Source organism: Oreochromis niloticus, linkage group LG3 (genome assembly GCF_001858045.2).
Source record: "Oreochromis niloticus isolate F11D_XX linkage group LG3, O_niloticus_UMD_NMBU, whole genome shotgun sequence".
In the NCBI taxonomy this organism is placed as follows: Eukaryota; Metazoa; Chordata; class Actinopteri; order Cichliformes; family Cichlidae; genus Oreochromis; species Oreochromis niloticus.
In genome coordinates, this window is record NC_031967.2 from 75611456 (window position 1) to 75682253 (window position 70798).

Here is a 70798-nt window from a genome sequence, read left to right on the forward strand (position 1 = left end):
AATAATTATGCGCACTCCACTTTTCAGTTATTTATTTGTAAAAACCTACTGCAACTGAACAGCAGGCTGGTTTCTTTCCCCTCTCTGTTGTCTACATTTGCAGATCCAAAACCCACCAACAGCAACAAGAAGCAGAAAAACTGTTAGACCGATGATCAGTCCAACAGATTTAGGGTCCTTCCCTTCATCCTCTGTGTGTCCTCCTGTCTGACCTGCAGGTGAGAAACAGGTGTGAGGTGTCAGCTGTCAGGTAGGTGATGAGTGAAGAACAGAACAGAATCCATTTCCTCTTCAAACTGCTGTCAGACATTATCTACTGCACTCTGATCACATCACTCAGACCAGCTGCTTTCTACAAAGTCTCATCAACAACATCTTTAGAAACAAACATCAACAACCAGGAAGCAGCTTCACCTCTGATCACACACACACTCAACTCTACTCACTCAGCTTTTAACCTCTTAACCACCGTCTGGTCTCCAGAGACACACTTATGGTTATAGTTTCACCGAGTACATTTTTTAGAAACCAGAATTTGTGGTTTAATGAATCAGTTTGGCCTTGCAGTTCTTCTCTCTAAGAGTTTTAGCTCTAACTTTAATTTGGTGGAAACCTGAAATACACTGAGATGTTAAAGTTTTTTAAAACTAGTTTTAAAACTATTAGAAAATTGCTGGCATAAAAACATCTTGAAAGAAATATTATACAGAAACAAGTACTAATATTCCCACAAAAAAGAGTGTAGCATGAAAATGGATCACACATACACTCTACTCACTCACCTAGAGGATCAACATCACTCAGGTTGGTGCTGTTGATGAGCTTCCATGAGCATGTTTCATTCATGTAGACCCAACACTCATATATTCCAGGGTCATTATTCATCACATTCTTCAGAATCAAATTCCATAATGTAGCATTCATGAAAGAAAAAACCCAGTTTTGAAAAGATGGATCCTTCTGAATGAACGTGACCATCACGTAATAAACACACATATTTCTCCACCATTGGTTTTATCCACTTTACAAGAGTCATGACTAGGGATGGGTATCGTTTAGGTTTTATCCGATACCGGTGCCAAACCGGTACTTTTGAAACGGTGCCGGTGCTTAAACGGTGCTTAAACGGTGCTCAAACCAGTGCTTAAAGAATGGAGAACACAAAATTGGTCCAAAACCCTCTCATGTTTAATTGTTTTCCACTTTTTCTTTGGTCATTTTAGCCTTTTTGGCCAGGGTGAAGGGAGTATCTGCCATCAAACAAGAAGACAGTAACTACGACGGTGTTTGCTAGTTCACCTTACATGCATTAATGTAATAACGTGGTTAGCGTACTCAACGTTAATTACACACGAACAACATGAAGCTACTCACGCAGAGAAGAACGGCTGCTGCTGCCATCATCATCCTCATCATTTCTGCTACACTGGCAGGGCTAGGGGCCAGGACTCTCCTCTTCGGGTTTTTGGGGGATGTTGCTAACTCCGGGTCCGATAACAGGCACCACACCCGCAGTAGATGTGCACGGTGTGAGGTCTCGCAGCAAGCTATCAAACACAGCGCATTTCTCGGCTTTAAAAAACCCCGCTATGCGTCGCCAGGTGTTTCATCAGATTTGAGGTGTTACCTCCTTTGACAGTATCACAGTATCAGCTTAAAGCACTTGTTGCAGGCTGCTGAGTTTGCATCTTTTGCTGTGAAGTACAGCCAGACTTTTGACCGCTTCTCCTTGGACATTTTTAATCTGTAGCTCTGCTCTAAAAGAACGCGCGTACCTGGCCCCGGCTACTATCCTCGGAAATGTAAAATGATTGGCTAGAATTGGCTCAGGAAAAAAAAAAGCACCGAAATAAAGCACCGAAATGTGCGCTGCTTTTCGGTCTGGTTACTACCGTTTATGTCAGAACCGGTGCCACACCGGTACCCATCCCTAGTCATGACTATATTGTCTGGAGCTTGACATAGCAGAGTGACATTTTGTCCTGTTTCAGCAGAGATGTTTGTCTGAAGAAAATGAAAAGGGAAACAACACAAAGCAGAACGGTTAAATTAACTGTTCACTTCCACAGCAGCCCACCACCGTGAGGCTCACTGCTCAGTAGTATCAGACAGGTATAGTAAACAATGGGCAGAAGAGTTAACTCACTTGAACCTGGGCGCACACCTGTTGCTGACAGACATTTACTTAATCAATACAATGATAACTCTTTGGAGCATCTTGTTTTTATTCTAATTAGGCTTGCACTTTTTCCTCCTTCAGTTATCACAGCTTCTGGTGATAGGATACTGACTGCCTTTAATTTATCAAAAAAAAAAAAATAGCCTGCTATATCTTTTCCTAATTGCTTTTTCTTGATTTGATGGAAAACGTTACGACCACAGGGATATAGATTTGTATTTGCTCGAGGATTAGGCATTTTGGTTTTTCAAAACAGTAGGGCTGCGCAGCATCTCTGTGAAGAGCGCTGTGTAGGCGCTGTTTAAATGCCGTTGAGTGTTGTAAGCCGGTTTAAGCAGATTTCATTACTCTCCGTCCAAAATTGACTGAACATCTGTGTTAAAGTTGCCAAAGAAAGAGTAAAAATGATAATAACTTGAACTCCGTAAGCGACATATAACCTTAATGTCCCTCCTGCCTCCAAATGCAGAGCTATAAAATTTTACTTCAGATCAATAATCTAAAAACAAGATTGTGTGACTTTAATCCTTATGAGTTTAGCATTAGCATTAGCATTAGCATTCCCATATCGATCGAGAAATAAGAATTACTTACTGTTGTTTTGGAATCAGAGATTGCTTTTTCAATCATTTTGAGCAACAAAAACAAACAAAAAAAAACTTCACTGTCACTTTCCCAGAATCTGCAAGTTATTTCAAAACCTTTCTACCGCTCTCTATAAACAAAATGCTGGAAGAGACAGAGCATCGACCCTGTCACATGATGGTGGGGGAGGGGATGGAGGATAGTGATGTGTCGGTCGGAAACGAAACGGCTCTTAGAGCCGGATCTTTGAAGTGAACAACGCGAGCCGTGTTTTTTTTTCTCTCCCATCCTCTCTCTTTTTTCTTTTCTTTTTTCGCTTCACTCTGCACGTGAGCTTTGTGCTTTGCGCTGAGCAGAGAGGGGAGGGGCGGTAGTTACACTCACAGTTGCACAGGAACAGAGCGGGAGGGAAAGAGAGAGAAAGAGAGCCAGGGACAACAACAAGAGACAACAACATCACATTAAAAAGGTATAGTTATTATTATTATTATAACAGTAATCATCCACAACTATTTTCAGTTGCGAATGATAAAGTATTCAAAAAGTTTATTCATGCAGTGAATCCTATGCAATTCCAAGGAGGAAAAGACTCGCCCAAAAATCATCCCAGGCCTATATGACAGAGAATGTGCATCTTCTTTTTGTTTAGCAATGTGTTTTGGAGTTTGCATGTACTTTGTCTCTACAGGCCACCATATATATTTATATATAAACATATATAAATAAAACCACTTTTTTTTAAACATTATTAATTCCTTTTGTGTATAATTTTATATTGTTGCTGATAATAAATTAATTAAAGCAACAAAACAACCTGAAGAGCCGGTTGGGAGCCGAAAGAGCCAGTTCTCTAAAAAGAGCCGGAATTCCCATCACTAATGGGGGAGTGGTCCTATCTCAGTTGTCATATGGCAACCGGGAAAGGTCACCAGTCTGTCACAGAATTTACAATATACTGAATAATATTGACAATTACAGTGATATTTGACATTATATAGCAGGATGTTTTGTTAAAACATCCTGCTATATGTTCCAGACTTCAGCATGGTCACTTCCCACTAGTTAATGCAGGGATTACTGTGATATGACTGAAATCTGTTTAATAAAAATTAAAAATACAATAACTAAATGTTTGATTTTTGTAATTGCTAACAAAGTGTGGCTACTGTCTCTTTCTCCAGCTCTTTACTTTCATATCTTGAGTAAAGAGTTAAAGAGTTAAAGAGTACAAAGAGTTAAATACTGTCTTTAAACTAAAATAGAATAGATTTAATTGTCAATGTTACAAGAACAAGGAAACACAGCACAAATTTCGCCTCCGTGGGATCAATAAAGTCTTATCTTATCTTATCTTATTCCTGGTCCCAGTTGATTAACACTGTGTATTGTTGGGCCCCTTGTTGTGACACTGTGGTGTAGATTGTAGCTTTATTAAATCCTGAGACACACAGAAAGAAACCAGTGATCTAGAGTTTAGAACATCCCATACATCCACCCTCTAATAAGGTATGCTTTTAGCTTACTAGATGGTAAATGTAGAATAAATGCTGGATTGCTGTATTTACAGAACAGTTATGATTGCAGTCTCTTCTCCCAGCTCTTTACTTTTATATTTTGAGTCAATTATTTGGGAGAAAGTGATTCTTTTCTTTTCTTTTCTTTTTTTTTTTCTTTCTTTTTTTTTTTTTTTTACAAAAGAGCTAAAGAAAAACGATTTTGAAAGTTTATTCATGCAGTGAATGCTATGTATGCTGAATGTCAGTAAAAGAACTCACAGTATTAATATTTCATTAGGAAAATGTTAATTGTTTCTTAAATAAATTATGTAAATAAATACTAAATTATGATTACATTTTGGGTCTAATTATAATGATTAAACATCATTATAATTGCAGACATGCAACTTTAAAGCTATATAAAACCTCTGCCGACGTACGCTCTCTCTCCGTTTTTCCATGTCCTCGCTATGTCTCTCCCTCTCCCTCCCTCTCCTGAAAGCCTCAGACGTGGCAAAGATTCACGTACTCCATTTTTCACGAACTTTCTGTGGTTTAGCCCACCGAAAAACGGAGAGAAAAAAAGTTCCCATCTGTCTGCCTCTTATTGGCTGGTGGATTTCCGACTATCTGCGCTGATTGGATACCAGCTCTGTCCGTCAAAGCTGTATCGCGCCATTTCTGCTCTCATTGGCTGGATAGCTTTTTGCGGTTTCTGTCGACTTTATCTTAAAAGTCGGAAAAGGTGACGAGTATCGCGAGAGTTGAGTGCCGACTGAGCGGTGAACGTGAAGAGAGAGGGCTGGGGAGAGAGGAGAAAGAGTGGACTAAAGCTACGGCCTACAGTCTAAAGGGAGCCGTTTCCAAACATCCAACATGTCCTCCTGTTTTCTTCTCTGCTTGCTGTCTCTCGCCTTTTTCCAGGGCGCCGTGTGGGCCGAACAGCGGAAGCTTTCTCCAGGTAAGACCGCTGTGCGGGGTCCCCTGGCCGGCCAGGCGGACCACCGTAACCCGCTGGAGCTGTGGAGCTCCGGGTGGTTTACGGAAAGGCTGCTCATCACGTCACAAACCTATTCACTATTTTCAGAGTTTATTCCGTTATTCTGCTGCTGGGTGAGTTTAGGAAGGATGTTTATTAATGATTAAAACCGTTAGCGCCACAGGACCGTTAGCAAACTTTAACAGGGGTCCCTGCTCCTTTTATAACCTCATATACTCTTATTGTAATCCCTACAGGTTATTAATGATTCCCTAAACTCTGGAAAATCTTAATGCGCAACTTCGTTTCTACTGCGGATACACAGTGTGGTTAACATGTATCAGTTTTAATCAAAGTAACACAAAGGTACGAAGTGCTTCACATATAGGATAAAATTCAAATATTAAAGAAAGTTAGACATCCCCACAAACAGACACACATTCACGCAGGGATGCTTACATCCAGCAGTAAAGATTACAAATCACTGATCAACCCACTCAAACGAGGTTTTACAGCTTCAAATGAAAGCTGGGACTTTTAAAATAGTATGATTGTTTTGATTTAATATTTTACAATCATATAAGAATAAAGAATTTTAGTTAACTGCATTTAAATAAGTCAAACATTTATTGTAAGTGGATTAAATTAGTTTTAAAAAGCCACTGTGGGAGCCCACAGCATGTTTATGTAGCAGGATTAATGATTTCCATCATGAACCTCTCACGATGATGTTTTACACAGAATAAACGTTTTTAAAAAGAATAACCGGTTTAAATCTGATCTGTGTTTTCCATATAGTCCTGTCTTTGGTGCCCCTGTGAGGTTTGTTTGCTCAGCTGTGGTTTGTATTCATGTTTATATTACTTATGTGATGCGTTTTTAAAGGGAGCAGAGTGAGACATGGGACACTGAGGAGGAGATTTCCTTCTTGTTGTAAACCTTTTTTAAAAAGTTAACAGACACTCGGATAGTAACAGAAAAAAATAACTGAACAAATGAGGTTTTTAAATATTGGACTGAAATCTGAAGCCATTTTCACTCATTCATGGGATCCAGTTTAAAGACTTATTTTGCTTTATCCTGAGATTAATTCATTCATCAAATCAATAATCAGTTTTACAGGTTCTTCCTCCTTCAGGATCTTTGAGTATGGCTGCTTGTTTGTAGTTGAGACACAGACGCTACGTCCAGATGAACAGAATCAACTTTTGGAGATTGAGACACAGTCAAACCGAAGTCCTGTGCACTTTCCTCATATTTTTGGTCTTTTGATACATAAAAGTGAATTCTTTGCTTGCACTTTTATCCCAGTCCTGATGCTTGTTCTTCAGAGGAACACCAGGATTGTTATATTTTAGTAAAACCCCTTTTTTGTATATATAAAGAAGCTGTTAAATTGTTAATAATAGATAATAAGCTGGTGTTTTAGCTCATCTGAATGCTTCAGATATCTGAGCTCACAATGAAGTGTCTCAGTTTTTCTCAGGTTCTATGGCACACAACACAGCTCAGCTGAAGACGTATTTCCCTAAAACACCTCAGACAATCACAGACACAGTGAAGTTAACCCCGAGAGGCTGTACCTCTGTCACAAAGTGAATTTGTGAACCAGTGAGAACATCTTACTTAAACTCGCCTTCTTCCTCTTCCTCTGGGAGGTCGTTGTATATCTGAGCACTTCCTCCATGTTGTGCTCAGCGTCTCTGAATCTGACTTATGACACTGAGCATGACGAGTTTCTATTGGCTGAACTTAACAGAGTTGGTTCTCGTTATAACTGCAGTCACAGAGTTTGTGTTTCATCAGTTTTTATTTATTTTTTACATTTCTGTTAGAGACTTTTATAGGAGTCATTTACAATGTTGACTCTTCTTCATAACTGCTGCAGATCTCTGTGGCTGTTAGTTAATCACAGTTTGTAGGCTTCTGTTTGTCCACCTGCTTTTTAAGCACTGATCATAGATTGTGGATCAGATTAAGATGTGTCCATGGGCCCAAGATGTTAATTTGGGGATCTCTCCGAGGCTCTGTGTTGTCATGTCTTCTGACATGGTGCTCCCATCAGGCTGGAAGATGCTCCTGGCAGGTTGGAAGAAGGTGGTTTTTAGTGTGGTCAGTCCTTAGAAAGCTGAACAGGGATCAGCTCAGAGCCCAGATGAGGCCGTATGGATCTCCATCAGCTGGGGTTTGTGCCACTGATGAAAATCCCAGCTGAAGTCTGTCGCATGTGGAACTTGAACTGCAGGTTTCCGGTGTGAACCCCTCCAGTCTGCAAAATGGAAAATCCTTTGTGTACATGGAAATGGTCGGTAGTAGGACTGCCACAAACGATTATTTTGATAGTCGACTAGTCACCGATTATTTTTGCGATTAGTCGACTAATCAGATCATGCATCCATTGGATGTAAAACGTACAGCTTATTGCACCAGCATGCATCTGCTCTTATACAACTATCATTAGCTTACAGCTTTAAGTGTTTAAGGTATGTGCTAACTAAACATAAAGACAAGATGAGAGTTTATTAAATTTTAATGAAATTTGCAGGTTGTTTAGGTGAAGTTTAATAAATTCAGCCGTCTGCTCCTTGCTAGGTAAAATATAACAGGACACCGGAGTATATTCTCGAGCATCTCACACTTCTGATAATCAGTTGTCTGCTTGACGTTTATTCAGCTGTGTAAAAACTAGAACTTTAATCTCAGCCAAACTGATTTACTCGAAACAAATAAAATACTGACAAAAGCAAAACGATAACATTTTTAAGTTATATAAGTGACTTATATATCATGTTTAACCCGAGTAGTGAAAGACGCCCAGAAAAAAATGTCTGGAAAAAAAAAATGTCCAGATAGGTTTAACTTCAAACACCTGAACCCAGCAGGTAGTTCTGAACAGTCTGTAGGCCTGCATGCTTGCATGTGTGAGGCTCTGAACAGTTCTGCTTGTTAACACTAGCACAGTAACATTATGCAAACATTATTTGGACAAACATTAAATGTTTATGTTGATATAAACTTCATGTATTTCCTTCATATGGGCCATTCCTGTGAAACGTTTCCTCCTGACCCCCTCACAATCAGCTGTAGTACCTTCATAGTATGAACTGCTTGTGTTTAAACCGATAACGTGGAAATGTCCTGAACTTATATAGCTAAGAGGGCTATAAAACGAGTAAAAAGTGCCACATTTGGGCCAATAGTTCTTTGTACTTTGAGAGCCTGTAACTCTGAAAACACTCAGGTAGAAAATTTTCTGGCTTCATTAGAAGAAGAAAATCCCCAGTATTCGATGTTTAAGTGTCCTACTTGCCCTAAAAAACATTTGATCAAAGCTGAGAAAGAATCCAAAATGTGTTTATGATGTGCACGCTGTGCAAACTGATGTGAAAATGAAAGGAATGAGCCCACTCAGATCTGCTGCTTGGATCTGTAACATTCTCCAAGGCTCCACATTACTGCCCACATCTCCAACCTGGTGCTACAGATTCAAATCAAGGAATGGAAAAAGGAAGTCTCCTGAAGCCATTTTTATAGTTTCATCATGCGTGTCAGGAACATATTTCCATGAGAGTCGGCAAACACACAAACATCTTTGTAAGGAGCGAAATATGAATTCAGCTCATATTTGGTTATGGAAATGATTCAGTATAAACATGTAGGGAAGACCTGGGCAGAGGTCACTTTATGAATCGTTTGTCAGGATGTGACTCGGTTTCGCTGGCGCACACCTGCTTTTGTCGTTCATTCATTAGGAAAGCAGCGTGATGAGGAAAGAGACAACAAACCCCCACAGCTGTGCGAGTACTGTCGGGGGGGTTGTTGTCTGACACTCGAGCCACAAACAGGAAGAAACATTCCCACCATTCAGCCTCACATGAGGATTCACACTTATTCCAGCTACAGACTTCCACAGCTGGAGCATTTATTTATAGTTTCAGAACTGATGTATTTCATTTGAAGTTTGCAGAGGATGAATTTAGAAACGTGAAATTAAAAAACAAAAAGATATTTATCAGTTATTTAATAATTAATCCTGAATGAATTCTGGCAGCAGCTGGATATTTGGGAGCTGGAGCTTCTCAGAAGCTGGATGAGCCTGAGTGGCGTTAACATCTGGACAGATACAATACAAAGATCTGTGATCTACGAAGCCAAACACCCGCCATAAGATGCAGACTGAAGTCCTTCCATTTAGTTTGAGACCCAGAGTCTGCCCTGCAGGCAGCTGCAGAGACTTTCATGGGTTGTTGACAATGCCCTTTGACACACCCCTAGGAATCTATTCAATTCAATTCAATTCATTTCAGATTTATTTATATAGCACAAAGGCATAACAACATTAAATTTTAGGGCAAGGACTGCAATAATACAGTGAAAACCTCAACAGTCAGACTGTAAGTAAGCACTTGGCGACAGTGGGAAGGAAAAACTCCCTTTCAAAAATCTAGAAGTTCTAAAAAATAAAAATGATAGGGGTTAAAAATAGTAGAATTTCCTTCCATATGCACTCGCGCAGCTCAGCTGAACTCAAACCAAACTACCCATGAGTGCTGCTGGTGGGAAGGAGAAGTCGTTATTTAATGACGTGTTGAAAAACAGTGACACCTGGCTAGAAACTTCACAGTAAACTTTCAAGACACTTTCAATCAAATGCTACCAAAAAAGGAGCAGAGGAGGAGGAGCTTTTCCCATGTTTGGTTTGATAGTATCTGAACCAGCTGTTTGCACAGAGAGTGGATGATATACAGTATGCTTAACTTGGATTATTCTGACTTAAAAACGTGTTTTATTCATCTGATCTGTGGATCCTCACAGACTGGATGCACAGAAATAATCGGTGACAGAGTCAGACAGTAGGTCAGCCTCACATGTCTGTCTGCAGGTAACCGAATTACCCCAGGTTCTGTAAAACCAGCTAAGTGGTCAGACTGTGGAGGTTTGCCGGGTGATGTTTCCAGATTAAAATGCCTGCCTCTCCATCCGACCTCTCAGTGTGTTACTTTGCTCCATTGGACCTTAAAGGAAGCCCGTGGACACGGAGCTGATCTGTGATCTGTGGCGGCAGCTGGGAGCGATTTCTCTGGATATTTAAGGAGCTTTGTTGCACAGCTGAGAGCTGTTTTCTCGGCTCTATGCTGCAGTGAAAGTGTTATTGCTCTCGCACGTTAAAACACGTCAGACCCTCAGGAGCACAGCAGGGATTTTTGTCACAGACCCTCTTCTCCTCCCCCATGCTACTCCTCCCCTCTTTGACTTTCCTCGGAATTTCAGAGGAATTCTACTCCCAATTCCTAATAAAAAGCCTGCAGGAAACTCTGGCAGCTGCTCGTGTCTGCAAACAGGACTGAGTGTTACCAGCATACAGCAGCAGATCCTCCAAATATTTAAATATTTGCTAAAATGGATCTTTATATATTTACGAGTTGTTCATTATTGCGATGGCATAAGGAAAAAACAAACAAAACAAAAAACAAGAGTTCTCTGTTGATTTGACAACGTCATGCTGATCACCTGGTGTGTTTGCAGAAAACTTGCTGGTCATCACCGTGGCAACAGAGGAGACGGATGGCTACCTGCGCTTCATGAGGACAGCCAGAGAGTTCAACTACACTGTGAAGGTAACACACACACACACACACACAAGTTACACTGCTGGGTAACTTTGTGTTAAAGAGTAACCTGTTACCTGGTGAGGTTACTGCCATTAAAGAGTCATCCATTACATCCCTGGCTGAGGTTACTGATGTCTGATGCACGGCTGCACAGGGGTGCTGTCGCTCGTTCAAGTTAGACTCAGGTCTGAGATTAAATGTCAGATCGAAGCAGTGGGTCTGTACAAGTGTCCACACAGCTTCCCTCCATGATACTTGGAGTCAGCTGCTCCAAAGTTTGCACATTTCCAGTCTTATTTAGAGGTTTAGTGAGTTAGTTTTCCAGTGGAAGACCTAAAGGTGTTTTCATACCTGTGGTGTTTAAATCAAACTCTAGACCCTTTTCCTCTTTTGTCCGGTTCATTTCTGAACACCGTAATTGCACCAAATCATCCACACTGAAACGTTTTGAAGGACGTGGTCTCAGGCTGGTTCCTAACAAACTCCAGTCCAGGCTTTGCATTCTGGGAAGCAGCAGGGTGCCATAGATTTGAGAATATCATTGAAATTAAAGTAATTTGTGTTCTCCGGTAATCCAGAACTCCTCACCTCCTTCCCGTGTTTACCTTTGTTGCTCCACTCTGATGAGTTTGCTTGGATTTTTTTCCGTGTTTTCAAACTGCAGGTGTGGAAACAGCCTTAAAGCTAAAGTGGTTCAGTCACATCTTGATTGTTGGCAATATGCAGAGACTAAAGACTAATGTGTTGTTGTCCAAGTGGTCGGTACCTGAAATAGCTCAGTCTCTAACTTGTGGTTTTTGCTCGCTTCATGAATGAGCCAATTGTTCCTGTATAAAGTTCCTGAATGCAGGGAGGACCTGTCGGGCCACACAGTGCAGCTCTGTCTGCAGTAAAACGTCTTTGTTTAAAGTGCAGGGAACAACTCCAGCGGCAGGCTTTCATCTCTGAGAAAAATAAAACTGTTTCTGTTTTTTGTGATCCTTTAAAAACACTTTCTGTGATCACATGAGCAGATCAGCTGTCAGAGGATTTATTGGATACAAATGAGTTTAATGATATGATGGTGGCGTGCAGGTCCTGGGTCTGGGCGAGGAGTGGAAGGGAGGCGACGTGGCTCGGACGGTGGGTGGAGGTCAGAAGGTGAGATGGTTGAAGAAGGAGGTGCAGAAACACTCGGAGAAGACGGAGCTCGTCATCATGTTTGTGGACAGGTAAACACCGTCTGGCTCGATCTCAGTGTGTGTGTGTGTGTGTGTGTGTGTGTGTGTGTGTGTGTGTGTGTGTGATATACTTGCTTATCGTTTCCATCAGGTCTGTCCTGATTTCTGTCTTTTCACACTCAGCTCTCCTCCTCCTGTTTTTTATCTTGTCGGTCTCAGTTTTCTCTGCTTTTGTTGTGTCTTTACTTTTTCTTTCTGACCTACTTTGACACACATGAGGACAAAGCTTTTCTCACAAAAATGAAGGATATGAATTTTTGTATTGTTTAATTAGCAGATAAACAGTGAAATCAGAGCTCAGGCACCACCTGTGACCTGTGCAGGGATTTCACTGATTCTGAGCTGCAGTGTTGTTACTGTTAACTAAAGCTAAAGTTCAGACAAGTCCAGAAATACAAACCCAGTCACGCAGGCCTAGGGAAGGATGGGTGACCACTGTTTGTTAGGGGAAAAATGTTTCGTGACAAGTTAGCAAATGAGTGCTGGATAAACCATGAAGATGGAAGAAGCACACGGTACTGCACTGAAAGCTTCCTTTTTTGGATCGCTGTAGTCTTTAATAGATTGCTATGGTCTCCTGTAGTTTATATAAAAGACGACTTGCATGTAAAGACTCATCGACTACTCGCGACATGGCAGAAAAACCACACAATGGTAAATGGCCTGTATTTGTATAGCCCTTTACTAGTCCCTAAGGACCCCAAAGTGCTTTTACACATCCACCCATTCACACACACATTCACACACTGGTGATGGCAAGCTACATTGTAGCCACAGCCACAATGGGTTTAAATCTGGGACTCTCCACCGTTTGACCCTAGAACTGAAGAAGCTTCTTGGATGAGAGGTGAAACGTCTTCAAGCAACTTGAAGAAGTCCAGACACTTTTCTTTCCAAGCTCCTTAGACTACGATGACCTGGATGACTGAGAACCTTCACAAACATACTGTCAGCCAATCCTTTTTATTCTGCCAAGAGAAGCCAGGTGTAATCAATCATGATCTCCAACAGGAAGTATATATGCTTTGGTCTTGTCCAGCTAAAATACATATAGAACCTTCAGCGCCACAAAATCTTTAACTGAGTGAATGTATATATTTGACCCTTAGAGAAAAAAGGTTAGAGAAAATCAGAAAATACACTCCAATACAGTAAATTCTTTTTTTTTGCCTGTCCCATTTGGTTCAGAATTGTTGTCTGAAGGCCAACAAGGACACCCACTGGATTTACTTTACCAAATGGGTCATCACGGCCTTGCCATATTGGTCCCATTTGATCGACCTTTATTGTTATTGTTTATTTTATTTTATTTTATTTTCAGTTGTTACAGATGGGACAGACATGACTAGGGGATAGGAAAGGGAGAAAGAAAGATGAAGGAAAAGAAAAACAGAGGGGAAGAGGGACAGTGAGAAAGGGCACTTAAAAAGAGAAAGAGAGAAAAAACAAAACTCCTGGATCAGCTGTTGAGAGAAAAAGAAGAGAAAACAAGCAAAAAAACAAAGAACAACATAATAAACACAACACCATCGCATTAATCTAGCTAAGTGTAAACAGCAGTAAATACTAAATATTCCTTCAGCACCACAAAAACTTTAACTGAGTGAATGTATATTCAATGTATATATTTGACCCTTAGAGAGAAAAGGTTAGAGAAAATCCCAAATACAGTAAATTCAAACTCAGTTGAGTTTTTTGGTAATGTACGATGTTTGCTGCACAATTCCTCCACCCTGAAAAAGCCTGGAACAGTTCAAATAAATCAAGTCCAAAATCGCCATGAATTCATGCCCTTGAAGACTGTATTTAAACCTCTGACCACAACTGTAAAACTCCCCTTTCCTCCAGTATAACCCAGTTGTGGAACATCACAGAGACGAGGTGATTATCTGGAAGAGAGCAGACCACAGCAGGAGCAGGAGGACCCCTCTGTTTCCTGTTTTAGGTTTTAATGAACACCTTAAATTCTGTACTGGAGCTGCTGTAGGCGGTCATTACTTCAGACCTGAACTCTTTCTGGAAAGAGACGGATAAAGTTCAGTGTTGTTTCACACTGACCGCCAGCACTTGCGAATGAGCCACACTCAACTGTGGAGGTCTGCAGCTCACACTGAACTCTTACTAATTTCTTCCATTTATCGTCCTTTAAATGTTTTATTTTTTCCTGTTTACATGTAAGCTGATGTGGCTCTCACGCTTTCTAGCCACTGCTCAGTGTTCAGTCCTCTGACTGTTTCTGTCATAAACATGGCTCTCTGTCTGCTTATCCCACATATTCAAACTGTTGCAAACAGTAACAGGCCCCCCTCTTTCTCTTTCTCTCTCCCTCTCCATGCAGTTACGATGTGATCTTTGCATCGGGTCCTGAGGAGCTGCTGTCCAAGTTTTCCCGTATGGGTCACAAAGTTATTTTCTCAGCTGAGGGTTTCTGCTGGCCTGACCAGCGCCTGGCCTCCAAATACCCTGAGGTGCGTACTGGGAAACGCTACCTGAACTCAGGAGGTAAGGAGCTCACTGCTATTTCTTTAAAATACTATAAAAAGTTTAAAGCAGTAAGTAAGACATGCCTTCTTGCTCTTCAGGGTTCATCGGCTATGCTCCAGAGATCAGTGCAATTGTCCAGCAGTGGAAGTACAAAGACAGCGATGACGACCAACTTTTCTACACCAGGATCTACCTGGACAAGACGCACAGGGTAAAAACAACTCCACAAACATTAAAAAAACAACCTGTAACCCACAGTTTTAAAGCCACTGTTAGACTTTTACCTCCTCAATTAATACTAGAACAAGTCACAGTGATGGTTAAAACAGGAACGTTTTCATGTAAATACTTTTTATTGCTCTTTTCTGTACCAATTGTAATGTAAGTTAAAGAACATACTATGTTCCCTCCAATGACAGAATAATGGCTGCAGTTCACTTTGCATTTGTTGTTACCATTAGTAACAACTAACATTAGTCTGAGGTTAGCTTCTTTAATGTTACCTCAGGTCGAAGGTCTTTGACATTGCAGACAAAACAAGTTCATCTGTACTGTTGGTTAAAAAACTGAATTGTTTCCAATATTTTGAACATATTCTTTGAAAATTAGCCCAGCAGTGATTTCAGAGAAGAAGAGCTGGGAGATATTCTCCGGCTTGTCATGTCTGAATTTATCTGTAAAAGCCCTGTGTCTAAATCTTGACAAAGCTGCTCTGTTGATCATTGTCACCTCAGACCAAGTTTAACATGACCCTGGATCATCGATCCCGGATCTTCCAAAACCTTAACGGAGCTGTTGGTAAGAAACACAAATATGTTTTTCCTTCTGAACTTAAATCTGTCCAGCATCTTTTCTGCCTCATGTGAGAGCTCAGTTTACATGTGAACCAGCTGTTTCACATGTAGCACTCTTTGTCTCCATCCACCTGTTATTCAAAGAGGCTATGCTCCTAATAATGCAACTCCAAGCCTGTTGTTATGAAGGTGAAATTAGCTAAAGAAACCAAAACAGCTATATCAGGCTGTAAACATGTTTATTTCAGTCTATGGGGAATGACTCACCTTTACAAGCATGTAGTTTAAATCTGAAAAAAAAGTAGAGGATCGATAATAGAGCCCTGTGGAGCTCCACGATTTGTAAGGAAACATTCATTCTGGTTTTTGTTACTCACTCTACTGGTTACTTCATCCTGAAAACCTTCAATTCAGATATTCAGAGGTTTATTATACATGTGTATTCATGTGTGGTTTTTTTTTTTTTTTTTTACATAAATCCTCTCCCCCAACTTTTTCAGCATACATTTACTGTACTCAGGCTCTTATAAGTATGTTTGGTCCTGACTGAATCAAGCTGTACCGAGGTGTAACCATGTTTGTTTCTACTGTAAAGTTGAACATTTTAACACGGCGGTTTATGAGGACTGACTGACTGCTGGAGCCTCAAGTGGACATTTGAGGAACTGCCGTTTGTTATTGAGCAGAAATACTTACACTAAATCTCCTCTCTAGATGAGGTCGTCTTGAAATTTGAGAGGGCAAAGGTCAGAGCAAGGAACGTCGCCTACGACACGCTTCCTGTTGTTATCCATGGCAACGGACCCACCAAGGTAACACGACAATGTGATAGTAAAAGCAGAGCACAGACAGATGTTTGTGATCAGGAGTCAAGTGTGACGTGTTAGAGTAAACCGCTGTTTAAAACTAAAGAAGCCTCTTTGATCTTTAAATCGTCACACTTGAAACTGTTCCCGCCTATCATTAAAAATCTGATTATCAAACACAACAAATGTATTTAATAATTCTGCATGTTTCCTCGTTCGTCTCTGCAGCTGCAGCTGAACTACCTCGGTAACTACGTCCCCACAGCATGGACCTATGAAACCGGCTGTGGGATCTGCGACGATGACGTGCTCTTCTTTAACGAGGTGCCTGCGCCACTCTCAGTGGAGGACATAATGAGGAGAAAACGTTTTCCTGTCATTGTTTGAACTCTACATGTGTGTTTGTGTGTTCAGGATGAACAGATGCCTCTGGTCTACGTCGCTGTTTTCATCGAACACGCAACTCCCTTCATGGAGGAGTTCTTGGAGCGCCTGTCCACTCTGAACTACCCAAAAACGAGGATTCGCCTCTTCATCCACAACAACGTACGATGCACACTCGCACAGAGTTCCAGTTTCACTGCTCTCACTGGAACATCAAAGGGAGGGGAAAGATTCACAATTAAAAAGTCAGAATTGTCTTTGCAACAACAATCTGTGGAATTCACCAAGAGGTTTTAGGCAACTTTGACACAAGGAAAATGTTCCTAACAGTGGCTCAAGCAGAGAATAGTTTGAGTAGCCTTCAACTGTGAAAAATGTTTTGCCTGTTCACAAAATTTAGAGCCAAAGTTAATTTTTGCAGCATACAAAACTTTCTTCCTGTGACATGTGATTTTTGACCTGTTGTGTCCCTGTACTGCAGGTCGTGTACCACGAGCGTCACATCCAGAAGTTCTGGGAGCGTCACAGGTCTCTGTTCCCAGACGCCCGGGTTGTCGGACCAGAGGAGAACCTGAAGGAGGACGAAGCCAGAACCATGGCTGTGTGAGTGCACAACCTCTAAGGAAATTATATAAACTTTAAAAGAGTAAAACATATAAAGTGCTGGAAACAGAACAGAGTTGGTTTGAAGAACTGGGGCAGAGTTATGACACCAAAACGAAAGGTAGATTTCAAACATGTTATCAACACTGTCAGCAAAATTGGCCTCAAATATTTACAAATATTTAACTATTTACATTTTTAGTACCAACCTTTAAAACTTCCATCCATCCATCCATCCATTCGCTTCTGCTTATCCTTTTCAGGGTCGCGGGGGGCGCTGGAGCCTATCCCAGCTGTCATAGGGCGAGAGGCAGGGTACACCCTGGACAGGTCGCTAGTCTGTCGCAGGGCCAACACACAGGGACAGACAACCATTCACGCTCACATTCACGCTCACATTCACACCTAGTGACAATTTGGATTATCCAATTAACCTATCCCCTCAAGCTGCATGTCTTTGGACTGTGGGAGGAAGCCGGAGTACCCGGAGGGAACAACGCAAACACGGGGAGAACATGCAAACTCCACACAGAAAGACCCCGGCCTGATGGTGGAATTGAACTCAGGACCTTCTTGAACAGTGCTAACCACCGTGCTATTTATTTATTTAAATAAGGCAGAAATAAACACAGAAGTTTTCCTTCTGTGGTTTTATTTGGATTTATGTACAGCTCATATAGTGTTCATCAACTGCATATTGCAGAACTTTGCCAACATATAAATGAAATAAAAGTGAGCAATTAATTCATGTGAAACAAAAGTCCAAATTTAGGAAAATCCAAAAGATAAGATAAAACCTAAATCCCAAAATAAGCACCTGGAACAGGCAGAGAATAAATTCTGAGGACAAATATACTCTACAGGTGGAAAGAATCAGGGAATCGTGAGGAGCACAAAGACAGGAAATAAAAGGACAAAAGACACTCAAAGATCAAGAAAATAAAGGTAGACCTATTGATGAGACAGAGAAACATAAAAAACATGGGAAAACAACCAGGAATTGAGCAGTTCTCACTGCTGTATACAACCTTGAATCTCTTTCTTTCCTTAAAACCCAGCATTAGCAACCATGACTTGGCAGGAGCCTTTGAAGCAGGACATTTAAAGACGGAAATGAGCCAGAACAAAACACTTAAATTCCTCTGTGAAGCATATTTATAAACCAGGAAGTTAAATCTGTTTAATGAGAAGAGCGTATTTAGAACAATTACATTAAAAAAGGTCAGATTCCCTCTGTAGTAAGATAAAAAATAAGTCTGACCATCAGCTTTATGGAAACTCTCTAAATACAAAGGTAATGAACCTTCCTGGCTATTTGTGTTTGTTTGTGTGCAGCGAGGTGTGTAAGAAGGATCCAGAGTGCGACTACTACTTCAGCATCGACTCCGATGTGGCTTTGACGAACCCCGACATCCTGAGGATCCTGATAGAGGAGAACAAGTACGTAGAAGCTTTGTTCAACCCTGAGCATATCCTGCACTGGATGAGAAAAACTAAAAAAACTAAAACAAAAGACTACAAAAAAATGCCACTGTCGCATATTTGTTGATAAGTTTTTAAAAACTGACAGCATCGGGTGCCAAATATTTAAATGCTTTAGGCCAACGAGGGCTTTGTTGTGGACATTAAGCGTATTATCAGGACTTTTTCATGGTGACTGATCCAATATTCATCATTTTAGATTTTCTTTTTCTTGACGTTTGGTTCATTTTTGCTATTTTCCTTCTGTCCTATGATGGCATTTGTGTCCAGACTGTCACTCCAAGGTCAAATTCAGCTTTCCTAAACAGCTCTGACACTAACCAAGAGCTCAGGCCACATTTTGCCTCAACATTCGTTGCAGGCTCTACCCCAAACCAAGCTCTAATCCAGATCTTTTCCAGCTGAGACGTTAACCCCCAAGGCTCAGTCCAGACTCTGTGCCAAGGTACCATCTAGACCCTAATGGCATAGAGGGTGTACTAGACGATAACCATTAGTGTAAACTCAAGGTTCAGTTCAACCTGTCTGGAGTTTAATGGATGCCTGAATGTTAACAGCAACACTGATTATTCTACTGGAGCCAAATAATTTTGACTAATTTGAACCTTAATACTTTAATACTCAGACTACTTTCTGCTACTTCTTTCCACATATCAGGCGCTATGTGTAAACACCTCAGTAGTCAGGCTTTATGTTAAATTCTGTTGGTTTTTATTTTAATGCAGATCTCTGAAATCCTTTGCTTTTCTTTCAGGTCTGTCATAGCACCCATGCTGTCCAAACACGGAAAGCTGTGGAGTAACTTCTGGGGCGCTCTAAGCCCTGAAGGATACTACTCCAGATCTGAAGATTACATCGAGATCGTCCAGGGCAAGAGGGTGTAAGTAACACACACAGAAACTGGTTAATGCTGCCTATTGTGATCCAAGACACTGTCACAAAAGAGATAATTTCAAGTTTAAATAAAGGTTAAATGAATGAAACAGAAGCAAAAACTGATTCAAACTGATTCAGTAATTGTATTTTAGATTGTGGTATTGGTTTGTGTCTTAAATTTCCATCATTTAGTGAAGAATAGAAAAGAAAATAGAAAATATATTCCTTTTTAAAGAATTTTACAGTTCAGCAAGTTACTTTTTTTTTTTTAAACGTTTAAGCAGGATTTTAAACATAACTCACAGTACTACCATACACAAACTAGTCAGTTAATATCATCATATCGACCAATAATAATAATAATTATAATGATGTATATTCAAAAAGTAGATGTTGCAGTTTTCCTAGTGTGTTCTGATTTTAATTCTAAAAACTATAAGAGACTCTACATATGTTTTTAGTTGAGACCTCATTTGAAAGCAAGTGATTTCTAGTATCCAGTGAAGAAGTGACTGTTTAACATCTGGTTAAACCAAAACCAACCCCAACCTTAGATGGGTTTCCCAAAAAAGTGATTCTTCTCCTACTTTCAGCTGATCTCTTACTCTTAAGTGCCACAGTTGTGTTTCCAGTTGTTGAGCTTTTGCTTTGACTACTATTTTGGGGTCACTGGTGTTTCAGTTTCTTTAATCCACGTGCCGGATTCTATAGCATAGATAACCAAATGTGGGATTCAAACAGGCAAAAATGGCAAAAAAGCATTTGGCAGATTAGAAAAAGTCAAGAAAGTCAGCACGTCCAACTAAAGATGAATCCATAAGACATATAAGACTTAAGAACCAGCACCAAACTCTGACGTCCTGTCTGTAAAATAACCTTCTGCCTGTGTTTGTGCAGAGGTCTGTGGAATGTGCCGTACATCACTCAGGCCTACCTGCTCAAAGGCAGCATGCTGCGGACTAAACTGTCCCAGGTGAGCCTGTATATGGACGAAGGGGGCATGGATGCTGACATGGTGTTCTGCAGGAGCATTCGAGACCAGGTAACACAGACGTTCTCATTTTTTAGCTGTAAGCACAGTCAGAGTGGATTACAAAAAAGTTCTTTTGTAAGCAGTAATGATGTTGTTTCATTGAACATATGTCCACAGGGAGTCTTCATGTATGTGTCCAACCGTGACGAATTTGGCCGTTTGGTGGCCTCGTCCAATTTCAACACGTCCAGGCTCCACCCAGACATGTGGCAGATCTTTGACAACCCTGTGGTCAGGAAAATATACATGAAGACTCAAATTAGATGATGTGAGTAAAGCTAAACAAACTCAGACTGTCTGTCTGTATTTGCAGGACTGGAAGGAGAAGTATGTCCACGAAAACTACTCCAAGATCTTTGAAGATGAGAAGAAGTATGTAGAGCAGGTAATAAAGTGAGGAAGGGGAATCAGGAACTAGAGGCACAAAACACCACCTCCCATGTAGAGTATTTTCAGATCATTATTATTATTGATGTTTGTTGCAGAATCATCTTGGGTTTAATAATCTATCTCTGTATTTCAGCCCTGTCCAGATGTTTACTGGTTTCCAGCTTTCTCAGACAAAATGTGTGACCATATGGTAGAAACCATGGAAGACCATGGCGAGTGGTCTGGTGGAACGCACAAGGTAAACACTTATTCTAACTGTCACACAAGGGCAGAAGTAAGTACTAAGATTTAACAGTTTTGTGTTTTCTGTGTTTCTAGGATGAGCGTCTGGCTGGCGGTTATGAAAATGTCCCAACTGTGGATATCCACATGAACCAGATCGGCTTTGAGAAGGAGTGGCTCAAGTTCCTCAAAGATTATATTTCCCCTGTCACTGAGAAACTCTATCCTGGCTACTACCCCAGGGTACGGTAAAAGCCTAACCCCAGTCTCAAGTTCAGACACCCTACCCCACCAAGGAGTTCAATCCACAACCTCCCTCATGGGAGAGCCCAGAGCTTACCCCAAAGTATAGTTTACACTCTAACCTAAGGGTTCAATTCAAGACTCTGTGCCAAGGTATTGCTCAGGAGATCCTAATCCCACAGTACAGTTTAGACCCTCTGAGTCCACACTTTAGCCTAAAGTGTAGTTTAGATCCTAATCTTAGTTTTCAGTGTAGAGTCTTTGCCAAAGTACCATCAATACCGCCAACCTAAATATACAGAACAAACCATAGGTTTATACTCAATACCGAGGTACTGTCAAGACCCTTACACTAAGATACAGACCAGATATTAACCAGAGGGTCGGGTCCAGACTCAACATTAAGGTTAGAGTCACCCCATGGCTTGAGGTACTGTCCACACCATAACCATAATGTTCAAGTTCCAGATACGTTTATCATTCAGAGCCTTCCTCTAAGGTACGGTGCACACCCTGAACACAAGGTGCAGTCCAAATTCTACGTCAGAATATCTCCTTACCGTCCTCAGAGGTTCTCTCAAGACCTTACCCAAAGTTCAGCCCAGAAATATCTCATGATCTTAGACCCGATGCTTACCTCAAAATTAATCCCAGATATTGATCCACTACAAAACTTTTGACAGTGCAGCATTACAAAAAAAAATATTCAGTATCTGCCCCAGGGTACAGTCAGGGTACACTGTGCTCTACTGCACTCTCTAGTGCACTCTAAAAATAGTCTTCACGTACAAATTCACAATGCTAAGGAGCTATACATTAATCATGTTTTTCTTTAGAAAGTTTCTGAGTCAGATTTTTATCCGATGTTGGGAACATTGTTGTGTTTGTGCCATCTTTTGTTAATCCTCTTAAAAATGATCTGGTACTGTCTACATGCAGGCTCAAGCCATTATGAACTTTGTGGTGCGTTACCGTCCAGATGAGCAACCGTTATTGCGGCCACATCATGACTCCTCCACCTTCACTATCAACATTGCCCTGAACAGGAAGGACATTGACTACGAGGTAACACAGATGAATAAACAAGAAGCCAAATAACATGCTATCCTGAATAATTTCCCTGAAGCTCTGCCTTTCTTAATGCAAAATGTTTACTTGTGTCAGGGTGGAGGTTGCAGGTTCCTGCGGTACGACTGTAAGGTGGAGTCTCCTAGGAAGGGCTGGTCCTTCATGCACCCAGGTCGACTGACGCACTACCACGAAGGCCTACGCGTCACCAAAGGGACCAGATACATCATGGTGTCCTTTGTCGACCCCTAAACATACAGAGCTGCTGGTGTGTCTGTGTGAGCATGAGAAGATTAGCCAACCTCATCATCATATTCATAATGGAGGAAAAGACGTGATGACCTTGAATGCATCATGTTATTATTTCACTGTGTCCTTATTTCAGGTGTACATAAGATTTGACTTATCATCGTTGACATTTCAGAGTTTTCTGTTTTTACCTTATTTTTATTCCTGACATTAGTGAAGCAAATAAAAACGGGAGATTTGTGGTCTTGAAGGCATCGCTGTCGGACATTTCAAAATAAGAGTCTCATGCTTAAATTCAGTTGTCACCGTGCTGCCTTACGTTTTAAATGTTAACTAAATCTATGCAACCAAAACACACTCCATGTTGTGTTTCAACAATCAGCTGTTACACTCCATCAAACTCTAAAAGATTAATGCCACCTGTTGTGCCAAGTAGAGGGTGTTACCAGTATTAGTGATGTGCTCGAGGGTAAATCCACCTCAAACACAAGTCGGCTGGATTTGAGCATCAATATTCTAGACGTGCAAATCCTCAATATCAGTGAATATGATACAGAGAAAAAAGATGGGTATAAAGATGCTTTAAAGAAAACCGTGTGAATTATGTGCCAAGAAGTCTATATGTTTGGTAAGAGTCTGTAAAAATAAGATTTAAGCAAGTGGAACTCCACTTTGAGGAATTTTTAGACTCTTACTTTGTAAACTCTAAAGGCCTTTTATGTATTTCTGTTTTATTCTTTGTCTTTTAGTCTTGTTTTTAAAATTTAAATTTCCTCCTTAGGTTTCCATGGGGTAGTCATCATTAGGGTGTGAAGCGCTGCCTCCTCTTGCAGGATTATGTCTTTATTTAAAAAATGCTGTGATGGTTTTGAGTCTGTTTGAGGTGCAGTGTTTCCACCCAGCCTCTGGTTTTCTTCTATACGTGCCTGTTTATCAAAAGTCTCTGGCTTTGTACAAACTGCATTAAATTATTTGTTGATGACTGACTGAATAAAGTTTTGAGATTTTAATAAAAAAAAAGAACTGTCACATTAGTTTAAGTGGTCCTTTGTTGGGGCTCTCAAACTGTCAGGAAAATGACTCAATTTTTTGCTCTAGTATTTATCTTTTTACTTTAAGAATATTCTTATTTATTTTTGCGAGTTTGTGCTGGTGGCGTTAACTGGCAGTACTTGTCTTAAACTAGTACCAGTATTTCCTCCATTCAGTGCACTGTCTTACTGCACCATCCTGTGTTACAAGTTGGTATTACAGAAAAGTGTGACCCGGCCTGGCCCTGGAGTCAAAATAATGAATTTAAATACAGGTGTAGCCAAGGTGATGTTACCTATAGCTTTGAAGCCTTGATTTTAGTGTTTTTGCCACCGCTATATAACATTTTTCTAATTGCATCACACAGAGACATTCTGTTGAGTAGCATCCACAAAAGAACAACTATTTCTCTCACAAACCTGGAGAATAGATTTCTTGGACAGTGTATCAGTTAATTGCTTAGGAGCGTATTATTGGTTAGAAAATTCCACTAAAAATGGTGCAAAACTGTCAGAGTCAGGTCAGGGATTGCAGTTAGATGCAGGGAAGTCTAACAGACAGCTAACCTTAAAATCCTAACCCCTGAAAGCCTACCTTCACTCAGTGCTGATTGGTGGATCTCTGGTCCACAGAAGCAGCAAAAGAAGTCTTTGAAATGGACATTTTAATTGAAGACTGAACATTTTGATTGAAAGGATTGCATACAGTACATTTACTCCAGTGTTTTAAACCCTGACGTCTAATATGAATAATACAACTTTTAAAGATATGTGACAAAGTGGCATCCTAATCTACCAATCAGTATTGGGGAAAAAACAGTGGTCAAGAGAGAAAAAGTTCAAGAACTGCTCTTTAGACACTCCCCACTGAGCTATATCCACAGCAATAGCTACGCAAGTTCCTTAATTACTATTACATGATTCAACATTTACCTCTTGGATATCAGCTTTTACTCCTTATAGCTTTGAGCTTTAGTATTCAGAACTCTAAGTGGTAAGACAAGATAACCCAGCAACAACAAAGTCATGGATTGAAGTCCACACTCCAACCTGCATGACCAGATGTTTGGTTAAATTAATGATTTTTTCTTTCTCTAAAAATGAACTGAACATTTTTAATTGGTGAACAAATATAAATCTGCAGAGCCTTGTTCTGTACTTTATTTCAGGGTCTTCTACATGGTTCAGGAACTGGCGAGGGTGATGAGTTTTTACACTTTCAGCATTCATAACATTTAGCTTGTGACACTGTATTTAAATAATTAATACGGAGAATTAGAGTTCATAGTCTGGTTGACACGTTGCTCATGAAGTCAGCGAGAAACCCTCGGATTGGCTGGTTTGGTGGGTGTAGTGGAGTCAGCAGCCTGAAAAGAAAAATTAAAGAATTTAATTCAGATCATTTAATTATTTTAAACTTATCCCTCCAATTTAACTTTGTCTCAGAAAACCGACACATCTCTGGTTCCTTTTGGAAGTCACTCTTTGGATGGCCCCAGTGCTGAACCATATCTGCAGGTTTAGAAGTAACATATGCCGCTATCCAGACGACACCTTTCTTACTCTAGCAAAACGATGCTAAATCAAATTGTAGTAATGAGTAAAGCTGTTAAACTGGCCTGTCTGTAGTTCAGAACCGTCAGCCACTAGAAGCATCTCAAATTCTATGAAATCAAAATAGGACTACATGGAGCAACTGAAATACATCAGTGGAAAGATTTGCCTTTCAAAGTATTAAAGGTGATCAGATATTTTTTAAACATCAACAAAATTTCTCAGTGTCATCGTTTCACACATTGTTTATGAATGTTATAAAAATGGATGTTGGATGGGTGGATTGATGGATGGATGGATGGATGGATGGATGGATGGATAAAATAAATAAAGGCTTTAACATGTTTCTGAATCTTTACATCATGGCTGCTGTGTTGTAAGGTTTTAATAAGCAGAGTTTGTAGTCTTGATGAGAAGAAGGAAAGCTGGAGAGCCAGACGGAGAACCTTTGTTTCTGCTCACCTGTCTTGATCCTCTTCCTCGCCCTGAGAAAACGGTGGTCATTCCCTTTTGCGCGGGGACGTGTCGGAGGGAGCGGTTTTTGGATTCCTTCAGTTCAGAAAGAAGCTCGGGGCTGGACAGTGACAGTGACAGACGAGCTGAACGAAGACAAAACAAATTTCAGTTTTCATATGGCTCCAACGAAATCTCTAAAACACAAAATGCAACACCCAAGAGTGGATCCTGTTTGTTTTACATCAGCACAATAAACCAGTAACAGCTCGTCAAAGTCTCTCAGAGATATGTTTTCTATTAATGGGTCCTCTCCACCAGGGCGAGTTAGTCACTTCACATAGGTTAGGACAGTACTTCCAGCCGGCTCACCTTGTCTGTCCTTGAAGCCAGGGGATGGTGAGGTGGATGATGAACTGGAGGGGGAGGAGGAAGGAGTGAGGCTGAAGGGGGAGGCCACAGGGGAGGTGGTGGAGGAAACCCCGCTGGATTCACCGTCGTCGCTGTGAGTCTTAAACTTGTTCCGACACTCTGGAAAGATAAAGATAAGAAGACATTTGTGGCTGTTTGTGCTTGGGATTTGGGGTTTTGCAATTCTTTTGTGGTAGAAACCCAGGACCACCTGGGCCCCTCAGGTTCTGTTTCAGGTTCTGTTCAGTTATCCATAAACACAAGATTGAACCTTGGAAGATGGGCTTTTACCTTTTAGAAACTCTGCTTGCAGCTCAGGACTTCCGAGAGACAGAGTAAAAGGAGGAGTAGGGTGAGAAGATGAAGAGGAGTTCAGCTGGGTTTGTTTCCCAGCTCTGATTGAGGTAGATGTTGATGCCGGTGATGATGATGATGATGATGGAGGAGGTGGTGCTGAAGAATTCATGATGAACACCTGCAGTGAGACAAGCTTTAGTGAAGTTTTAGTATATACATTTACTTATAAACAACATTTCACAGAAAATTTTTCAATTTAACTGAATTTTGTTTATATAGCATCACCTCAAGGTGCTTTATATTGTAAGGTAAAGACCCCAACAATAACACAACGGGACACTGAGAAAAAAAACTTCCCTTTTAACAGGAAGAAACCTCTGACAGAACCTGGCTTTTCTCAAATCTTTGACAAGAAACAAGGGCCTGGATACCAATCCACAATGTTCAGGTGAGGACGAGTCCAGGTGAGATTTTTTCTGGCCTTTTGAATTAACAGTGATGTGGGAAGCACACCTGCAGGGCTCGATGAAAGATTCATTTTGTCTGTCAGATCAGTGATACTCAACAGGGTTTTGAAAACAATCCAGATTTAAAAAACAAGAAAAATCAGTAACAGAGTGAATAGATGAAGGTACAGAATTTTCACAAGCATTTTTTTTAACTTTATTTACTAAATAAATAATACAATTTATTTTTAATAATAAAAGTAAGAAATGTTAGAGAATACCTGTTAAAGAACACCTGTCAGCTTATTTTTATCAAAAGGACATTAAGATTAATTTTACTGCACAATATAATACTGATAAAATATGCAGACTCCCTTTTTGCATTCTTTCACATGAAGCCTGTGCACTTTTCATTCGGTGGTTTGGACCTTCTAACTGCAGACAACCTTCATTTATCCAGAGGAATGGCTCTTTGAATGCCTGTCTGTTCATTAAAATCTCTCACAAACATTTCTGCATCCAATACTGACTCTAACTTAACATTAAACAAATCTGATCAAGTTCAGTGGCATGCTGGATGATAATATGCTGACTGAATAACTGTTTAGGAAGGGTAAGCTCTATATTAAAAGACAGACACAGACAAAACAGACAGAACTATGTTTTGTGATGGGAAGGTCTTTCACACAGACAAGCCCATGTGAGAAAACCAGATCTACGGTGTCCTACAGAAAATAGACTCAGTAACATGCCTCACAAAATTATATGACTCCATAATATTCATAATTTGAGGTGCAGGGGAACCTGCTTCATCAATTTACAATTAAATTAAAACTATGTCCAACCTTAAAATGGAAGATTAAAAAAATGTTTAGGAGGAGAAGGGCAAGAGAATAATAAACAGGTTCTAGATTATAATTGTCTTTATATACTCTTTTGTTCTTTAATTCTTTCATATTTACTTTATTGTGTAGAGGTATGGGGAAATCATTGTAAAAATACAACAGCAACAGATACAGGGGTTCAGCTTGGGGCATTTACCATGCACTTAGATCAGGTCAGTGGGCTGCACCACTCCACAAAAACTGTTGAAGAACGGCTTGATGTGCAAAGACTTCTAGGCGAGATTCAAAGCTGCCTGATTTTAGTGCCACAGACTTTTTAGAAACCAATGAGAGATACTCTTCTTCTTCTTCTTCTTCTTCTTCTTGCTCCCTTTAGGGATCACCATGGCGATCTGCCTACCTCACCAACAGCCCTCCTTCACTACATCCATGAACCTCCTCTGAGGTCTTCCTCTTTTCCTTCTGCCGCCTTTGTCCAATATATTCACTCACTATTCTATATTGTTTCTAATGACTTTTATTTCTCTAATCTCCAGGGCATTCCTACACTGCATGCTCCTATCCATGCTCTAAATCCTTCCTACTCAATCCTTTATCCCTCTAATGGGTCCGTAAGTTACAAACTGAACACCATGTTGTATTTGCTAAGGCCTGAAAGTAGAGACTGAGACCATAAACTCACTAGGAAAGTGTTTACTGAGGTGAGAGATAAGTTACGTAATAGGCTCATTTTCTCATAGACTTCCATACAATTGGACCCCAGATGTCGCCCCCTATTGGACATTAAGAAGATTGCAGGTCGAATGCACTTCAACAGTGGCTACATCAAAGACCTGCTGTTGGAGCATGTCGTTTTTAATTGATTACATGATCAATAATACGTCTGCTGTGCAGTTAATTGTACTGACAGACCATTCAAGAAGTCTGTGAGTGAAATTCTTGGATTGTACTTGGACTCAGCACTAATGACCAGGTGTCTGTCTGTGCCTGTGTGATGCTCCTCAGTCTATGGATGCAGTCCAGAAATCAGTCTTCTACATACAATCAATTATTTTCTTTCTAAAACAAAGTAAATAAAATACTTTAAAATATTGCAGTGGGAAATGTAAGATCAAACGAGCGGCTCTGGATACTTCCTGGAGCGACTGCCATTAAGTCATCCGGAGGTTCACACAGCAGAGTACCCACAGGTAGAAGCGATCACACTGCCCATGAAAACTTTTCCCCCCAACTTTGATAAACCATAATATTTTCATACAGAAGTGTGTTAGTGTTTTCACCTCATATATAAACACGGGCCCTGCTGTGATGTCACAGGTGAGGCCTTCAGTCACATGACTGACCTCTGAGCTGGACCTGCAAGCTCAGATTGAACATAGCCGGGATCAGTGACACATAGGCATTACATGTGGTCCCCCCTCGCCCCCAGCTGTGAATCTCTCCTTCCAGTTCTCCCAGTTTGTACTCACTGGCTGGTGTGAAGTTCCTCAGCTGTTCGCAGCGTCGTTGGTGGTGTGGCGACTGAGCGACAGTTTCCGGCAGGCAGGGCAAAGTCTGCTCTGCACCCTCCCTCCCTACACACACACACACACACACACACCTACACTGTAATAACAGAGAGAGAGAGTGTGTGTGTGTGAGGAAAATTTAGAAAACACGCACACACAAAAGTCCATATTAATTATTGACGTGCTTTTATGACGTTACCATGGATTCCAGGTAGGAAAATAAGCCAGCTGGACCTTTACCCTCCTAACACACACCGAAGACAGAGTGACTAATGTTCAGACTTTATATTTAAATACTCTCTCTCTTTTTGTGTTACAGCAAGTGTGTGTGTGTGTGTGTGTGTGTGTGTGTGTGTGTGAGTGAGAGAGAGAGAGAGATTTGGTCTTAATGTGGTCCTGGTTCCGCCTGCTGTAGCAGGAAGGTGCACAAAGGAGCTGTGAGGTCTGTGTTTACCTGAAGTATTTCCAGGTGTGTGCTGGTTGTGAACATAAAGGTATAAAGGAGTGTGATGCAGGTGTGGTCTCATTATAAGAACCTCTTTCGTTTACATACTAACACTTTGCCTTTTTCTAACTCACAGTAGGAGTAATACACACAAAGCACATACAAAGAAACACAACTCAAAAGTTTTACTGTGCAATATTGAAAATAACCCCCATGTACAGGCAGACAAAAGCCCCACCCTTCCTACAGGAAACAGTTAGGAAACTTTAGAATTTCTTTGTAGCTGTTTATCTGTTTTTTCTATTAACCCTTTAAGACCTACCATAGAACCAAGTCCGCCAGAGCTTATCTTTATATTTTTACATTGCAGTAGTGCCATTTATGGGAGCATTTCAAGTTCCTATACATCAATACAACTGTTATAGCCCATAGTTTAATAATATGATTAGGTTTGACCTGAGTTTCTGAAGGCTCTGGATGTTATGGGGCTGTCTTGGATGACACGCCTCTACAATGTTGCTTGGTGTTGAGGGGTGGTAGCTCTGGACTAGCAGACCGGGGTGGTGGTTCCCATCTTTAAGAAGGGTGTGTTTCAACCACAGTGGTATCACATTCCTCAGCCTCCCTGGGAAGGTCTATACTGGCGTGCTGGAAAAGAGAGTATGTCCATTAGTTGAACCTCAGCTACAGGAGGAGCAATACAGTTTTGTCATAGTTGTTGTCACGGCCAAGCGGCCAAGCACAGGGAAATGGACTCAGGTGCGGACACCACTCAGAGATGCAGAAACTGTGAGCAAAACACACCTAATACATCCACTATGAACTAAGAAAAGGCGAGACAGGATACTAAACTAAATTACCTTAATATGTTACAGGGGGTGGGATTAAAGTTGCCTTGCTGGACATGCAACTTAACTCCTAAAAAGGTGAAATACTGTGAGCGGGCTCTTAGCCGCAATACTATGAACATACACTACTTCTTCTACAAAGGTACTATGAACGAAAATACACTGTTAATCTACAGACAACATTCAAATTCTTTAATGGCACTCTGTGAAGGAGACTTCAGACCCTAACGGGCTAAGCAACCCAAACTAAAAAACGAGACACTGGTTTATCACTTGGTAAACAGGTTAGTGGCGTCCATGACGGAGTCTTGGGGCTGTTGCGGACCGAAGGGGGGAACCCGACACCAGGTAACAGCCAGAGCTGGAACTGTGAGATGAAGCCAAGGAAAAAGAAACCTTACAGTCAACAACAAGGGAGACAGGTGTTAGGAGGTCATCCAGCTGTTACTCCAGAGTGTAAAAGGTTTGATGTAATCAGTCTTACTTTCATTTTCTTACTTTAGCAGCAGGTGTAGCAGCTGGAAGCACTGACATCCAGAGGATTTCTGTGTGGACAGAAATCAAAGTTAGCACAAGAATAACTACGACTAGGTTTCTGCATGATTTTAGCGGCCTTCACGAACGTGAGTTAGCAGACGTTCTGGCAGTGAGTGCTTGAGAACGCTGGTCATAAAAAGCCTGCAGCCTAATTACTCGCAGGTGAAATGATGACAATGAGGTGCGGTGGCTCCACCCCAAGGTGGAATCATTGGCACGCAGAGGCGTTCCCGCACTCACCCGGGCCATGACAGTTGTGGAACACTGGACCAGCTCTTTATCCTCTCAAGGAAACTTGAGGGTGCATGGCCATTTCCTTAACCAGTCTACATATTTTTGTGGACTTGGAGAAGCATTGGATTCTGCCTTTCGGAGTGTCCTGTGGGAAGTGCTTTGGGAGTAATGGCTGTGTGGCCCACTGCTATTGGATCCTTATACAACCTTTGCAAGAACTTGGTCTGCATAGCCGGCAATAAGTCAAACTCATTTCTTGTGCTTGATGAACTCTGTTAGGGCTGCCCTTTGTCACCGATTCGGTTCATGATTTTTATGGACAGAATATCTAGGTGTATCCAAGAGGTGGAAGGCTTTCACTTGGGTAGTTTCAGAGTTTCATCTCTGCTTTTCGTAGATGATGTGGTTCTGTTGGCTTCATTCGGTGATGGCCTCCAGCTTGTACTGGAACCGTTCGTTGCGTAGTGTGAAGCAGTGGAAATGAGAATCAGCACCTCCAAATCACCACAAAATAGTAATTTATGTTTTTGTTTTTTATAATGGATACAAACATAAACTGTGAAAAGGTATATTTATGATAATTTTGCAGATAGTGTATTTTATGTTTTATATCTTATTTTGTGTATCTTTTAAAAATATTGACCAAAACTGTTAAAATTACACACAAGTAATAGTATAAAAGCATGTTCTGCATCATTTTTGAAGTGATTTCCATATTTACTTAATTTGAACAATAAACATTAATGCCTGGGTGTAGGGTGCACACTCTTAACTTTAACATCAGATAACTTTCAAATCAGCAATGATGCAGTAACAAAACACACTTAACATAAAGAGACCATTGTGGTTTCTGGGTACTTACAAGCGGACAGTGTTGAATTTTTAACCTTTTGGTAGAGAAGGAAAAGGCTTTAATAAGATACCTGGGAATAAGGAAAAGCTCGGGGATAAAAACGGACCATTTCTAGTTTGAATTAGGTGAAGGAGGACCTTACAAGGACAATGAGCGTTTACTTTTTTGAAGTTGGGGAAAAAGGACCATTCATAATCAGCAACAGGCACAGCGGTAGTGCACGTTTCCACACACCTTTAGAAACTTTACCATTAATATTAAACAAAAGTTTAATGTGACCAGTCATATTGCATCTGGTTAACAGAGGAGCCATCTAAATATTACACTGTTAACTCAGTGCTTTCCTCTCATAATGATGAAAGGCGAGTGGGCTTGCTAGCAAAGCTAATTACTGATCTGATGGTTTTACCTTTTTACATATCTGCATACAATAGTGAATGTTCAGTACAAATGCTTCTTTGGGTTCAAACAAATGTATCTATTCAAATGTCCTGTATACTGTACACAGAATAACTTTTCTTTTTTTCAGTAGATGCATTATATGAATTGTTGGTGCCTAGGGGCATTGTGCAAGTGAGTTTGCATCATAATTATTTTAGGGATGTTAAAAGTAAGTTTGTCATAGCTGTGGTGTTTCATTGAAAAATCTAAAATACTACTGACACATTAAAATTTACACAAAAATTAGGCGCAATACTGGTATCGATGTCATGTAGTAGGTTGCAAGTTTCACTTCAGGAATTACAATGCTTTCAAGTGTCTTGTTTATTGTCATCACGAGTCACAATAATCACAGGACTTCAAAGGGACACTTTATAGAGCTACATGAAAAGTAAAAAGATACTGTAGTCCTGATTATAGACTTTAAAGTGTTCATTTTGTGTTCCCTCTGTGCGGTCCTTCTATGTTATTCATTCGGTAAACTTATTGCCTGTTTTTTATTTTGGTAATTATTTGTGTCCTGTGTTCATTGTCTTGAATAGCTTCAGCTGTGCCTGTTTAAATTTTGAATAAATATTTGTATTTTGCAATTGATTGAAATATCTAAAAATGAACTTCTTTTTCTGTGTATTTGTGTATAGACTGAATGACTGAGCCTAATGTCGAACATGCTTTGTTTTTTAATTTAATGGATTCAATTAATTACCTATTGAAGGCCACATATAGTTTACTGAACTGCAGTAATCCTGTATTACAGCTGTACTATGATATCATTAAGCAACGTAAAGCTAATGTTTCAAAAAACATATTTCTCCCAATGTTTATCAGATCGGTAATAAATCAGTATACACTTTAGTGGATTAATTATCAGACTATTTTTTGGATATTGACCAAAAAAAAAACCCCAATTAACCCTGTGTGTGGAATACCTTGGTAATGGTAAATTAAATATGCCAGATGTTTCAATTAAGTTTCACACACAAACCTGTTTTACAGTTGACATAATTAAACATGAAAAGTAGATTGTTTTCATTAGAAACCCAGTTACTTGTTTACCAACAGTTTTATGATGGATATTTTTTTTTTTTACATTAAACCAGGTGATAAAATCTGATTAGAAAAATACATTTTCTACAATTTTAAACCTCATTCATTGTATTACAATGCTACCTGAACATTTTACTTAGTAATTTCATTGTTTTGACACGTAAATATATGTTATTTAAGACAAATGTCTCCAAAATTTCATGTAAATATAAAAATACAATGTGTATTTTGTAAAAATTAAAAAGAAATCTGTAGTTTTTCGTAAATTTAATTACCTTATGGCATTTTCTGGTGCCCTAGCTGCTGGAATATCTCAGGTTTTTTAGCGTTTTTGTAGTGTAATTAAACAAATGGTATTTGTTAGGCTAAGATTTAAGAAGTTCATAACAGAAAAATGAGAAACAGCAAATAAACATTACTTCTCATGTGAGTGTGATAGACAGATATGTGAAAACCTCCTCAGGGTGACTGTACGGATAAAAGAAATTAGTAAAGACTAAAACCGGCAACATTATAAAAAATTCATCTAGTCATATTTTATTTAGGTTTTATAACTACAACAACTAACTGCTCCTCCCACTCAACACATGTCAGTCTATATCCCAGCAAAATAAACAATCTCGAGAAACAGTGAGAACTAAATGGTAAATGGTAAATGGCCTGTATTTATATAGCGCTTTGCTAGTCCCTAAGGACCCCAAAGCGCTTTACATATCCAGTCATCCACCCATTCACAAACTGGTGATGGCAAGCTACATTGTAGCCACAGCCGCCCTGGGGTGCACAAGAGCTTTGGAAACAAAGCGCTTTGGAACAACGAGGCAGCAGGAGGACAGCTGCAGTTTAACAGCTTCAATTCACTGACAGGAAACAACATTAGAAATATCATCATCCTCAACTCATCTGCTCCACTGACACTGACACCTTCAATGGCAACAACTTCACTTCATCGTCAGTCCAAATATATGGAAACATCCTGTGAGTGAAAGTGTGTGTGAAGGTGTGTATGTGTGTGTTAGTATCAGGATCAGAGAACGACAGCTTTCCTCTGTTCCAGTCCAGATTCACTCTGATCCTCTGGAACTTCTTCTGTACTAAGAGAGCAGTGAATGGAGCTGATGGTGAGCGTGTGAAGTATTTACCTGAACTTAACCCTATTTCCCATAATCTGGACCGTTTATTTCCCTTCCTCTGGCTAGATTCTGCTAACACACCCAAGTCCCAGTCTACGCTGTCTCCAACCTCAATATCCCAGCTGTGAGTCCCTGAGTTAAAGCCTTCAGAGCCCAGGACAGAGCAGAACAACTGAAACCTTTCTGGATTATCAGGAAGCTGCTGTTCATCTCCTACTCTCACACTGGTCAGATCTTCAGACAGGATGAGTTCTGGATGAGCAGTGTTTGGGTCCAGAATGAGAGGAGTGTAGGAGACCATGTCCTTCATGTTGTTCCAGATGTTGAAGGTCAGGTTGCCCAGGTGTTTGGCCTGGTCTATCAGAGCTCCTGAGGGCAGCTGTGGATCATCCAGCAGGGGGCAGCGCTGGACTCTTTCCACTGCAACCTTGTAGTTGTGCAGGAATAAGACGTCTTCAGCTCTCAGCTCCTTCTCTGTGGCTCTGACTGTGTCTGAAAGAGCTGCTATCTCTCTGCTCAGAGCCTCCATCTTCTCCTTCATCATCCCACTCTTCTGCTCCTCTTCCTTCCTCAGTGCAGCCAGCCTGGCCTCCTCTTCCTCTGCTAGAAACTGGTGAAGCTTCTTAAACTGCTCCTTAATCTGCCTCTCTGTGTGTCGGGCCTGGACCTTAATGTGTTCTGCTGTTTGATCAAACTTCACTTGAACTTCTTCACAAACCTTTAACTTCTTCTTTAAGGGCTCCAGAGTTTCCTGAAGTTCCTTCTTGTGTTGTTGTGCAGCTTCATCGATGGGTCTGAATCTGTGATTGGTGTGTTTTTCTGAGGCACAGCAGACGACACACGCTGGCTGCTGATGGTCCAGACAGAAGAGTTTGAGTTTCTCAGAGTGCAGACTGCAGAGAGCCTCTGAAGCTCTCTGATCTCTCTCCTGTAAGAACGACTCACACAGGTTCTTTAAAGCTCGGTTTAAAGGTGGATCATAAACTGATATTTCCTTACAAACTGGACACTCGTGTGTTGGTCTCTCTCTCCACCATCTCTTCAGACAGTCTTTACAGAAGCTGTGGCTACATGACAGAAGAACAGGATCTCTGAAGACCTCCTGACAGACCGGACAGCAGAGATCCTCCTCTGATCTGGAAGCCATTGAGTCTGTGAGTGAAGCTGAAAACAGCAGACAGGCAGTACAGTCAGTCCTGGCTCCCCTCCCTCCTCTACCACCTTCACTGAAACTTCTTTTGTGTCGTGTTTTTGCTTAAACTCACATTTAAACAGTGCTGTAATTAAGTTTAATGATATAATTCATCCAGTATCATCTGCTTCAATACCTTGTACCAAAACAGAGCACCGTAGCTACCTGAATGCTGCTCCCACAGAGGTCAATTATTTCAATCACAGGTGTCAAATTCCAGGCCTCGAAAGCCGATGTCCTGCAGGTTTTACACGCGTCCTTGATCCAACACAGCTGATTTAAATAACCCCCTCAACATGTCTTGAAGTTCTCCAGAGGCCTCGTAATGAACTAATCATTTGATTCAGGTGTGTTGACCCAGGGTGATATCTAAAACCTGCAGGACATCGGCCCTCGAGGCCTGGAGTTGCCCACCCCTGATATTAATTATTAATAATAATTAATTAGTAATTTAATATCTTATCTGTATATGATACTTAAGCTCCTCTGCAAAAGATTGCCTCAAATCAGAAGTACTATACTTCTAACTGTGCAGATAACTTGTAAGCTGGAGAGGACATTTAGCCATTCTTATATTTTGCTTGTTTTACGTTATTGTATTTTTGCACAACTCTGTTGCTTGTGAAGCTCGCACATAAGAATTTCACTCGCATGTACTGTACCAGTGTACCTGCACATGTGATGTGACAATAAAAGTGATTTGATTTGACATTATGTCTCACTAATTTAGAAGATCACCATTTAGCCTGAAGAAAGAGTTTGCATCATCTAAAAAGCTAGAACATCTTACTATTCCTCATTGATTGAAGAAAATAAGAACAACCCTGGGTTTCTCTTCAGCACTGTAGCCAGGCTGACAAAAAAAAAAAAGAAAAAAAAGAGCCAAGCCTCCCTTTAACCTTTACTTGTAATGACTTACTGAATTTCTTCACAAAAAAAATTAGAGAAAAGATTACTCATAACCATTTCACAGCACTGATATGAAATTAGACTCTTTTTCTTCAATTGATCTTTCCAAGTTAACTTCAACAATTACTTACTCCAAACCATGAGCTTGTAGTTTAGACCCCATTTCTACAAGACTGCTCAAAGAATATTAATTAATTCATTTAAGACTGAAGTCTTAAATGTTCTGAACCTATCTGCCTTCAAACTGGCAGTAGTTAAACAGTTACTTAAAAAGCCATGTCACGGCTCGGGCAGCAGTCGTGTGGCGTTTGTAGGAAAGAGGACCCAATATGCAGGAAACAGCTAGATGCAGGTGAGCGTTTACTTACAAAGTGGAAAACAGGAAATGAAGCACGAGAAACTACCAAAAACCTAAACTGGGAACACTAATAGGGAGACCTGAAATAATAATAAAGTAGGACGAATGAAGAGAATACCATGGGACACAGAGTAACACAGATGGAGCGACGACAAGCAGAGGCAAACACACACTATAAATACAAATTAGGTAATGAGGAAAGGACACGCAGGGGTGGACACAACTGGAACTAATGGGCATAACAAGACAGTCCTTCAAAGTAAAACAGGAAATTCACAGATTGTTTTACAAACACAAACTCAGAGACACAAACAGAACACCGGGAGAGGACACAGGTAGGAATAACAGAAACACTAAACACAAGACCCAAACCCTAAGAACTAATACAAAAACAGAAGAAACTAGAAAATAATAACAATAAACTCTAAACAACCGGGTGGGCGGTGGGAGCTCCAGTACGGAGGGCTCGGGGCAGACCCAAAACAAAAACGTCCATCACCCACACACACGGGGGCTTGTGAGTTCCAAAACATAGTTTCGGAGCTGACCCGGGGCCTGATAGCCCAGAAGTCCAGGGTGAAAAAGTTCAGGGGTCGGCCACGCAGAAGGCAGTAGCGACGTGGAGACAGTTCTGGAGGTCAACCTGGAGTTCGCCAGTTGGCTGAAGCGGTTCCTCGGGACCCCCCGAGGAACCCGATATTTCTTTTTGTAATTCCACATTAATGATGCAGTTGAGTTATAGGGTTTCCCAAATTCCATTTCATAATGATATTGTAACACATTAACAGAGTAAAGTGGGCTTTTAGAGAGAGAATGAATGGGGTCATGTTATCAATCTATCAAAATTTGGCTTTCATCCACTGAGGCCCTTGAGGTCAACTTAATGATTTATTGGTCAAAAACCTGGTCAAAAAGCCTTTTAACCCTTTTAAACCCTAACCCGTCACCGGTGACGGTTAGCATTTTTAGCAAGGGTAGGCAACTCCAGGCCTTGAGGGCCAGTGTCCTGCAGGTTTTAGATCTCACCCTGGGTCAACACACCTGAATCAAATGATTAGGTCATTATCAGGCCTCTGGAGAACTTCAAGATATGTTGAGGAGGTAATTTAGCCATTTAAATCAGCTGTGATGGATCAAGGACACATCTAAAACCTGCAGGACACCGGCCCCTGAGGCCTGGAGTTGCCTTCCCCTGGTTTAAAGGCTAAATTAGGTCAGGGTTTAAAGGGTTAACTATGATTTTTGCAATTATTTGGTGTGTATTCTCAACATATAGAATGTACTGTGTAAACATTTTAAATGTGTCTCATTTGATCTGACCTCTTCTTCAAGGTCAAAAATTGATATCAAAGTGATAATAAAGGTATTGGCAGAGCTATTGCAGACTGTGCTTCTTACTGCCATTGCTTGCACTGACAACTTATAGCTGTCATAGTCTGGGTGAGCCTCTGGTAGTTTTCCAATGTTTTGCCATGACTCTCTGGTATCCGCCCTGGGGCAGAGCCCTTGTCCTTTTCCACAAAGTCACCCTGAAGTAAATACTTCAGAGTAAACACAGGTGGGGCTAGTCACACTAACAATAAAAACTTTCCCCCAACTTTATTGGAATCTAAATTCTAATTCTTGAATCTGCTATGTTGGGCACCTGCAGTGAAAGACAATAAATAAACTATTTTCTGTTGCTTATGTTGTACAGGGTGACTTTGCCTTAAACACCTAAACAGAAAAATTAGCACAGCCAGGGATTAAAGTGAGATTTGACAGGTAGGGGAAGACTAAGATCTGTTGTATTGGCTCAGGGTGGGGAAAGTACTAACACTAACTACAGCAATTTCTAATGTGAGCTTCTTTTCTTTTCTTACTGTACAGGCTGTGATCAGCTGACCTGCTGCTCTTTGTGGATTTACACAACTGAATTCAACAAGATATCAGCAGATGCTTCACAGCTATCTTGGCTGTGTTCCATTTCTTGACTAGAAGTATACTGAATATTGTGTTTATGGTAGACAGTATAATGTTGGTAATGATGAAATCCAGGTTTGAATCTAGGCATCATCATCTTAAATATAAATCAATCTCTGCTACAGTTTATGTAAACTAAATCTGATTATGAGTACCACAGCCACTGTGCAGCAGTCCAACACAGTGCAGTACTGTGAATTCACCACAGTAATGCAGACTGTTTACCCTGAGGAAAACTACGCAGTAGTTCCATGCAACATTTAATGAACACAAAATTAGTATAGATTCGTTTGTTTTGCAGCATGTTTTACAAAATTAAAATACATAATTTATAAAAAAAAACAATAGCTATACACATCCAATATGTGATTAAAAATGATGATATCAAATGTAATCTCAGTGTAGTTTATCAAGCTACACTGAGATGCCATTACCTTTGAATCTAAGCTCTCTTCTTCCTCTCCTCTCTTTCTTATCTTTCTCCATGTCTGAGTGAAGTTAGTATTATTTCTTGTCTCGCTCTTTGAAATACAGCAGCTGGACCTTTAGCTACCAACACACTGTGAGACAAACTGCACAAAAACACTTTGTGCGTTTGCTGATGTTTGTTGAGCTGGTAGAATTATGATGCGTCAAAATGTTACACTTTTTGTGCTCATTCCTCTTCTGTAGCACTAGCTAGATGCTGACAACAACATACGGACACCTGCACTTGTTCAGGCCCACTTTAATCCCCGAGTATACTATACTATAGTATACTATAGATACTATAGATGATATCGTACAGATATTTGTGTAAATTTTGAGAGTAAAACTAAAGAGATGCCAGAAAAAAAAATACTCAGGTGAAGTACAGATGCCTAAAATTCTACTTAAGTACAGTAACAAAGTATTTGTACTTCATTACTTCCCATCTCTGCCTGTTATGATGTTACAGGTGAGCCGTTCGGTCAAATGACCGAACTTGTAGCTGGACCTATGAGATCAGAGTGAACAAAGCCAGGATCAGTGAAGAAAAACTGGCTGATAATCAGGTGCCCCTGCTCCCCTGCCCAGCTGTGAATCTCTCCTTCCAGTTCTCCCAGTTCGTACTCACTGGCTGGTGTGAAGCTCCTCGGCTGGTCGCAGCGTCATTGGCAGTGTGGCGACTGAGCAACAGTATCCTGCAGGCAGGACAAAGTCTGCTCTGCTCCCCGCATGCACGCACGCGCACACACACACACAGCAAACAGAGTGACTAATTTTCAGATTTTATATTTCACTAGCTGGGCCCACGTCCTCATTTTAGGTTTGACAGCGTTTTAGTAGGTAAAAGTGAATGCTTTGACATGAATTGAGCTGCAGTTTGGGGAAGGCCTCGAAGGGGACTGGTGACGGCTCCTGGGCCTGGCAGATCCCCTTGTACTAAATAAAAGTGAAGAAGTTAAAGAATGGAGAACAAGGAGGGAGGGTGGGGCACGTAAGTGTGACACACTGTGTCACGAGCAGTGATGGGAATAACGGCGTTACAAGTAGCGGTGTTACTAACGTCGTTACTTTTTTCAGCAACGAGTAATTGAACTAATTACTATTCCTATCGTTACAACGCCGTTACAGTTACTAACAAGGAAACGCGGTCCGTTACTATTTTTCAACAAACAGACGGTTGAAGCTGTGCTCATCTTACCGCATCTTATATCAGTTGCACGGAAGTAGCTGTAAGTAATCTGGACGCTACAGCTTTAAGCAGCTGCGCGCTCCCACGGACGGTAATCGCGATCACTGTCTAGCACAACACCTGGAGCTAAGGGGGCAAAACAATCGCATGAGTGCTGCTGTTTGACTGAGGAAGAATAAAGTAGTCGTGGTAAGTCAATCACATGACCACTTAAAGACAAAGCAACAAGGTGCCAGTTTATAAATTGTGTTGATAGGCCACGTAAAACCAGAGTCATGATAAACTATATATACGCGGCATTTTTTCCTCAATAGTTTCGTCACGTTTACTCTTTAAGGACAGCACTAGCAAGCACTCTCTGCTTATGAGCAAAAAACAAAAAAACAAAAAACAGGGGAAGTTTTAGGAGTGACAAATAGAGAGAGAGAGAGAGAGACACACAGCAGAAAAAGAGAGAGAGCGAGTTTTGAGATGTGAGATTTGTGACGTTTAGCGTGTTTGGAGTGTGTAGTTAATGTGTTGTCTTGTGTAGTTAGTGTGTAGTGTTGTGGATAGTTTTGTGTTGTGTGTCAGAACAATGACGCGACTGCTGTCTCCAGGTAGAAACAGGAGTGATACACCTGCTGCTGTCACACCTGCAGGTATCAGGCTGTGATGTTCTCCTTTATAATGGACAGAAATGATTTTTTTTGAGTGGCACAAATAATTTGTGCGGCATCTTATTGAAGAACAGCTGATTGTTCTGTAAATAGTTTGAAATGGTTATTTAAAAAAAGGTAAATGGATGCAAATAACTCTGTTGTTTGCAAAACTTGTGCATATGATTTTAAAATTGACAATTAATATTTGCATTTGAAGTTATGAAATATGATTCATTAAACATGTTTATGGTTGTTACAGTAAAAATATAACTTTTTCTACTCTGATTTTATATTTTTTGTCTTATTTTAGATCAATTGTGTTAATACAGTATGTCAAAATGAGAACATAACTGTAAATTCAGGCACGTGAGGTTGTGCTGAAAAGAATGATACCAAACAAGGCAAAGTAAATAGTTTTTAAAGGGAAAATGTGGAGGAAAAATCAAAAGTAGTTACAAATGGCCAATTATACCCTGGACCCCAGAGGGTTAAACGTTTTTTTAAAGTAACACAATAGTTACTTTTCAAGTAATTAATTACTTTTAGAATATTGTAACTCAGTTTTTGAAGAAGCAACTAGTAACTATAATTAATTACTTTTTCAAGTAACTTGCCCAACACTGGTCACGGGACCGAGTGGTCTGTACTGAACTGAACTCAGGCGCAGAAACCCAGAGCAGAGACAGTAGGTGGTTTAACAATATTTTATTAGTAGCAAGGATTTTTGTCCTTGCTACCAGAAACGTAGCAAGGACAAAAAAACCCAATAAGACGTGGCGTGGCCTGGGAAACGTGGCTAGGACGAGGGAACGGGGCCTGAGATGCAGAGTGGAGCTGAGCAGGGAACAGTCACACTGAAGAGAGAAGACAGTGGAGTTAGGGAGGCAGTGGAGGTAGCTCTGAAGTGGTAAGTATAGCAATTCTTACTTGCAGTAGGGGACACAGAGTGTTGAGAGGGGAGTGACGAGAATCCAGGGGAGCTGAGTGGCGTGGCAAGGATGACCTGAGATCCGGGATCTTCAGATGGAGTGTGATGGCAGGAGGGCAGGCAGGTGAGGCCTAGAGTGATTTTCAAAATGATTGCTTGGTATCCTGAGTCTGGAAGTAGAGCGTGAGCCAAGATGAATCCAGCAACTGCAGCATAAGAAAGCCTTGTTAACAAGATAAATCACAGACAGACCTTAAAGCATAAGGGCCTGTTACCAACATGGGTTGATGACGAACTGGTGGTGAATGAACATCAACGTGTGGCTTAAATCCCTCTGGCTTGATTGCTTGCAATTGGCTCCAGGTGTGCAGGAGCTGGAGGAAGTGGCCTTGCCCAGGGGCGGATCCCAGGTAGGTTCAGGAGCCTTATGGAAATTCCAGCCACCGCAGACCATGACACACTGTAATGTGTGGTCACATTATGTGACTTAATTTTTGTAAATTGTATAAGCTTTTAGGTGTAGTTTTGTTAAGGAAGGGCCTTAATTTTGTGATTTTTGTTGGAGAACCAACATGTGGTGTGATCCCTAGTTACGCCACAAGGGGGCACTTCCGCCCTAGTGAGATGGTTTAGTGTGACGCTACTGCTCGTCTTCAGATCTGGCAGAAGCCAGAGAGGAAACACACTACCTGTCGTCCATCTCATGATTTATCTGTTTTCTTTCAGGTTAGTAAGTAATAAGGCCACACATGTGGTCCACATAATTTACATGCCAAATAAGGGTAAAACCTGACCAGCAGTTTGTTTTGCTGAGATCTGTATTTGTCCGTTTTGTGCATTGAAATGTGTTACGATCGAGAGTAGGAGCTAGCTTAGCTTGCTGCATGGTGGAGTAGCCGTCGGCTTTGTTGTTTTCTAAACTTCAGGCACCCTCTTGTAACAAAAGTACACCACGGCTCCTGTATATTTGAGTTAATGTGTTCACAGAGACAGTTTGATGTGTTGTCACTGTTATTGTCTAAAGTTAGTGTAATAACCTATAATAATTCTGATCGCTCTGCAATGTTGATGTGGAGATTTCCACTATACACTATATATATATGTATATATATGTATATATATGTGTGTATATATATATGTATATATATGTGTGTATATGTGTATATATATATATATGTGTATATATGTATATATATATATATATATATGTGCGGCATATATAGGCGAGGAACCATCATGGAAGGACAGGCCCCTGCACGGTATGTACCACCGGCAGATAGAGGAGGTGGCTGATATCCAGAAATCCTACCAGTGGCTGGACAAAGCTGGACTGAAAGACAGTACAGAGGCACTAATCATGGCAGCACAAGAACAAGCTCTGAGTACAAGATCCATAGAGGCTGGGGTCTATCACACCAGGCAAGACCCCAGGTGCAGGCTGTGTAAAGATGCCCCAGAGACAATCCAGCACATAACAGCAGGGTGCAAGATGCTAGCAGGCAAGGCATACATGGAACGCCATAACCAAGTGGCCGGCATAGTGTACAGGAACATCTGTGCCGAGTATAACCTGGAAGTCCCGAGGTCAAAATGGGAGATGCCCCCAAGGGTGATGGAGAATGACCGAGCTAAGATCCTGTGGGACTTCCAGATGCAGACGGACAAAATAGTGGTGGCTAACCAACCGGACATAGTGGTGGTAGACAAACAGAAGAAGACGGCTGTAGTGATCGATGTAGCGGTTCCGAATGACAGCAATATCAGGAAGAAGGAACACGAGAAGCTGGAGAAATACCAAGGGCTCAGAGAAGAGCTCGAGAGGATGTGGAGGGTGAAGGTAACGGTGGTCCCCGTGGTAATCGGAGCACTAGGTGCGGTGACTCCCAAGCTAGGCGAGTGGCTCCAGCAGATCCCGGGAACAACATCGGAGATCTCTGTCCAGAAGAGCGCAGTCCTGGGAACAGCTAAGATACTGCGCAGGACCCTCAAGCTCCCAGGCCTCTGGTAGAGGACCCGAGCTTGAAGGATAAACCGCCCGTAGGGGCGTGCTGGGTGTTTTATGTATATATATATATATATATATATATATATATATATATATATGGTACAGTACTGGAATGTTTGTTTTATCAAACTATGTGTGGAAAAGAGTGTGTTTTATAGCTCTTGGTAACAAACAACAGAGATGACTGTTTAGATTTTTGTTTATATTATTTTAGGTTATTCTGATTTTGGGCTTTGGGAATGTGAGACAGAGAAGTAAGGAAGTTTTTGCAACCGGTTGTGAACACGTGAATGTGTATAGATAAAGATCTGGCAGAAGCGAGAGAGGAAACACACTACCTGTTGTTCATCTCATGATTTATCTGTTTTCTTTCAGAATCAGACATAATCGAGAATGATCGTCTTGCAGAACTGGGGGGAACCTATATAGATGAGAGCCGGAAGAAGCGTGTTTGGAGGCGTGGTCCCGCTCATGAAATTCTGATACATAATCTCCAATTAAATTCTTGCAGCACCACTGTGTGTGTGTGTTTGTGATTAGGTCTTATTGTGGCTGAGTGATGATGATGATGAAGTGTGGTCTAATTGTTAGAACCTCTTTAGTTTACATACTAATGGTTTGTTTATGTTTGTTCTTGTTTTGATTTTACTGTAAAATACTGAAAATAACCCCTACATACAGGTGGGTAAATGTTCTCCACCGCTTGTACAGGAGACAGAAGTCAGTCATCATCAGAGTTCCTTTGCAAGAGTTTGTTTTTCTAAGAAAGAAGATGATCCAGTCTTTGCCGCTAAAAAAACTTTAACTCTTGAACTTCTTCACAACCCTTTAACTTCTTCTTTAAGGGCTTCAGAGTTTCCTGAAGTTCCTTCTTGTGTTGTTGTGCAGCTTCATCGATGGGTCTGAATCTGTGCTTGGTGTGTTTTTCTGAGTCTCTGCAGTCGACACACACTGGCTGCTGATGGTCCAGACAGAAGAGTTTGAGTTTCTCAGAGTGCAGACTGCAGAGAGCCTCTGAAGCTCTCTGATCTCTCTCCTGTAAGAACGACTCACACAGGTTCTTTAAAGCCAGGCTTAAAGGTGGTTCATACAGTGAAATTTCCTTACAAAGTGGACACTTGTGTGTTGTTCTTTTTCTCCACCATCTCTTCAGACAGTCTTTACAGAAGCTGTGGCTACATGACAGAAGAACAGGATCTCTGAAGACCTCCTGACAGACCGGACAGCAGAGATCCTCCTCTGATCTGGAAGCCATTGAGTCTGTGAGTGAAGCTGAAAACAGCAGACAGGCAGTACAGTCAGTCCTGGCTCCCCTCCCTCCTCTACGACCTTCACTGAAACTTCCTTTGAGTCGTGTTTTTGCTCAAACTCACATTCAGTGTGTGGAGAGTCAGCAGTTTGAAGCAGCAGTGTTGGAGTTTTCCACTTTTCTCTCCTGTAGCTGGACTCACTCAGAGGAACTCTGATTGTCTGTATGTCTGTCTTTACTGATGAAGAGGAAAGTCCTCTTTCCTGCTTTGTCTCAGGTGGGTGACGTGAGGGGAGGATCTTCATTCAACTGTCTTGTACAAAGGCTGTTGCTTCACACATAAACAAGGATGCTTTTAATTCCAAGGTTCAGTCGTTCACCTGCCATGACTGTGAAACTTGTCACAGCACGAAGCTCAGAAAATAAAGTGAGTTAGTGTTGCAGCTGTTTGTCAGCTTTTATTTCAGACTGTATTCTGATTTTTTTTTTTTAGGTTCCAAGCAGTACGAGTGTAATACACTCACAGTCACACAAACACAGGTGGTGTTAAGGTGGATTGACTTTGTTAGAGAAGTTACATGGATTGTAAACACGTGTTTTTGGTTCTTCTTACTAAAGAACCAGCAGTTTGCTATCATATCAAGACTATCTCTCCACTCTGTTACAAATGTCATATCTACGGGGTATGACCCCCCCCCCTTTGGTAGTGGTGGATACATGTTTAAGACACTCTGGCTAGCCTGGCCACACCCCACAACTTACGCAAAAAATTGCATGAAATTGCACAAAATCCCCTAGCCTCTATCTCTTTTAAAGCCAAGGCAATCAAAGCTGCCGTGCTCAAGTGACTATTGTAGGCTCTATTCCTCTGGTGTATTGACCACATTTTGCTGGCTTATGCGCCAGTCAAACCTCACTGCGGCAAGTGAGAGTTCTCCAGCCTGCTTTGCCTGGTTCCTGTCTGTTGTAAGCCCACGGTTTATGGCCAATGGGACCCCACTCGTTCGCTCAGCAGTTAAGTTGCCTACTGTTCTAAGTGCTCCACACACACACACACACACACACACACACACACAAAACAACAAACAGAAAGGAAACAAGCAGAAAAAAGACCAAACACACTTTGTTGAATAAGATAAGATAAATCTAGGAAATTTGTTTTGTTACAGCAGAAAGGTGACAGTGCAAAGTTAAAGTAACAAAAATTAAGAATAAAACACTGGAATAGAATAAGATAATGAGAATAATATACTGTACACAATAGAATAGAATAAGAACAGAATACAATACAAGTTTGTCAGAAAAATAGAATTCCACCTTGTGTCATGGCACATGTGTGGATGTGTGTGTTTGGTCAGCTGTGAAGTCTTTGTTGTGGAGTTTGACAGCAGTTGGAAGGAAAAGCCTGCAGAATCTCCCCATTCCAGGAGGTGAATGGCATCATCATCAACTCCAACTGAAGTGGGTCCAGTGATGAGCTCACCAGGGGCTGAAGCTAAACCAAGACCAGCGGCTCCAGGGTCTTGGTCAGGTGGGATGTTAGAGCCACCTAGCTGTTGAGGTCCCTGGGATGTGGAGTCTTTGGCACTTGTACAACACAGGAGGTTTTCCAGAACTTTGGGACTCTCCCCAGCCTCAGGCTGAGGTTGAAGATGTGCTCCATCATCCCACACAGTTGGTCTGCGCAGGACCTGACAATCCTTGAGCTGATGTTTACAAAAGTAATAAATGTTGAGCTCATAAAAGAGGTCAAAGAAACAAAACTGAACTCAGGCAAAGACTGGAAACTTAACAAACCAAATGACTGCCCAAACAAACATAATTGACCTAAACATGAAATAACACACAGGGGTATATATAATGGCTGATCAGACCATTGTGACACATGAGGGGTAACAAACAAACACAATCATAAATCACAACACATCTGGATCCACTGCGTTCTTGGCTTTAATCATCCTCAATTCCCTCCTAACTTGGGTGGATCATTCTAATCTTTGTGGTCCGAGGTGGTTCTTAGGCCTCTCCAGTCTTCGCTAACGTTGTTGTGCTGAGTTCTCCATCTTCTCCTGTGCCTGTCCTTCGCATTCCTTATCAGTCCTCTCAGCTTTCTCTGCACCCTTTTCTCCTCCTCCATCTCTTACAAGCAAATAAAGAGGAGATAAGAAAGAAGCCTAGAATGAGAGGAGCTGCTGTACTAGGCTGCCACAAAAGGGGGGCGCTGAAAGAGACAATAAAAAGTGAAGTGGAGAATGAGGTGGCTGCTCATGCCGGCTTATCTGATACTCAGTGTTTTCTAGGTTAGCTGACTGCTCCGCCCCCTTGTTTTGAGCAGAAGTATTGCGGCCCCCACATCCCATGCTATCAGAGGATGGCCATGATCAGTATGTGTTATGCTTGGACACTCGACATGCTTTATTAGCCAGAGAAATAAATTGTTTTATTTTGCCAGCATGGACTAGAGAGGCCCGTGTGCAACTTTTTTTTGCCCCCATATCATATCATATCATATCATATCATTTTATATTTCATATCATATTTGTGTAGCACATTTAAAGACCAAAGTACACCAAAGTATGATACAGATAAAATAACAATATAAAATATCAATTACAGATATAAAATAATTACATAATATAAATGCAGAGCCAGATGAAAATCACACTGACGTGCTGCGTCATTTTGGACCAACTGCAATCGCTGAAGGAGGGAAGATTGGAGGCCCAAGTAAAGAAAGTTACTATAATCTAGTCTTGTGATGAATGCATGAATAAGTTTCTCTAGATCTTTGCATTAAGGTTAAGGTTTAGCCTTAGAAATTTGGCATAGTTGATGGAAGCTAGTTTTTCCACAGTAGACACCTGTTTATCCAGTTTGAAGGAACTATCCATAAAAAATCCAAGATTCCTAACAGCATCAGTGAGGTGAATAGCAACAGGCCCAAGTGTACCAGGTAGTTGTCCCAGAGGCATATTTCTATCAAAAACAATAATTTCCATCTTCTTTTCATTTAGAGTCAGAGAGATACATGATAAGTCTTTGACATCCCTCAAACAGTCAAACAGAGGATGTAGTGAAGATGAAACATCCCCAGTAAAGTCGAGGCAATTTGAATATTATCAGAATAGCAATGAAAAGAGACATTATGTTTTTCAAAAATGGAGCCCAAGGGCAACATGTGGACAGAACAACAAAGTATTTAATGAGAATATGTGTATTTCATTGTTTCAGATCTAGGATGTCTTATTTTTGTGTTCCCCCTTTTTTGAGCAGTGTATAATTATCCTCAACTCATCTGCTCCACTGACAACTTCAGTGGCAACACCTTCACTTTATCATCAGTGTAAATATATGGAAACATCCTTTGAGTGAAAGTGTGTATGAAGGTGTGTATGTGTGTGTTAGTATCAGGATCAGAGAACGACAGCTTTCCTCTGTTCCAGTCCAGATTCACTCTGATCCTCTGGAGCTTCTTCTGTACTAAGAGAGCAGTGAATGGAGCTGATGGTGAGCGTGCATAGTATTTACCTGAACTTAACCCTATTTCCCATAATCCAGACCGTTTATTTCCTTTCCTCTGGCTAGATTCTGCTAACACACCCAAGTCCCAGTCTACACTGTCTCCAACCTCAACATCCCAGCTGTGAGTACCTGAGTTAAAGCCTTCAGAGCCCAGGAGGGAGCAGAACAAATCAAACCTCTCTGGATTATCAGGAAGCTGCTGCCTCTCTCCTCCTCCTCTCACACTGGTCAGATCTTCAGACAGGATGAGGTTTGGATAAGCAGTGTTTGGGTCCAGAATGAGAGGAGTGTAGGAGACCATGTCCTTCATGTTGTTCCAGATGTTGAAGGTCAGGTTGCCCAGGTGTTTGGCCTGGTCTATCAGAGCTCCTGAGGGCAGCTGTGGATCATCCAGCAGGGGGCAGCGCTGGACTCTTTCCACTGCAGCCTTGTAGTTGTGCAGGAATGAGACGTCTTCAGCTCTCAGCTCCTCCTCTGTGGCTCTGACTGTGTCTGAAAGAGCTGCTATCTCTCTGCTCAGAGCCTCCATCTTCTCCTTCATCATCCAACTCTTCTGCTCCTCTTCCTCCCTCAGTGCAGCCAGCCTGATCTCCTCTTCCTCTGCTAGAAACTGGTGAAGCTTCTTAAACTGCTCCTTAATCTGCCTCTCTGTGTGTCGGGCCTGGACCTTAATGTGTTCTGCTGTTTGACCAAACTTCACTTGAACTCGTTCACAAACCTTTAACTTCTTCTTTAAGGGCTCCAGAGTTTCCTGAAGTTCCTTCTTGTGTTGTTGTGCAACTTCATCGATGGGTCTGAATCTGTGCTTGGTGTGATTTTCTGAGATGCAACAGACGACACAAACTGGCTGCTGATGGTCCAGACAGAAGAGTTTGAGTTTCTCAGAGTGCAGACTGCAGAGAGCCTCTGAAGCTCTCTGATCTCTCTCCTGTAAGAACGACTCACACAGGTTCTTTAAAACTCGGTTTAAAGGTGGTTCAAACTTTGAAGATCTTCTGTTACAAAGTGGACACTTGTGTGTTGGTCTCTCTCTCCACCATCTCTTCAGACAGTCTTTACAGAAGCTGTGGCTACATGACAGAAGAACAGGATCTCTGAAGACCTCCTGACAGACCGGACAGCAGAGATCCTCCTCTGATCTGGAAGCCATTGAGTCTGTGAGTGAAGCTGAAAACAGCAGACAGGAAGTACAGTCAGTCCTGGCTCCCCTCCCTCCTCTACTACCGTCACTGAAACTGAGTCATGTTGTGTTTTTGCACAAACTCACATTTAAACAGTGCTGTAATGAAGTTTAACAATATAATTCATCCAGTATTATCTGCTTCAATACCTTGTAGCAAACCAGAGCAGCCACCTGAGCGCTGCTCTGACAGAAGTCAATTATCTTAGTTATTAATACGATTTTAAGTTAATTAATTATATGTATATGACTCTGAATACTTTGGCTCCTCTGGGGAAAAAAATTAAAATCAGAAGTTCTTGGCTCCCTCATCTAACTTTCAAAGATGTGCAGATAACTCATATGTTGGAGAGGACATGATGTCTCACTAATTTAGAAGATCATCATTTAGCCTGGAGAAAGAGTTTACTGCATCATCTATGAAAAAAGCCCTCTGTAAAGCTAGAACATCTTACTATTCATCATTGATTGAAGAAAATAAGAACAACCTTCGGTTTCCACTTTACAGTATAATGACATGTGTTGTGGAAGTTTTCCATTAAATAAAGCCTGCAGATGAGCGGTGAGCGGTAGCTAACATTCTTTAATCCAAACACACAGAACAGAAAACCAAGCTTGGTGGAGAGCCTGCATGACCGCGGGGCAGGGTCAGCAGAGTCTCACTGAGCCTAGTGTGGCTCTCAGTTAAATACCTTCTCCAGGAACAAAAGGCAGTACAGCTGTTTCACACCTTAAGGTTCACACTCCCTTGCTACCTCCCAGAGTCCTCGAAGAGACAAAAGACTCTTCCTGTGGAGTTGTCTGTTTCCCCCCAACTTCCTTCTTACAGTATGGGTGTCAGACATGTTAAAATCCAGTGGCTCCAAGGCATTATACAATAAAATAATGTGATTAGTACATAAGTAAAAGAAATTCCATTACAATCCCACCCTTTGATTCTTAAATCAAGAATCACATTAAAACCAGAATTTCTTTCCTGACATTCTGTAATCACATCAACATTATTGTACACTTAAAGGAGTTTCACACTGTGTATCCTCACTTCACTGTTCTCTCACCACCCTTTGTTCATCTTTAATCCTCCCCACAATCTAAGCTCTCACATGCAAATGGCTACAACAATTATACAGAGGAAAGGTCTTCTCCAGAGTGTCAAAGTACTTTGCATGGCAAAGTGAAACAGCATTAGGTGGTCATTTTCAGTCACAGTCATGGCTCCTGGTGTCTGTGCCATTTACAGAGTCATAATTCCAACGTTGATCTCCCTCTGTGCTGTCACCTTTGGAGCTTGGCACGCTCTCTTCATCCCTCGATTTCTGTTCCAACGTGGCTGTAGATTTAAGGCAGAGCACGTCGTACACCTTAGTTGTCTTCCTCAACGTCAACGTAGAAACTCTTTCATTTTAAGATTTTGCTGTTCAAAATCTCCTCGTGACAATCCTTTCGAAGCCCAGTGGTGCAGCCCACTGTCGTTTGTCTGCTGTCCTGCAGATGGTCCCTGCTTCTCACTGGTCCTCTTGAAGCCTTCTCTCCCGGTCGTGGTCTGGATCTGCACTTCAGTCTCTTCTTCCATATCTCTCATGTCACGGTCTCTGCAATTTAAAAATGAAAACTTCCCCGGAAAACCGTCTTTTGCCAAATGTTAGTTTAACACAATTGGACATGCACAATAAAGTTGTGCATTGTCACTTAAAAATTCCCAGGGATTTTCCCCTGGAGTAGTTTCACTCCAGGCCCTGTTGTAAGAAAAAGGTAAAACATTAGCCACCGGTGTGTCCTGCTGTAGATCATGTGATTAGATCATATGATTAACCCTCTGCTGTGGGAAAAAATAGATGTTAGCACAGCGCATCTGTATGCACACATTCTCACAGTGACCTCTGCACTGTAAACAATACAAGGTCAAGAATAACACACCGCTGGTAAATTCACAAAGACACAGAAAGTGGCAATTAAAAGGTTAAATCAGCATGGCCCAAAAGCCCATGCAACCCAGGATGTTGCTGTCACCTTTCTGCTCCTGTAAAAAGAAACATACATACATCCACCCTTTTGTCACTGTCTAGGTGGAGGTGCAATCTTGCATACTAGTGTCAAGTCAGCCAAAGCTTTTGTCAGTCCAGTCAGTCCCCATTTTTTATTTGCTGACAGGAGAACTTCGTGACGCAATAAGTTTCTACTGCCAGCAATGACGTCATTTCAAAAAAGGAAAAAAGAATTTAGACTGGATTACCTCGCCGAATCCTTTTTGGCAGGGACTTGTTTTCTGATTGTCCCAAATAAGTGGCTTTCTCCCGAGCCCATTTTAATTTTTGGAGAAACTCACTTGCGATTGTTCAACATGTTGTGTAGCGCTTTCGATCCCGATCTTGCAGGCCTGCTTCAAAAGAGAAAATTGCTAAACAAAAAAAAAAAAATATCTCAGTGCACTGTTAAAAATAAAAAAATATGAAGGCCTCTTTTTAGAAGTTGTCTAAGCATGCTCTCTCAGAATGATGGATCAAAACAAAACTAATTGGCAGGTTCAAAGTGGTACCAAAGGAAAATACTAAATCCCCAAAACTTTCATCCACCAGTCACACACTTCACACAACAATATTCTATTAGATAATGAGTTTTGTTTTCCCCCATGTAACCAGATGTGTGTTATGATAAGACCTCCCCCACACATCAGAAACAAGAAACTCAATAATCTATTAGTCTCCACTCATCTGACCCCCCTGCAGCATTCTGTTCACCCCTGCAATGATTCAATCATCCTTGCCCAAAATAATGCTAGTTCACTAGTCTATGTATCACTTCTTAACCCACTAAGTGAACCGGACAAGATGATGGTAACAGCAATGCATGCTTAAAATGCTATTTGGTCTTCATGAGCTTCATTGCATGTGTGTTTGTGTTAGTAGGATTAATGCATTTTTCTGTTTGTGTAATTTTTGTGTACCTCTCCTCTTTGCGGTGCTCCAGACACTTTTCAATTCTCCACGCAAGGCAGTCGTTTTTCTTCCCAGTTTCCTAAACCCAAATTTCAGTTCCCACACTAAAACAGCCATGTCCTCCATGTTCTCCTTCCACTGTGGTCTCATCTCATCTCTCCCCCTTGCAGCAGTCCAGTGAGAGTCAGTTGTCCTGTGTTTTCCACTGTCTCATCTTGCCATTTTGCTCCAAAAGTGGCAAATGTCCAACTCAGACAGTCTTTTCAAAGGTCCATTCACACACAGTGAAGTTGCAGCTCGTTCTAAATGCACATCCATCCATCCAGTGGTGATGAGGCCATTTTTCTCCTTGCTGTCACTGTCTTGCACAGCTGCTGCTGCTGCTGCTGGGCCTTTTCTTCACTGCTCAGGATACTGCTGTGAGCTCTTGAGATCCATCTCATTGTTCTGGAACTGCATTTCTTGTCTTCAGGGAGAGATTCTTGGAGCTTGTGTTCTCAGGGTGACAAACGCATGGAAGTTAAGCTGTAAAACAATTCAGCCAAAACTTGGCTTGAGTGTTTCTAATGATGTTAACCTATAGTTTTTTCCCGACTGCTGCATGTGGAAAATTGATCAGGGTCTGCTCCTCACCTGCAAATGACACACTGAGACATTTTGATCATTCTTATCACTGCTTAAAACAACACATCTCCTCTCTCTGGTTCTGAAACTCCCCTTTCTTAAAAACCCAGAAAGATTGTAGTTGTTCTACATTGAAAATCACCAAAACCTCTTCCTATTTTTTTTTACTTATTTTCATCAACAATTCTGCTAATTTTGTGTGTGTGTCCACCCTAGGGGAGCTGGTGGCCTGCAGTACCACCGTCTCCCGCTAGTTGGAAACAACTTTTACGCACATTTCTACACTCCTCTCTTTTTTTTTTTCTTGTTTTTGTTCCCTATTTTCAACATTTTGAACCCCATTTTTCTCTGTTTTTTTTACACACACAACAACTTTTCCCACACAACCATTCTCTTTCATCTCACAACATACTTTTACCCACAGTTCTTAACATACAGTCACACACTGAGTTTTGTCCCTGGCCGCCTGGTGGAACGTCTGCCGCAGTCGCCTCTCGAGCCACTAATCCGGCTCCGCTGACTGCCCCTGGAATCTAGATTCTCTTCCTACTACACGAGGCGTCCCCCGTGAGGTTCCTTGCCTTCTACGGACCAAGGAACGAACACCGCCACCCCCAGTCTCCTTTGAAGAAGTTAGGATCTTTTAGAAGACGCTAGGGATGTCACTCCGTGATTCTACACGAAGACTCTCCGTGATTCTACACGAAGACTCCCTCGGAGCTCTTGCCCTGGAAGGTCGTAACACACCTTCTTGGGCTCCCCGAAGGCTGCAACACGCTCACTTCTTGCCAGACACAAAACTCTCGTGACTTGTTACAAGTTAGCTATCACTCACCCATCTGCAGGAGTCCCCTCAAAATCGATGGTCTCGGTGGTCGCTGAAACACGCGGCTCCGTGACTCCTCCATTTCCTTTGCTTCAACAGCCGGTAGGACAAAGGTACCTTTTTCCTCAGGGGTGATCAGCCCGTCCACGGAACCGTTGTTCAGCGACCACACGGACCATCCTGCTCACAGCGCCATTCTGTTGTGGAAGTTTTCCATTAAATAAAGCCTGCAGATGAGCGGTGAGCGGTAGCTAACATTCTTTAATCCAAACACACAGAACAGAAAACCAAGCTTGGTGGAGAGCCTGCATGACCGCGGGGCAGGGTCAGCAGAGTCTCCCTGAGCCTAGTGTGGCTCTCAGTTAAATACCTTCTCCAGGAACAAAAGGCAGTACAGCTGTTTCACACCTTAAGGTTCACACTCCCTTGCTACCTCCCAGAGTCCTCGAAGAGACAAAAGACTCTTCCTGTGGAGTTGTCTGTTTCCCCCCAACTTCCTTCTTACAGTATGGGTGTCAGACATGTTAAAATCCAGTGGCTCCAAGGCATTATACAATAAAATAATGTGATTAGTACATAAGTAAAAGAAATTCCATTACACATGATAACACATTAACAGAGTAAAGGGGGCTTTTAGAGAGAGAATAAATGGGGTCATATTATTAATCCATCAAATTTTGTCTTTCATCTACCGAGGCCTTCAAGGGCAATTTAATGATTTTTTGGTCAAGAACTTACAAAGAGCCTTTTAAGTATGATTTTTGCAATTATGTGGCGTGTATTCTCAACATATAGAAAGTACTATTTAAATATTTTAAATATGTCCCATTAGATCTGACATTTTCATCAATGTTGAAAATTAATATCAAACTGATAATAAAGGTATATAGAGCTATTGTAGACTATGCTTCTTACTGCCATTGTTTATACTGACAACATATAGCTGTCATGGTCTCGGTGAGTCTCTGGTACTTTTCCAGTGTTTTGCCATGACTCTCTGGTATCTGCCCGGGGGCAGAGCCCTTGTCCTCTTACCTATGCAACTCACCTGACCCTGTTCATTAATGATCAGCGAGACTGTATTTAAGACCAGCGTCATCATCTTTTCTCCACCAGTTCATCAGTTAACCCTGTTGGTAACTGTAATCAAAAGAGCAGCTCTGAATTGTCAGGTTTGGACGGTGCGCGCGTGTGTGTGAGACCAGGAACTGGGACGGAGGAGATTCACGAGCACGAGGAGACACTTGGAGGAGAAATGGGCACTCAGTACCACGCACGGTCTGAGCATGGGAAGGAGTACACGACCAACCACTATTTGCACATTCAAAATATTGTCAACCTTTATTCCACTGTAAATAAATGCACTGCTTGCATTCAGAGCTCCGCGCCTGAGTCCACTCTATCCTCAACCATGATATGAATACTTCTTGGAGCGACTGCCAAAAAGTCACCCTGAAGTTAACACTTAAGAGTAAACACAGGTGGGGCTAGTTACATTAACAATAAAAACTTTCCACCAACTTTATTGGAATCTAAACTCTAATTTCTCTTTCTTTTCTCTCTCTGTGAAATACATCAGCTGGACCTTTAGCTGCAACACACTGAGACAAACTGCACACAAACAATTTGTGTGTTTGCTGATGTTTGTTGAGCTGATAGAAATGTTATGTTGTGTTGAAATGTCACTCATGTTGTGCTCATTCCTCTTCTGTAGCACTGGCTAGATGCTGACAACAACATACGGACACCTGCACTTGTTCAGGCCCACTTTAACCCCTCAGTATAAACACTATAGATGATATCGTATAGATATTTGTGTAAAATTTTGGGGAGTAAAAGTAAAAAGTTGCCAGAAAAATAAATACTCAAGTGAAGTACAGATGCCCGAGATTCTATTTAAGTACAGTAACAAAGTATTTGTACTTCATTACTTCCCATCTCTGCCTGTTATGATGTTACAGGTGAGGTGTTCGGTCAAATGACTGAACTTGGAGCTGGACCTATGAGATCAGAGCGAACAGAGCCAGGATCAGTGAAGACAAACTGGCTGCTAATCAGGTGCCCCCGCGCCCCTGCCCAGCTGTGAATCTCTCCTTCCAGTTCTCCTAGTTTGTACTCACTGGCTGTTGTGAAGGTCCTAGGCTGGTCGCAGGGTTGTTGTTGGTGTAGCGACTGAGTGACAGTTTCCTGCAGGCAGGGTAAAGTCTGCTCCGCTCCCTTTCTCCACCACACACACAAACATACTGCAGACAGAGTGACTAATGTGACTAGGTCTTATTGTGGCTGAGTGTGATGCAGGTGTGGTCTCATTGTTAGAACCTTTTTGGTTTACATACTAACGCTTTTTGTTTGTTCTTGTTGTGTTTTTACTGTACAATACTGAAAATAACACCCAGATACAGGCAGGTAAATGCTCCGTCCCTCCTACAGGAAACAGAAGTCATTTGTCTTTAGAGTTCCTTTGCAGTCATTTATTTGTTTTTTCTAATAAAGAAGATGATCCAGTTTTTGCAGCTAAAACAACTTTAACTTCACTGATCACAGCAGCAACATCCTGGTTTCCCACTGATGCATCAACACTGATGTTACAACAGAAAGCAGAAAAGTTCATAGTCTGTCTGATTTAAATATCTTTATTTTTAAGAATTCTTCACTACGGTCACAAGAACCTTTACAGACAACACTGTAAAGTTGAAGTTTTGAAGGAGGAAAAAGGACCATTCATAATCAGCAGCAGACACAGCAGTGGTGCACATTTCCACACACCTTTAGAAACTTTACCATTAATATTAAACAAATGTTTAATGTGATCAGTCATATTGCAGCTGGTTAACACCTAAATATTACACTATTAACCCAATGCTTTCCTCTCATGATGATGGGAGTGGGCTTGCTAGTAAAGGTAATTACAGGTCTGATGTTACTGGTTTTACCTTTGTACATATCGCCACACAGTAGTGTTCCGTACACATGCTTCTTTGAAATTAAAGAAATTTATCTATTCAAGTGTCCATGGAGCATTGTGAATGTGAGCTTGCATCAAAACCATTTTAAGGATGTTCATTGTCATAGCTGTGGGGTTTCAGTGAAAACCCTAAAAGGTTACTGACACATCAAGAAGGGCTACGCAAAAAATAAAGCACAATCCGAGTGTCCATGTCGTAAAGTAGGTTGCAAGTCTCAATTGAGAAATTACAGTGCTTTTAAGTGTCTTGTTTATCATCATCATGTGTCACAATAATCACAAATGTTTGAAGGCACTCTTTATAGTCACATAAAAAGTAAAAGAATACTGTAGTCCCTATTATTAACTTTAAGGTGATCCCTCAGTGTTCCCTCTGTATTATCCCTTAGTGTTATTCATTCTGTAAACTTGTTAGTCAATTGTCTCCCTTGTTATGCATTTTAGTTTCAGCTGTTCCCTTTTCTCCAGTTGTGTCCACTTCCACTAACTATCTTGCATTTATAATCTATTTCCTTTTTCTTTCTCAGATACTTTGCTACTTTGCTTAAGTTCCCTCATGTGCTCCTTGTTCTCTGAAGAATTTTGGATTTGCTTTTTACTTTTCCGTCTGTGGATTTTAAGATACTATCTACCTGAAAGTTAGGTTACAGTTTAACCTGCTGGTAACCTGGATAATATACAATTTTACTACATTAAATAAAAGTACATAGATCACATAGAATCAGATTAAAAAACCTAGTAATAACAGAACTTTTTGACAATTTTAGACCCCATTGAATTGTATCACAGTGGTATTTGACCATATTATTAAGTAATTCCATTGTTCTTACATGTGAACAGACTTTATTTAATATTAAAACTTAAATTTAAAACTACAACATTTTTTTGTAAAAATACAGAAAATTTCTGCAATTTTAACTAATGGCAAATTTACATTATTTTTCCGGTCCTTTTTAAACAGTGATGGAAGAAAATGGTATTTGTCAAGCAGTAAGTTTTAAGAAGTTCAGAAACAGCAAATAAACACTACTTATCATGTAGACATTAACATGTGACAGACAGTTATACCAGGCTGGTAGTGTTGATTAACAAAGACTAAAAACACTTTAAAAAAAAATCTGTTTTGTGAAACTGGCAACATTTTCTGTTTATTTTTGTTTTATCTAAAGTTTTACAACTACAATAACAAATCATCTCCATTTACACACATCAAATAGAAACATGAATCACTTGTAATGTTTAGAAACTTGATAGAATTTCAAATCTAGTTTGGGGAGTCATTCAGTAAGAAACAGTGAAATGATTTTCCATGTGAAAAGGTGGACAGCAGAAACAGAAAGAAACAGTGAGAACTAAAAGAGAAACAAAGAGCTTTGGAACAACGAGGCAGCAGGAGGACAGCTGCAGTTTAACAGCTTCAATTCACTGACAGGAAACAACATTAGAAATATCATCATTCTCAACTCATCTGCTCCACTGACACTGACACCTTCCACGGCAACACATTGGCATCATTCACAGTGCCAATGAATGGAAACATCCTGTGAGTGAAAGTGTGTGTGAAGGTGTGTATGTATGTGTTAGTATCAGGATCAGAGAACGACAGCTTTCCTCTGTTCCAGTCCAGATTCACTCTGATCCTCTGGAGCTTCTTCTGAACTGGGAGAGCAGTGGATCCAGCTGATGGTGAACATGATGAGTATTGACTTTCATGAAACCCTATTCCCCATAATCCAGACTGTATGTGTCCCTTTCTATGGACAGACTCAGGTGACACACCCACTACCCATAATGTACTGTCTCCAACTTCGACATCCCAGCTGTGAGTCCCTGAGTTAAAGCCCTCAGAGCCCAGGACAGTGAAGTATAAATCAAATCTCTCTGGATTATCAGGAAGCTCCTGCCTCCACCCTCGCTTCAGACTGGTCAGATCTTCAGACAGGATGAGTTCTGGATGAGCAGTGTTTGGGTCCAGAATGAGAGGAGTGTAGGAGACCATGTCCTTCATGTTCTTCCAGATGTTGAAGGTCAGGTTGCCCAGGTGTTTGGCCTGGTCTATCAGAGCTCCTGAGGGCAGCTGTGGATCATCCAGCAGGGGGCAGCGCTGGACTCTTTCCACTGCAGCCTTGTAGTTGTGCAGGAATGAGACGTCTTCAGCTCTCAGCTCCTCCTCTGTGGCTCTGACTGTGTCTGAAAGAGCTGCTATCTCTCTGCTCAGAGCCTCCATCTTCTCCTTCATCATCCCACTCTTCTGCTCCTCTTCCTCCCTCAGTGCAGCCAGCCTGGCCTCCTCTTCCTCTGCTAGAAACTGGTGAAGCTTCTTAAACTGCTCCTTAATCTGCCTCTCTGTGTGTGGGGCCTGGACCTTAATGTGTTCTGCTGTTTGATCAAACTTCACTTGAACTTCTTCACAAACCTTTAACTTCTTCTTTAAGGGCTCCAGAGTTTCCTGAAGTTGCTTCTTGTGTTGTTGTGCAACTTCATTGATGGGTCTGAATCTGTGCTTGGTGTGTTTTTCTGAGATGCAACAGACGACACACACTGGCTGCTGATGGTCCAGACAGAAGAGTTTGAGTTTCTCAGAGTGCAGACTGCAGAGAGCCTCTGAAGCTCTCTGATCTCTCTCCTGTAAGAACGACTCACACAGGTTCTTTAAAGCCAGATTTAAAGGTGGATCATACACTGATAATTTCTTACAAACTGGACACTCGTGTGTTGTTCTCTCTCTCCACCATCTCTTCAGACAGTCTTTACAGAAGCTGTGGCTACATGACAGAAGAACAGGATCTCTGAAGACCTCCTGACAGACCGGACAGCAGAGATCCTTCTGTGATCTGGAAGCCATTGAGTCTGTGAGTGAAGCTGAAAACAGCAGACAGGAAGTACAGTCAGTCCTGGCTCCCCTCTCTCCTCTACTACCTTCACTGAAACTTCCTTTGAGTCATGTTTTTGCTCATACTCACATTCAGTGTGTGGAGCATCAGCAGCTTGAAGCAGCAGTGTTGGAGTTTTCCACTTTTCTCTCCTGTAGCTGGACTCACTCAGAGGAAGCTGCTAGTTTGGTCTGAACTCAGTCTGATCGTCTGCGCGTCTCTCTTTACTGAGGACGAAGAACAGCCTGTTTCCTGGTTCGTTTCAAATGAGTCAGATGAGGAGGGGAGGTTAATTCACTTTCCTTTCTCAAATACTCTCGCTTTACCGAGAAATGAAGGTGTATTTCATTCCAGAGTTCAGCCGTTTACCTGCCAGCTGCTGTAAAACAGGTCACAGTATGAAGCTCAGAAAAGAAAGTGTGATTCAGTCGTGGAGGTGTTTGTGAGCTTTCATTTTGAAAGTGCTTGAGGGTCTTCAAGTTTAAAAAACAATGGAGTTTGTTCTTTTTTTTCCAGATACCTCAGGAGTGTAATGCAGGAACATATACACAGGGAATTTCGTGTGTTTATTGGTAAGAACAACAGTTTTCAGCTCATTAGTAATAAATCCTGTGAACTTGTTTCTGAGTATTGGGATTATATCTAAACAATAAATGGTAAATGGCCTGTATTTATATAGCGCTTTTATGGTCCCTAAGGACTCCAAAGCGCTTTATATATCCAGTCATTCACCCATTCACACACACATTCACACACTAAACAATAGGTTGTTAAAGCACACCAGCACATCAAATATTTAATGGATATTTAGTGAAAAACAGTACTCTGACAGGTTGCACTGTTTATAGTGACTATAGGGTGCTGGAAAACAGTTGTCCATATCGAAATAATTCCAACTTTTGTCAATACTTTCAAGGAAAGAAGACAAATTATACCAAAAATATTTGTCATTTTATTAATAACTTCACCGTATTTTAAAGTCAAGATGAGTGATATTTCTTTTCACATATTAATCACACATTACTGATTCAGGTTGTGCTACACTATAGCACGTTAACAGAGTCCAGATTTGTTTCAGACAGAGGATGAATTCAGTGAGTAAACTCTGACCTGGATAGAAAAGGATTTACAAATGATTCATGTAAAGCTACTGTTTTGAATTTTCAGAACAAAGCTCAAGAAAAGAAAGACATTAAAGACAAAAGAAGATGCTTTAGATGTTCAGATGTCATTCTGAATCCTGAAGTATGAGAATGTTCAAGCATCTACAAAGGGGAAGAGATTCAATACGTTCAGTCAACTTAATAAAAATTGAAACTTTTTATTTAATGAACAGAAAGAATACCTTTTCAGTGAGTATATAAGATCAAAATAACCAGAGCATTATCAAGTGAAGTGTCTTTTTTTGCATGTTATGAACACTTTAATTAAATCATTGCGAAACTGATAAATTATTAAAAAAATGTAAAGATTCTCAGAAAGCGAACAGTTCCTGCTGGCTCATTCTGTCTGTTTTCTGTTTATGATGATAATTCCTCTTGAAAAGGAAGCGAAATTAGTATAGTCTGAATTTTCATTAATCCTTACAAAGTGCTTTAACATATGTGAAAAACTGAGAGAATTGTTAGGAATAGCTTTTTGATTTTACTATAATCCCTCCACCACTGATCCCACTGATAGTTTGCTCATGTTGTCTGACATGATCAAAGGAGCAAAATTAAAATTTCATGTTAAAAACTTTTAACACCCCGGACTCGCTTGTTGCTGAGTCGTGGTTGATATTAGCCTGAACTATCTATTAAGAAATAGTACCATCCCACACAAGGTTCCAGCATTGTTACATTTCCCATTGACCTTGAGGTTGACGTCACTGGCATTAAACCTTGTCCAAGGTTTTTAGTAGAACGATCTATGGTATCACATTGCCTTATCTCAAGTTATTGCATTCACTAACTTATGTGTCCAAATTGCACACCCACCCCCCTCTGCTTTGAAACAAAACCTGGCATGACAGTGCATTTATGACCCTATTGTTTAGCTGAGCATAAAATACAAGTATGCACACTACAGCCTGTGCATACTTATAGTTATAGCATATTCATAACATACCTTCATATTGTGTACATTGTAACATAATAACATAATAATAGACCCATATTTTGTACCCTTATACCTTAAATAGACCAATTTTTGTAATATATCAATATTATTGCCCAAGCACTTTCTAATTTCCTCTCAAACTCGTGAGTGAGGGAGGGGGCTGAGTAGGCTAGGCCGGATGGCTCCTGGCCTAAGTCGGGCAATGGGAGTATGTGGTGGGAGTGTGTTTGTCGCTATCTTCACTTTTTTTTATTACTATTGTAAATATATAAATTCCTGCACTCTCTGTAAGGCATTACCCACGACCTTTGGTGCTTTTTTGTTTTAACTGTGTCGTTTATTTGTTATGTATTGTAGACTGCTATTCTTAGTCTTGATCGTTCTGCTGTAACACAAAAATTTCCCTTGTGGGATCGAATTACCATGGAAAAAATAACTATGTACTTAGTTTTTCAAACTGCATTTTACCTTTATTTTTTTTAAATAATGACACAGTATAATATGTTGTGTTCTTTTGCTTTGTTTTTTTTTTTTATTATGTCCTGATATATAAAACTTTAAAACTGAAAGAGTATCTTTTTAGACATTATGTTTAGGCACTGGGTAAATCTAACTTTTGGGGGTTTTTTTGTTTTTGTTTTCTAGCTGCAGAGACGTTCATCATCATCATCATCATCATTCTAATCCACAGTAAAAAATCTGATGGCTAACAAGGGGGGGTTCTCAAGCAGAACTGATGACAAGGCAGGGTTTAAGATCTAGTTTCTAGAACATAATGTCCATGTGAGACCAGTCCCTTTCTAAGTATGCTGTTTAGTCAAATCTGGACTCAGAGAATCATTACTGTTGATCAGCCACTCAAGCGGTCACCTTTTTTTCATGTTTGTTCATGTCACCATGGATTATTCCTCAGATTTATATGGTGTTTGACACAAAAAACACAAGATTTCAACACAGCTTTATATGCAATTTGGAGATGTAATTGGATAAGTTAAATGTTTTTCACAATGTTTAAATGAGCACTAAGATCTTCTAGTCAGATGCTCTTAGTTCAACCAAGGTCTCAGCTGAAGTTCAGAGGTGATCATGCCTTTGCAACTGCAGCAACTAGACTCTGGAATAACCTTCCTGTTGATATTCATACTTCCGAGTCTATTCAGTTTTTTAAATCATGTCTTAAAACTCCCCTTTTTACTTTGGCTTTTGAGTCAAATAAATTTGACTATCATCCGGCTTGCTTTTTATATTTGTCACCTGTGCTGTTTGTTGGTCTGTTTGTTTACTAATGTTTTGTATTTAACTTTTTATTCTCTTTTTGGCTGATTGTGAAGCACTTTGGTCAACACTGTTGTTTTCAAAATGAGCTATAGAAATAAATTTTGATTTGAAATCCGAAAAGTTTTTTCCCCTCAGCCATAAAAGGCTAATGGGGTATTGGGAAATGGGGGAACCTAAGTTTGTGAATGCGCTGACCTGACAATTTTCTATTAATTATGAAGATTACCGTATTTTTCGGACCATAAGGGCTACAAGATTATAAGGCACACTGTGGATGAATGGGTCTGTATTTATACATAAGGCGCACTGGATTATAAGGCACATTAAGCGAAACAAAAGAGTCAGATACAGTAAGTCAAACTTTACTCAACTCATTCTTCTTGCTTCTTCCACTTCCGTACTATTGTTTCATTAATGTTGAATTCTCACGCGGCTGCTCTATTCCCATGTTGTTACAGTATATTAATGACTAACTTCGTATTGTTCTCCTGACTGAAGTTTGATCCGTTTACAACATCCTGCCATGCGATTGCATTTGTCCCTAAACATCGGGAAACCTGCCTTTAACTTTTATCGAGTGGAAAAAAGTTAGCATTCATCCTCCAGCTTCACTGTTTATGTTATGCTAACATAGCTACGTAGCTAGCAATCACGTAGCACATCATTATATATCAGCTAGCCCAACTTCATGTTTAGGTGTAAGCTAGGGCTGGGAAATGATTTTTCAGGCGACTCATTCAAAGCCCATGGCCGGACACATGGTGATGCGAAAAAACTCTGGAGCGGATAATGGCACGATTCTATTGGCCCGGCATCTGGGCCGATGTGCGCCGCCGATGCTCATTGTGTCCAGAGTGCCAGCTGGTTAGCTAGACGGCCATCCCGAAGACGCCTTTGCGCCCATTACCCCTCATGGAGGTCCCGTTTGACCGTATCGGTATGGACCTCATCAGGCCATTTCACCGGAGTGCACGCGGGTATCGCTTCTTATTAGTCCTGGTGGATTATGCGACACGATAACCCGAAGCAATGCCACTGCGCACCATTTCTGCGAGAAGTGTGGCACAGGCACTGTTTCAGGTCATCTCCCGGGTTGGTATTCCGAAAGAAATACTGACTGACCAGGGCACATCGTTCATGTCTCGCACACTGAGGGAACTGGTGCTCCACAGGGGTGCGTACTGAGCCCTCTCCTGTACTCACTCTACACCTACGACTGCACGGCCACTAGAAACTCCAACATCATTGTGAAGTTTGCGGACGACACTACAGTGGTGGGTCTTATCACCAACGGTGATGAGACGGCCTACAGGGAGGAGGTCAGCGCCCTGACCCACTGGTGTCAAGACAACCATCTCACCCTCAACGTCGCAAAGACAAAGGAGTTGATAGTGGACTTCCGGAGGTGCAGAGGAGTACACACCCCCATCACCATCAACGGCGCCGCTGTGGAGAGAGTGAGCAGCTTCCGCTTCCTTGGTGTACATCTGGCTGAGGATCTTACGTGGTCAGTACACATAGACAAAACAGTGAAGAAGGCGCAGCAGCGCCTCTCCTTTCTCAGGAGACTGAAAAGATTCGGCCCCCGCATCCTCAGGACCTTCTATCGCTGTGCCATTGAGAGCATCCTCACTGGATGCATCACCACCTGGTATGGCAACAGCACCGCCTACAACCGCAAAGCTCTCCAGAGAGTAGTGCGGTGTGCTGAACGGATAATTGGAGGTGAGCTTCCCTCCCTCCAAGACATCTACAGGAAGCGGTGCCTGAGGAAAGCGGGGAGGATCATCAAGGACTCCAGTCACCCCAGCCACAAACTGTTCAGACTACTTCCATCAGGAAGGAGGTTCTGCAGCATCCAGTCCCGTACCAGCAGACTGAGAGACAGCTTTTTCCACCAGGCCATCAGACTGCTGAACACGTCATAGACACCTCACCCTCACTACTGGAACTTCAACATTATGCACTCCATACTGTACATTAATGCCACTGTTTTGCACATACCAACCTCTGTATATTTTATATATCTTATTTTATTGTTTACTTTATTTCATTTGTAAAATGTGTATATACACACTATATACACACACACACGTAGAAAAACATATTTAGTACACACGTTCAGTAATATATATACCTTTATATATTGTACATATATTTATTACTTTTTAGATTAGCCATTTTTATATTTTGCTTGTTTTACGTTATTGTATTTTTGCACAACTCTGTTGCTTGTGAAGCTCGCACACAAGAATTTCACTCACATGTACTGTACCAGTGTACCTGCACATGTGATGTGACAATAAAAGTGATTTGATTTGATTTGATTTGATTTGATTTGAACTGTACGGGTTATAGGGCATTAAGACTGTTCGGACCAGCATCTACCACCCTCAGACCGACGGGTCTGTGGAGCGGCTGAATAAAACCCTGAAGTCCATGATCTGTAAGTTCATTCACGAGGATGAACGCAATTGGGATCGCTGGTTAGACCCTCTGTTGTTCGCAGTGCAGGAGGTGCCCCAGGCCTCCACGGGATTTTCTCCTTTTGAACTGTTGTACAGCAGAAAGCTGTGGGGGGTGCTCGCCCTGATTAAGGAAAACTGGGAGGAGGGTCCGAGCCCTGCGAAAAGTGAAGTTCAGTATGTGCTGGACCTGAGAGCAAAGCTGCACACACTGGAGAGACTCTCACGGGAAAATTTGCTCCAGGCCCAGCAGCGGCAGCAACACCTGTACAACAGAACTCAGGAAATTTTCACCAGGACATAAAGTGCTTGTGTTACTTCCTTCTTCCAGCTCTAAATTACTTGCCAAGTGGCAAGAGCCCTTTGTGGTCACACGACGAGTGGGGGACATTGATTATGAGGTAGTACGATCGGACAAGGGCGGAGCCACGCAGATTTACCACCTCAACCTCCTTAAAGCCTGGAGGGAGACGGAGATCGCTTCTCTGGTGAGCCTGGTAAGGGAGAGGGCTGAGTTGGGGCCGGAGGTGCCAAAATCTAATATCCCCGCTTCCCTCCATTGTAGTGACCATCTCTCACAGGCCCAGAGAGCGGATGTTGCTGCATTGCTATGGCGCTTTGCCGACATGTTCTCCCCCTTACCCATTTTGAGATGCAGCCTGGCGTGACGGTGCGTTCACGGCCCTACAGGCTGCCGGAACATAAAAGACAAATTGTGCTCCGGGAACTGAAGGAAATGCTGAGGTTGGGAGTAATAGAAGAGTCACACAGTGCTTGGTGTAGCCCCATTGTTCTTGTGGTGAAGAAAGATGGGTCTATACGGTTCTGTGTTGATTATCGCAGGGTGAATAAGGTGTCACGTTTCGATGCTTATCCCATGCCCCATGGTCGACGAGCTCCTGGACCGGTTGGGTACCGCTCGCTTTTTCACGACACTGGATTAACCAAGGGCTACTGGCAGATTCCCTTGTCTGCAGAGTCCAAGGAAAAGACGGCCTTCTCCATTCCGTATGGTTTGTACCAATTCGTTACGCTTCCATTCGGCTTGTTCGGGGCCCCTGCCACCTTTCAGCGCCTCATGGATCGGGTGCTGCGGCCCCACGCTGCCTATGCTGCTGCCTATCTAGATGAAGTCATCATCTACAGTGACAAGTGGGCGGGGCATGTGCGGCGTGTGGCTGCGGAGCTGGAGTCTCTGAGGCAGGCGGGGCTCACGGCCAAACCGAAGAAGTGTGCGGTTGGACGGAGGCAGGTACAGTATTTGGGGTACCACTCGGGGGGCGGGAAGGTGCAGCCTCAAGTGGAGAAGACGTCGGCGATTGCATCATGCCCTCGCCGCAAGACAAAAAAGGAGGTGAGACAGTTTCTGGGGTTGGCCGGCTACTACCGGTGGTTCGTACCAGGGTTCGCGGACCTGACCAGTCATTTAACTGATCTCACCCACAAGGGTGCCCTGGATCTGGTCCAGTGGATGGAGCGGTGCCAGGCGGCTTTTGTGCAGGTGAAATGGGCTCTCTGTGGAGAGCCGCTGCTGTTCACGCCTAACTTCTCCCTCCCTTTTTGTCTGCAGACTGACGCCTCGAGCAGAAGACTGGGGGCCGTTTTGTCCCAACAGGTAAGGGGAGCCAACCGGCTGGTCGTCTACATCAGCCGGAAGCTAACGGACTGGGAGTCATGATATTGTACCGTGGTGAAGGAGTGCCTAGCGATCCTGTGGGCGGTCGACTCCCTTCACTACTACCTCCTGGGACGCTCATTCACCCTCTGCTCAGACCATGCCCCGCTGCAGTGGCTCCACCGTATGAAGGATGTCAACGCCCGGATCACTCGGTAGTATCTGACTCTGCAGCCCTTTAAGTTCAATGTGATCCATAGGCCGGACGCGCAGATGGTCGTGGTCGATTTCCTCTCCCGCTCGCGGGGGGAGGGGAATAGTAGGTTCGGCCGGATGGGCCCCGCCCTCAGTAGGGGCGGTGGGGATGTGTGGCGTGGGTGTGGTCTCTGGCCGGCTGCAGAGGAGGGGTGACGCAGTGAGCTCCCGGGGCGGCGCAGGGGTGGGGTTGAACAGGTGTGCTGGGACGTGAGTGTGATGATGTCTCTTTATATGTTCACAGTGACAGTCGGAGGGAGAGAGAGCGGACGTGACAGCAGAGCGGGAGTGTCTGTGTCCCAGTATGACGAAAACCACAGTATAATCACAGTTGAAAATAAAGTAGTGCTGTCAGTATGTTCGTGGCCTGCCTATGATTAACGGGTCCAACGTTACAGACACATTTATTTTATTTTTCTTTCTGTGCATCAACACAGTGAATTTTAATTCAAAATACCAACATATGACTAAAGTACAGACTTCTAAATTTAATTCAAGGTATTTAGCTAAAACTTTGCATTCACAGTTTAGAAATCTGGGAACTTCTGATCTTTGTTCAGTCTACATTATCTGTTCGTTATGATCAGATAATGTAGAGCATGCTGTTCATGTCTTGGTCTCGTCTCTGTCTCCTGTTTGTCTGGGTTTGTTACATGTGTCTTCCTGTGAAGCCTGTCTTGTCTCTTGGGCTACGTCCGCACATACCTGGGTATTTTTGAAAATGCAGATTTTTCGTCCACACGTAAACGGCGTTTTCGGTCACTGAAAAAGATTTTTAAAAACCAGCGTGGATATTTTCGAAAACTCTGTTTTTGCATTTACGTGTGGATGAGGAAAACGGAGTAAATGCAGCATCAAAGGTGTGCGCCTTTTTTGACGTCACACTGTGCGCCACGTTATTGTTTTGGTGAAATGAATTTCGACAATGGGGACTTAGACAAGATACTGTTACTGTTAATTGTACTCTCTGCAGTGTTTAAATGCATAAATATACACACACAGTTACTGTCCCTCCACACATAGGACTCGGTTCTGCTTCTATGCCCCATCTTTGTTTGACATTTCCCACCGAGGCTTCTAGACTTCTGATTGGCCAACATTTCTACATGGTTATGCATATATCGCCACCTGTTGCTTTGGCATGTTCCTAGCAGTGTTTTCCTTCAGTTTTGCATTTACGTGTGGACAGGATTATTTTTTAAAACGAAAACGGAAAATCTCTGTTTTCAAAAATACCCATGTACATGTGGATGTAGCCTTGGTGTTGTTGAATGTTTCCCCGGTCATGTCTTTGTCTGTCTCTCTTGCCCCTTGCCCTCCCTCCTCCCTTGCTCTCTTACCCTCTCTCATCATGCTCTTTCGTCCTGCTCTCTGGCCCTCTGTGACATCCCTCGCTCTTTATGTTCCCTGGGTTGTGTCAGATCCTATCTCAGTTTGTGTGTTCCCCGTATTTCCTTTATCCCTTTAATAGTCTCTTGCCTGGTGTGCATCATATTCAGTTTTTATGTCCCCTGTCTCATTTGTTTGATTGTGTCCAGCTGTGTGTAACAGGTATTACAATTAAATAATATGAGATAGGTATTAAATTATTGTCTCGACAACGTTGGACTAGCATCAGAAGGTTCTAAGTACGACTATGGAGCCTTGAAAGGATCAGCAGAGAAGGAACCACACAATGATAGATAAGATATGGTTCAAATGGAAACTGTATTGAAAAGTTGTAAAGTGTACAAACCCTGCCTGTCTAAAGCCGGCTTCCTACAGTGCACAAACGCACATTAAAGGACCCAAAATAAAATCAAAACCAAATATCCTCTTTAAGGAAATTCTCCAAAAAGTTTCAATTCAAGAGCTTCCGCTCCTGTTGCTCAGTCCACTTCTCTTTGAAAAGAGAAATTAGAGTTCCTTGTGTGTGTGTGTGTGTGTTTCTGTCCACTGGTTCTAACACTACCCGGGTAGATGTTAAAGTGTTAGTCTTATCTGTGTCAAGGAATGTAGTTATAGTCCTGAGGTTCGCTGAAGATGGATCCCACGGCTGGCCACACAGTACTCTGGTCCGTCTACAGTCACTCTCTTGGGATTGGCTCGCCACTGAACCCACAGGGTTCAGATCTCAATTGATCCGGTCCTGGTCAAAAACCAATCTATGTACACAGTGCAGAGTGCATACATTACTATTTTATCTATGCTTCTTCCATCACTCATCTTTCAGTCAAGTATTGCTCAAGTATAACAAATTATTTTAGTTATACAATGTCTCAAGCATCATGAGATAACTTGAGTTACATCACACAAGGTTTTAATGCAACAGAAAATATAACTTGTAGTTACCCTTTCCAGAATAAATAAACTTATAAGATTCACTCTCACATATTTATCCTTTTAACAGCTCGCGTGTAACTGTTCTTCTTTTTAAGATATTTCAACCTGAATTATTTCTCAGAAAAATATATCAACTTCTTTAAACATT

The 70798-nt window shown here is 41.5% G+C and overlaps 4 protein-coding genes and 2 long non-coding RNA genes across 8 annotated transcripts in view; 1 reads left to right on the plus strand and 5 right to left on the minus strand.

Annotated features, from left to right (window-relative positions):
- Window positions 1-4995: 4995 nt before the first annotated feature.
- On the plus strand, window positions 4996-23737 carry plod3 (procollagen-lysine, 2-oxoglutarate 5-dioxygenase 3). Of its 2 annotated transcripts, XM_005477733.4 has the most exons (19): window positions 4998-5221; window positions 10766-10857; window positions 11926-12062; window positions 14410-14573; window positions 14654-14766; window positions 15290-15353; window positions 16064-16161; window positions 16384-16479; window positions 16570-16701; window positions 17021-17142; window positions 18478-18582; window positions 19379-19504; window positions 20398-20542; window positions 20651-20764; window positions 20847-20918; window positions 21057-21161; window positions 21242-21388; window positions 22328-22453; window positions 22553-22708. In XM_005477733.4, exons 1-19 carry the CDS (start codon window positions 5137-5139, stop codon window positions 22706-22708), a joined length of 2199 nt encoding a protein of 732 aa, XP_005477790.1. In that variant the 5' UTR covers window positions 4998-5136. The 2 variants fall into 2 exon arrangements, with proteins under 2 accessions (XP_005477789.1, XP_005477790.1); XM_005477732.4 differs by having other exon boundaries at window positions 4996-5221; window positions 20398-20764; window positions 22553-23737.
- A 649-nt stretch (window positions 23738-24386) lies between these two features.
- LOC100702357 (putative protein TPRXL) lies at window positions 24387-30308 on the minus strand. Its single transcript, XM_005477731.4, has 7 exons — window positions 30152-30308; window positions 29212-29316; window positions 29023-29098; window positions 26446-26629; window positions 26116-26274; window positions 25753-25889; window positions 24387-25103 (listed from the first exon to the last, which is right to left on the minus strand). Exons 4-7 carry the CDS (start codon window positions 26618-26620, stop codon window positions 25050-25052), a joined length of 525 nt encoding a protein of 174 aa, XP_005477788.1. The 5' UTR covers window positions 26621-26629; window positions 29023-29098; window positions 29212-29316; window positions 30152-30308; the 3' UTR covers window positions 24387-25049.
- A 24-nt stretch (window positions 30309-30332) lies between these two features.
- Window positions 30333-35990, minus strand: LOC106098294 (nuclear factor 7, ovary). 2 transcript variants are annotated; one of them, XR_003219512.1, is made up of 4 exons: window positions 34798-35990; window positions 31042-31088; window positions 30945-30949; window positions 30333-30343 (listed from the first exon to the last, which is right to left on the minus strand). It is a non-coding gene; the product is annotated as a nuclear factor 7, ovary (long non-coding RNA). The 2 variants fall into 2 exon arrangements; XR_003219511.1 differs by lacking the exons at window positions 30333-30343; window positions 30945-30949 and having other exon boundaries at window positions 31028-31088.
- Window positions 35991-48277: 12287 nt separating this feature from the next.
- LOC109199807 (nuclear factor 7, brain-like) lies at window positions 48278-57015 on the minus strand. The gene is made up of 2 exons (XM_019355142.2): window positions 56898-57015; window positions 48278-50378 (listed from the first exon to the last, which is right to left on the minus strand). The coding sequence occupies exon 2, from the start codon at window positions 50359-50361 to the stop codon at window positions 48976-48978; it is 1386 nt and encodes a 461-aa protein (XP_019210687.1). The 5' UTR covers window positions 50362-50378; window positions 56898-57015; the 3' UTR covers window positions 48278-48975.
- A 2356-nt stretch (window positions 57016-59371) lies between these two features.
- On the minus strand, window positions 59372-61396 carry LOC102076193 (tripartite motif-containing protein 35-like). Its single transcript, XM_019351060.2, has 3 exons — window positions 60706-61396; window positions 59529-60604; window positions 59372-59422 (listed from the first exon to the last, which is right to left on the minus strand). Exons 2-3 carry the CDS (start codon window positions 60585-60587, stop codon window positions 59372-59374), a joined length of 1110 nt encoding a protein of 369 aa, XP_019206605.1. The 5' UTR covers window positions 60588-60604; window positions 60706-61396.
- An 8508-nt stretch (window positions 61397-69904) lies between these two features.
- Window positions 69905-70798, minus strand: part of LOC109199815 (uncharacterized) — a 1635-nt gene continuing 741 nt past the window's right edge. Inside the window, exon 3 of the long non-coding RNA XR_002060115.2 lies at window positions 69905-70472. This is a non-coding gene — a long non-coding RNA (uncharacterized LOC109199815). The remainder of the gene's footprint in view (window positions 70473-70798) is intronic.

Bases quoted from the DNA above. Each gene is read 5' to 3' on its own strand.
- LOC100702357 (XM_005477731.4), bottom strand. From the start codon at position 26,620: ATGAATTCTTCAGCACCACCTCCTCCATCATCATCATCATCATCACCG. The intron at 26,275-26,445 runs GTAAAAGCCCAT...TTATCTTTCCAG, and splicing joins GCAAGCAGAGTTTCTAAAAG to AGTGTCGGAACAAGTTTAAG. The intron at 25,890-26,115 runs GTGAGCCGGCTG...GTCTTCGTTCAG, and splicing joins TGGCTTCAAGGACAGACAAG to CTCGTCTGTCACTGTCACTG.
- LOC109199807 (XM_019355142.2), bottom strand. From the start codon at position 50,361: ATGGCTTCCAGATCAGAGGAGGATCTCTGCTGTCCGGTCTGTCAGGAG.
- plod3 (XM_005477732.4), top strand. From the start codon at position 5,137: ATGTCCTCCTGTTTTCTTCTCTGCTTGCTGTCTCTCGCCTTTTTCCAG. The intron at 5,222-10,765 runs GTAAGACCGCTG...GTGTGTTTGCAG, and splicing joins ACAGCGGAAGCTTTCTCCAG to AAAACTTGCTGGTCATCACC. The intron at 16,702-17,020 runs GTACGATGCACA...CCTGTACTGCAG, and splicing joins GCCTCTTCATCCACAACAAC to GTCGTGTACCACGAGCGTCA.
- LOC102076193 (XM_019351060.2), bottom strand. From the start codon at position 60,587: ATGGCTTCCAGATCACAGAAGGATCTCTGCTGTCCGGTCTGTCAGGAG. The intron at 59,423-59,528 runs GTAGTGGGTGTG...GTTCACCATCAG, and splicing joins TTGGAGACAGTACATTATGG to CTGGATCCACTGCTCTCCCA.